The 71,394-nt window shown below is 35.0% G+C and overlaps 7 protein-coding genes across 12 annotated transcripts in view; all 7 read right to left on the bottom strand.

The window, feature by feature from the left end:
• Positions 1-19,558: 19,558 nt before the first annotated feature.
• On the bottom strand, positions 19,559-23,168 carry LOC130981624 (proline-rich receptor-like protein kinase PERK4). 3 transcript variants are annotated; one of them, XR_009086969.1, is made up of 10 exons: positions 22,716-23,168; positions 22,089-22,531; positions 21,405-21,998; positions 21,230-21,300; positions 21,045-21,121; positions 20,716-20,860; positions 20,453-20,617; positions 20,148-20,385; positions 19,907-20,064; positions 19,559-19,803 (listed from the first exon to the last, which is right to left on the bottom strand). XR_009086969.1 is itself a non-coding variant. In XM_057905207.1 (9 exons), exons 1-8 carry the CDS (start codon positions 22,829-22,831, stop codon positions 20,158-20,160), a joined length of 1,839 nt encoding a protein of 612 aa, XP_057761190.1. In that variant the 5' UTR covers positions 22,832-23,168; the 3' UTR covers positions 19,559-20,064; positions 20,148-20,157. The 3 variants fall into 3 exon arrangements, 1 of the variants encoding a protein (XP_057761190.1); XR_009086970.1 differs by having other exon boundaries at positions 19,907-20,060; XM_057905207.1 differs by having other exon boundaries at positions 19,559-20,064.
• A 111-nt stretch (positions 23,169-23,279) lies between these two features.
• Positions 23,280-24,104, bottom strand: LOC130981626 (uncharacterized). The gene has a single exon (XM_057905212.1). The coding sequence runs from the start codon at positions 23,985-23,987 to the stop codon at positions 23,487-23,489; it is 501 nt and encodes a 166-aa protein (XP_057761195.1). The 5' UTR covers positions 23,988-24,104; the 3' UTR covers positions 23,280-23,486.
• A 301-nt stretch (positions 24,105-24,405) lies between these two features.
• On the bottom strand, positions 24,406-28,788 carry LOC130981625 (acidic leucine-rich nuclear phosphoprotein 32-related protein). 4 transcript variants are annotated; one of them, XM_057905211.1, is made up of 4 exons: positions 27,357-28,788; positions 25,655-25,877; positions 24,901-25,332; positions 24,406-24,795 (listed from the first exon to the last, which is right to left on the bottom strand). In XM_057905211.1, the coding sequence occupies exons 1-2, from the start codon at positions 28,446-28,448 to the stop codon at positions 25,659-25,661; spliced, it is 1,311 nt and encodes a 436-aa protein (XP_057761194.1). In that variant the 5' UTR covers positions 28,449-28,788; the 3' UTR covers positions 24,406-24,795; positions 24,901-25,332; positions 25,655-25,658. The 4 variants fall into 4 exon arrangements, with proteins under 4 accessions (XP_057761194.1, XP_057761193.1, XP_057761191.1 ...); XM_057905210.1 differs by having other exon boundaries at positions 25,431-25,877; positions 27,357-28,787; XM_057905208.1 differs by having other exon boundaries at positions 24,901-25,877; positions 27,357-28,787.
• A 20,353-nt stretch (positions 28,789-49,141) lies between these two features.
• On the bottom strand, positions 49,142-52,235 carry LOC130983185 (plant-specific TFIIB-related protein 1). Its single transcript, XM_057907371.1, has 3 exons — positions 51,624-52,235; positions 51,084-51,242; positions 49,142-50,334 (listed from the first exon to the last, which is right to left on the bottom strand). Exons 1-3 carry the CDS (start codon positions 52,212-52,214, stop codon positions 49,585-49,587), a joined length of 1,500 nt encoding a protein of 499 aa, XP_057763354.1. The 5' UTR covers positions 52,215-52,235; the 3' UTR covers positions 49,142-49,584.
• Positions 52,236-57,152: 4,917 nt separating this feature from the next.
• Positions 57,153-60,292, bottom strand: LOC130979033 (uncharacterized). The gene is made up of 3 exons (XM_057902384.1): positions 59,752-60,292; positions 59,450-59,665; positions 57,153-57,721 (listed from the first exon to the last, which is right to left on the bottom strand). Exons 1-3 carry the CDS (start codon positions 59,977-59,979, stop codon positions 57,653-57,655), a joined length of 513 nt encoding a protein of 170 aa, XP_057758367.1. The 5' UTR covers positions 59,980-60,292; the 3' UTR covers positions 57,153-57,652.
• Positions 60,293-61,441: 1,149 nt separating this feature from the next.
• LOC130980416 (uncharacterized) lies at positions 61,442-63,256 on the bottom strand. The gene is made up of 3 exons (XM_057904101.1): positions 62,942-63,256; positions 62,511-62,852; positions 61,442-61,933 (listed from the first exon to the last, which is right to left on the bottom strand). Exons 1-3 carry the CDS (start codon positions 63,254-63,256, stop codon positions 61,442-61,444), a joined length of 1,149 nt encoding a protein of 382 aa, XP_057760084.1.
• A 7,895-nt stretch (positions 63,257-71,151) lies between these two features.
• The window catches only part of LOC130980415 (protein FAR1-RELATED SEQUENCE 5-like), a 3,255-nt gene continuing 3,012 nt past the window's right edge, over positions 71,152-71,394 (bottom strand). The window contains exons 8-9 of the mRNA XM_057904100.1: positions 71,265-71,394; positions 71,152-71,178 (exon numbers count right to left, since the gene is read on the bottom strand). The exon at positions 71,265-71,394 is cut by the window's right edge and continues 23 nt beyond it. Of these exons, the coding sequence (XP_057760083.1) occupies positions 71,152-71,178; positions 71,265-71,394 (157 nt within the window). The remainder of the gene's footprint in view (positions 71,179-71,264) is intronic.

Genomic DNA, 71,394 nt, shown 5'->3' with positions numbered 1-71,394 from the left:
AGGGCTCTCATGGAGCCTCACATTTTGTCAGAGCAATGTTGGAACCTCCCAACACCAAACTTAGAGTTTGAATGTGGGGGTTCAACACCAAACTTAGAGTTTGGTTGTGGCCTCCCAACACCAAACTTAGAGTTTGACTGTGGGGGCTCTGTTTGACTCTGATTTGAGAGAAGCTCTTCATGCTTCCTCTCCATGGTGACAGAGGGATATCCTTGAGCCTTAAACACAAAGGATTCTTCATTCACTTGAATGATCAATTCACCTCCATCAACATCAATCACAGCCTTTGCTGTGGCTAGGAAGGGTCTGCCAAGGATGATGGATTCATCCATGCACTTCCCAGTCTCTAGGACTATGAAATCAGCAGGGATGTAGTGGTCTTCAATCTTCACCAAAACATCCTCTACAAGTCCATGAGCTTGTTTTCTTGAGTTGTCTGCCATCTCTAATGAGATTCTTGCAGCTTGCACCTCAAAGATCCCTAGTTTCTCCATTACAGAGAGAGGCATGAGGTTTACACTTGACCCTAAGTCACACAGAGCCTTCTTGAAGGTCATGGTGCCTATGGTACAAGGTATGGAGAACTTCCCAGGGTCCTGCCTCTTTTGAGGTAATTTCTGCCTAGATAAGTCATCCAACTCTTTGGTGAGCAAAGGAGGTTCTTTCTCCCAAGTCTCATTTCCAAATAACTTGTCATTTAGCTTCATGATTGCTCCAAGGTATTTAGCAACTTGCTCTTCAGTGACATATTCATCCTCTTCAGAGGAGGAATACTCATCAGAGCTCATGAAAGGCAGAAGTAAGTCCAATGGAATCTCTATGGTCTCATTTTGAGCCTCAGATTCCCATGGTTCCTCATTGGGGAACTCAGTGGAGATTAGTGGACGCCCATTGAGGTCTTCCTCAGTGGCGTTCACTTTCTCTCCTTCCTCTCCAAATTCGGCCATGTTGATGGCCTTGCACTCTCCTTTTGGATTTTCTTCTGTATTGCTTGGGAGAGTACTAGGAGGGAGCTCAGTAATTTTCTTGCTCAGCTGTCCCACTTGTGCCTCCAAATTCCTAATGGAAGACCTTGTTTCAGTCATGAAACTTTGAGTGGTTTTGATTAGATCAGAGACCATGGTTGCTAAGTCAGAGTGGCTCTGCTTAGAACTCTCTGTCTGTTGCTGAGAAGATGATGGAAAAGGCTTCCCATTGCTAAACCTGTTTCTTCCATCATTATTGTTGTTGAAACTTTGTTGAGGTCTCTGTTGATCCTTCCATGAAAAATTTGGATGATTTCTCCATGAAGAATTATAGGTGTTTCCATAGGGTTCTCCTAGGTAATTCACCTCTTCCATTGAAGGGTTCTCAGGATCATAAGCTTCTTCCTCAGATGAAGCATCCTTAGTACTGCTTGGTGCATTTTGCATTCCAGACAGACTTTGAGAAATCAAATTGACTTGTTGAGTCAATATTTTATTCTGAGCCAGAATGGCATTCAGAGTATCAATCTCAAGAACTCCTTTCTTCTGATTAGTTCCATTGTTCACAGGATTTCTTTCAGAAGTGTCCATGAATTGGTTATTTGCAACCATTTCAATTAGCTCTTGAGCTTCTGTAGGCGTCTTCTTCAGATGAAGAGATCCTCCAGCAGAGCTATCCAAAGACATCTTGGATAGTTCAGAGAGACCATCATAGAAAATACCTATGATGCTCCATTCAGAAAGCATGTCAGAAGGACACTTTCTGATCAATTGTTTGTATCTTTTCCAAGCTTCATAGAGGGATTCTCCATCCTTCTGTCTGAAGGTTTGGACTTCCACTCTAAGCTTACTCAATTTTTGAGGTGGAAAGAACTTTGCCAAGAAGGCATTGACTAGCTTTTCCCATGAGTCCAGGCTTTCTTTAGGTTGTGAGTCCAACCATGTCTTAGCTCTGTCTCTTACAGCAAAAGGGAATAGCATAAGTCTGTAGACCTCAGGGTCAACCCCATTAGTCTTGACAGTGTCACAGATTTGCAAGAATTCAGCTAAGAACTGATGAGGATCTTCCAGTGGAAGTCCATGGAACTTGCAATTCTGTTGCATTAGAGAAACTAATTGAGGCTTAAGCTCAAAGTTGTTTGCTCTAATGGCAGGGATAGAGATGCTTCTCCCATAGAAATCGGAAATAGGTGCAGTAAAGTCACCCAGCACCTTCCTTGCATTGTTTGCATTGTTGTTGTTTTCGGCTGCCATGAGTTCTTCTTCTTTGAAGATTTCTGTTAGGTCCTCTACAGAGAGTTGTGCCTTAGCTTCTCTTAGATTTCGCTTCAAGGTCCTTTCAGGTTCAGGGTCAGCTTCAACAAGAATGCCTTTGTCTTTGTTCCTGCTCATATGAAAGAGAAGAGAACAAGAAAATGTGGAATCCTCTATGTCACAGTATAGAGATTCCTTGAGGTGTCAGAGGAACAGAATAATAGAAGAAAGAGGTAGAAGAATTCGAACTTAATCAGATAGAGTTCGAATTGTGCATTGAGGAGGAGTGGTACTCCATAAATAGAAGGATGTGAGAAGAGAGGATGAGCTTTTTCGAAAATTAAGTAAAAGAATTTGAAAACATTTTGAAAAACATTAATTAATTTTTCGAAAATAAGAGTGGGAAAGAAATCAAGTGATTTTTGAAAAAGATTTTGAAATTAGAAGTCAAAAAGATTTGATTGAAAACTATTTTGAAAAAGATGTGGTTAAGAAGATATGATTGGTTTTTTTTTTAAAAAAAAATGTGATTGAGAAAATATGATTTGAAAACAATTTTAAAAAGATTTGATTTTAAAAATTAATAACTTGGCTATCAAGAAAAGATATTATTCAAACATTAAACCTTTCTCAACAGAAAAGGCAACATACTTGAAATGTTCAATCAAATCATTAATTTTTAGCAAGTATCTTTGAAAAAGGAAAGAAATTGATTTTGAAAACATTTGATTGAAAAGATATGATTTGAAAAAGATTTGATTTTGAAAAACTTTGAAAACTTGAAAAAAAATTGATTTGAAAACAAAATCCTCCCCCTTGTGCCATCCTGGCGTTAAACGCCCAGAATGGTGCACATTCTGGCGTTTAACGCCCAAAACTATACCCTTTTGGGCGTTAAACGCCCAACCAGGTACCCTGGCTGGCGTTTAAACGCCAGTCTGTCCTTCTTCACTGGGCGTTTTGAACGCCCAGCTTTTTCTGTGCAATTCCTCTGCTGTATGTTCTGAATCTTCAATTCTCTGTATTATTGACTTGAGAAGACACAAATTAAAAATATTTTTGGATTTTTAATAATCAAAATGCAACTAAAATCAAATAACAATGCATGCAAGACACCAAACTTAGCAGTTTGTATACTACTGACACTAGACTCAACAAGAAACATAAAATATTTTTGGTTTTTATGATTTTGTAATTTTTTTTTGGATTTTTCGAAAATTAAGTGGAAAAGAAAATAAAGGTTTCAGAATTCTTAATTTGGATTCCAGGAATCATGCAATGTTAGTCTAAAGCTTCAGTCTAAAGGAATTAGACATGGCCAGCCAAGCTTCAGCAGGACATTGCATTCAAGAGCTAAATTGATGAAAATCAATCGGCTTTGGTGATGATAAGAACATCACCTTGAAACACTAGAATTCATTCTTAAGAACTCTGAAGAAAAATACCTAATCTAAGCAACAAGATGAACCGTCAGTTGTCCATACTCGAACAATCCCCGGCAACGGCGCCAAAAACTTGGTGCACGAAATTGTGATCAATACTTTTCACAACTCAAATAATCCCCGATAATGAATCCAAAAACTTGGTGTTCAATACCATGGCATAAACACAACTTCGCACAACTAACCAGCAAGTGCACTGGGTCGTCCAAGTAATAAACCTTACGCGAGTAAGGGTCGATCCCACGGAGATTGTTGGTATGAAGCAAGCTATGGTCACCTTGTAAATCTTAGTCAGGCAGACTCAAATGGGTATAGTGATATACGAATAAAACATAAAGATAAAGATAGAGGTACTTATGTAATTCATTGGTAGGAACTTCAGATAAGCGTATGAAGATGCCTTCCCTTCCGTCTCTCTGCTTTCCTACTGTCTTCATCCAATCCTTCTTACTCCTTTCCATGGCAAGCTTATGCAAGGGTTTCACCGTTGTCAGTGGCTACCTCCCATCCTCTCAGTGGAAATGTTCAACGCACCCTGTCACGGCACGGCTATCCATCTGTCGGTTCTCGATCAGGCCGGAATAGAATCCAGTGATTCTTTTGCGTCTGTCACTAACGCCCCGCCCTCAGGAGTTTGAAGCACGTCACAGTCATTCAATCATTGAATCCTACTCAGAATACCACAGACAAGGTTAGACCTTCCGGATTCTCTTGAATGCCACCATCAGTTCTTGCCTATACCACGAAGACTCTGATCTCACGGAATGGCTGGCTCGTTTGTCAGGTGAGCACTCGGTTGTCTGGCGATCAACCATGCATCATGTATCAGGAATCCAAGAGATATTCACCCAATCTAAGGTAGAACGGAGGTGGTTGTCAGTCACACGTTCATAGGTGAGAATGATGATGAGTGTCACGGATCATCACATTCATCAAGTTGAAGAACAAGTGATAACTTGGACAAAGAACAAGCGGAATTGAATAGAAGAACAATAGTAATTGCATTAATACTCGAGGTACAGCAGAGCTCCACACCTTAATCTATGGTGTGTAGAAACTCCACCGTTGAAAATACATAAGAACAAGGTCTAGGCATGGCCGAATGGCCAGCCTCCCAAAGAGGGTTCAATCATCAAAACATGATCAAAAGATCTCAAGAACAAAAGATTCCAAAGATCAGAAGATGAAAATACAATAGTAAAAGATCCTACTTATAGAAAACTAGTAGCCTAAGGGTTACATAGATGAGTAAATGACATAAAAATCCACTTCCGGGCCCACTTGGTGTGTGCTTGGGCTGAGCAATGAAGCATTTTCGTGTAGAGACTCTTCTTGGAGTTAAACGCCAGCTTTGGTGCCAGTTTGGGCGTTTAACTCCCATTCTTGTGCCAGTTCCGGCGTTTAACGCTGGGAATTCTGAGGGTGACTTTGAACGCCGGTTTGGGCCATCAAATCTTGGGAAAAGTATGGACTATCATATATTGCTGGAAAGCCCAGGATGTCTACTTTCCAACGCCGTTGAGAGCGCGCAAATTGGGCTTCTGTAGCTCCAGAAAATCCACTTCGAGTGCAGGGAGGTCAGAATCCAACAGCATCTGCAGTCCTTTTCAGTCTCTGAATCAGATTTTTGCTCAGGTCCCTCAATTTCAGCCAGAAAATACCTGAAATCACAGAAAAACACACAAACTCATAGTAAAGTCCAGAAAAGTGAATTTTAACTAAAAACTAATAAAAATATACTAAAAACTCAACTAAATATACCAAAAACATACTAAAAATAATGCCAAAAAGCGTACAAATTATCCGCTCATCACACATCCATCCACTCTTCCCCAGAAACCCCACCTACCTTCAAAATTCAAATTCTCTTTGCCACCCAAACCCACCCAAAATGGCCGAACCTACTCCCTCTCCCTTCCCTATATAAACCCCTCTATCCTTCTTCATTTTCACACACCACAACCCTTTCTTCTTCACCTTGGCCGAAACCACACACCTCTCCCTTTCCTCCATATTTTCTTATTCTTCTTCTTCTTCTTTCTTCTTTTGCTCGAGGGCGAGCAATATTCTAAGTTTGGTGTGGTAAAAGCATAGCTTTTTCATTCTAAGTTTGGTGTGGTAAAAGCATAGCTTTTGGAGAAATTGCAATGACGCAATCGCGTGCCTGACGCGAATAGCTTTTGGAGAAATTGCAATGACGCAATCGCGTGCCTGACGCGAATGCGTGAACTGAAATCTGCACAAATGACGCGAGCGCGTGGACGACGCGGACGCGTCACATGCGCGATCTGCAATAATTCAGAAAACGCTGGTTACAAATTTTGGGCTGTTTTGACCCACTTTCCAGCCCAGAAAACACAGATTAGAAGCTGCAGAATGGACAAATCAAGTGGTCCCCAACCATCAACTGAAGATCTGTTAATTAATTCGAATTTAAATTCAAATCTTATCTTTTAGGGAAAAGATATTATTTTTAATTTTTGATTTTAAACCTATTAGGATAGTAATAAAGAGAAACTCGGTACATTTAGACAGGTACCAGATTGTTACGAGAACCCTTATTTTTCTTCTCTGAACCATGAGCAACTAATCCTTCATTGTTAAGGTTAGGAGCTCTGTCTATTCGTATGGATTTATTCGTTTGATCTTTCTAATTTATTCATGTTTTGATTTATATTTCAATAATTGTTTTCGCTCTTAATTTTATGAGATATGGGTGGAACGGAAGTATGACCCATGTTCTAATTGAGTTCTTGTAAAACTTAGAAAAGCTCTTTACTTGAAAATAGCTTGAAAACATATTATACTGAATTTTAATTGTTTGTATTTAACGGGATACGTGACATATAATCCCCTTATTTTTGGATAATTAGAATTCTTTTGGCATATAAACTAGAGATTGATCATCACCCTCTAATTGGAATTAATTGACCAAGGAATTGGCAATTAATGAATTTTAAAGGAGACTAGGAAGGTCTAAGAAATTAGGGCCTAGTCACATATAGTTTGCCATGAAATTATATCTTGCATGATTAAATTAGTTAGTGATAAAAATAAATCTGGAAAATAGATAACTTTGAAACCTTGACTGCTTTCTCAACATTTATTCCCAACTCATTTATTTGTCTATCATTTTGATATTCTAAGTTCGAACTTAAATCTTTTGAACATCTCAAAACCAATTTTTGCTTGCCTAACTAATCCAATCAATCAATCATTGTTGCTTGATCTATCAATCCTCGTGGGATCGACCCTTACTCACGTAAGGTATTACTTGGTACGACCCGGTGCACTTGCCGGTTAGTAAGTGTGGGTTATAAATACCGCACCAAGTTTTTGGCGCCGTTGCCGGGGATTGATAGTGATTAACAACTATTAGTTGTTTGATTGTTTAGATTAGGCATTTTAGTTTTAATTTTTATTTAAATATTATTTTATTATTTTAAAAAAAAAACTCTTTTTTACGTTAATATTTTTTTCTTTTTACACTTCCTTCTTTTTTCTTTTGTTCCCCCCTCCCCTGTCACGTTTTCCTTCTTTCTTTTCTTTTTGTTTTTTTTCCTTTTATAAAAATAAAATAAAATAAAATAAAATAAAATAAAATTTCAAAAATTTTTTTAATAAATAAATAACACCAATATTTTACTTAATTTCTGAAATTAAGTTTGGTGTTACCTATTTATTACTTTATTTATTTATTTATTTATTTATTTAGTATTTTTTTATTTATCTTTTTACACAAGTTACCTCACTGGAAATTCTCTGCACTCTGACGTAGAGATTCCCATTCTTTCTTGTTTTCTGTTTGTTTATACGCAGGAATAGAGACAAAGAACATCTCTTAGACTTTGATCCTGAACCTGAAAGGACTTTCAGGTGACGTTTACAACAGGCAAAATTGTACAAGGCTGCAGAATCCACTATGAATGCTAACAATGCTGATAATCCCAATGCGGCAAACCCGAATGGGAATGAACAAAGGAGAGTACTTGGCTCTTTCTCTGCTCCTACTGCAGATCTATATGGAAAGAGCATTATGGTGCCTCCTATTGCTGCAAATAACTTTGAGTTGAAGCCTCAACTGGTCACCCTGGTGCAACAAAACTGCCAGTATTATGGTCTTCTCCACGAAGACCCAAATCAATTCATTTCAAGTTTTCTGCAGATTTGTGATACTGTGAAGACAAATGGAGTGAACCCAGATGTGTACAAACTAATGCTCTTCCCGTTTGCTCTGAGGGATGGAGCAAAACTATGGCTAGATTCTCAACCCAAGGACAGTTTGGATACTTGGAACAAGGTGGTTACTGAGTTTCTTACAAAATTTTTCCCACCAAAGAAGCTGACTAAGCTTAGGATGGAGGTTCAAACCTTCAGACAGAAGGATGGTAAGACTCTGTATGAAGCTTAGGAAAGATACAAGCTACTAACTAGGCAATGCCCTCCAGACATGTTCTCCAAATGGACACAAATAGACATATTTTATGAAGGCTTGGGTGAAATGTCCAAAATGTGCTTAGACAATTCTGCAGGAGGTTCATTGCACAAGAAGAAGACACCGGAGGAGACTATTGAGCTGATTGAATTGGTTGCAAGCAACCAATATTTATACTCCTCTAACAGGAATCCTGTGAATTCTGAAACCACTCAGAAGAAAGGCGTGTTGGAAGTAGATGCTATTAATGCTCTTCTTGCTCAGAACAAGCTGATGTCTCAGCAAATAAATCTACTTACTCAACAGATGGGTGGCATGCAAGTCTCAGCTATCAACACCCAAAATCCACCACAGGAAGTCTCCTATGACATGGCAGGTAATTTTGTGCAAAATGATAATTATGATTATGCTCAACCTTCTTTTGAACAGGTGAATTACATGGGGAGTGGTCCTAGGAATCCCAACAATGACTCATATTCTAAGACATACAACCCGGAATGGAGGAATCACCCAAATTTTGGATGGAGGGATCAACCTCAGAGACCTCAGAACTTCAACAATAATTCTCAGGGCGGTTTTCAACAGAACAATAATTTGGAAGCAATATTGATAGGTTTTAGACAGGAAACCAGAGCATCCATCAAGAACCTGGAGATTCAAATGGGTCAAATAACCACCAGAGTTAATGAAATTGATCAGAGGACCACTAATAGCCTTCCTAGTAACACAATTCTAAATCCAAGAGAGGAATGCAAGGCTATCACTGTGATAAGTAGACAAGTGGCAAGTGCAGAAGTACAAGTTATGCAGAAAACCAGAGCCTCCATTAGAAATTTAGAGGTGCTAGTAGACCAACTGAGCAAGCAAATACTTGAGAGGTCGGCAAGTGCATTTCAAGGTGACACAGTGGTGAACCCAGGAGAAGATTGCAAGGTTATTCAATTGAGAAGTGGTAAAGTAGCTGGTTCTGAGACTAAGGTCAATAAAGAGCTAGTTGAAAAGGATGCTCCAGAGGAGAAGAAGGAAGAAGTAGAGCACGCCCCTCCAAAGCTTGCGGACAATCCATTCCCAGACTCTCTTGACACTTATCCTACACTGCCAAAGGCTCCTGAGTACAAGCCTAAGATGCCATATCCTCAGAGACTTCAAAAGGAGACCAAGGACAAGCAGTTTTCAAAGTTCTTGGAAATCTTCAGAAAGTTACAAATTAATATTTCTTTTGCTGAGGTTTTGGAGCAAATGCCTATCTATGCCAAATTCATGAAGGATCTGTTGTCAAAGAAAAAGCATTTAAAGGGAGATGAGACAGTAATCTTGGCTAAGGAATGTAGTGCTGTCATTCAGAATAACTTGCCAAGGAAGATGCCAGATCCAGGGAGCTTCCAAATTCCATGCACCATTGGGAGCACAACCTTTGAGAAAGCCCTATGTGATCTGGGGGCAAGCATAAATCTAATGCCCCTATCTGTGATGAAGAAGCTGCAAATCCAAGAGGCACAACCCACAAAGATAGCATTGCAGATGGCAGAAAAATCTATGAAGCCTGCATATGGATTAGTGGAGAATATCTTGGTCAAAGTGGGTAAGTTCTTCCTCCCAGCAGACTTTGTGATTCTTGATACAGGAGAAGATGAGAATGCCTCTATAATTCTAGGAAGACAATTTCTAGCCACTGGAAGAGCTCTGATTGATGTAGAAGTGGGTGAATTAGTGCTTAGAGTGCATAATGAGCAACGGGTCTTTCATGTCTTTAAAGATATACATCCAACAGGTGAAGAAGAGAGGTGCATGCAAGCTGAGCTTATTAATCCAAACCTTCAAAAACCGCCTGATGATACACAGCAGAATCTGCAACTCAAACCTCCCTTGGTAACAGTCAATAAAATTTCTCCTGACATCAAACCTAAGTTTGGTGTTGGGAATGCATCATCTACCAAGGAAGAGGTTCCCAAAAAGAAGAAAGTACCCAGAAGATGGAGAAACAAAAAGATCCCCACTGAAGGTTTCTCCCCAGGAATGAAGGTAGTGTTGACCAGCAATCCAGCATGGGTTTATACAGTAATCAGAATCCTCTCTCTAGAACATATTGAGCTGCGTTATAAAGACACAGGAAAGAAGTTCAAAGTAAGGGGTGAAGAGCTAAGCCCCTATGATCCTCCTCCTTAGAGGAGCTGACCGTCAAGCTAGTGACGAAAAGAAGCGCTTGTCGGGAGGCAACCTGATAATTTCGTATCTTTCACTATTTTTCATAGTAGTTTTTCTTAGTTATTTTCTTTTTATTGAGTTCTTACTAATTTTCTGATCATGTAGCTATGTTATCCCAGGAACCGAACACCTCAAGCTATAAAAAAATGCCACGCAACGCGACCGCATCAACGATGCGTCCGCATCGCAAGGAGAGGGGAGAAAATAAAAACGAACAGAGAGTCACGGTGGAGCGTGGCTGGAGGCGTGCTAGTGGCACATATCACCCCACGCGACCGCATCACCGACGCATCCGCGTCATGTGGGAATATTAGCCTCCCACGCGACCACGTGAATCACGCGGCCGCGTGCCCTGATTTTCGACGTAAATAGGGTGGACAACCAAATATTGTGCTGGAGTGGTGATGGCTTGGTGCTAGACGCATAATCCCTATCACGCGAACGCGTCGCCGACGCGTCCGCGTCAGTCCCTTCTGAAGCCACTCACGCGATCGCATGCCCCACGCGATCGCGTCATCCCAAATCTGGCAAATATTTAAGTTTGAACAGAGAGTTGTGCAGACGCGAGGCTGCACTCGCGCCCGAAGCATAACTTGGGTCACGCGACCGCGTGACCGACGCGACCGCGTGACCGACGCGACCGCGTCAACTAACTAAAACGCAATCACGCGAACGCGTCTCCCACGCGGCCGCGTCGCTTGCACCGCCCAGATTTCTTTCTCTCTCTCCCAATCCTAATTCTCTCTTATTCTTTTATCCTTTTATTTTTCTCTCCTCATAATATTTGTCTCTTCTATTTTCAGTTCTTATTTGCTTGAGGACAAGCAAACCTTTAAGTTTGGTGTTGTTGGACGCTGCACTTATTGGTTTTCTGGCACAAAAGGGAGGCGAATCATCTTCACAGAGGAGCACAACTTGAAGAATAAAGCGACCGCTAGGATAACTAAGGTGGTTGAGTTCCTTTCATTTTTATTCCTCCCCTCTTTTTGTTCTATGTTATGTTCTGGCTTTCTGCTATTTTGCTTTGTTTGTTGCATGATTTTTTATTAGTTAGAATTCTAGGACTAGTTTTTTTATTTCTTTAATGCTGAAAAGATGTTTCATGTACCACTCACTGAACTTGAATCTAAAAAGAAAAGAAAAATAAGTGATGTATTGCATGAGAAATTGAGTTTAATTCTAAGAATAGTCTTATTTACTTAAATATGGTTGTAGTTTCTGTAATTTTTGAATGCATGATATGAACAGTGCATATTTGAATCTGAATCAAGAGATGTTGATGTATAAGGAACAGGAATTTAGAGAATTATTATGACTTCTCTGAAATAAACAAAAATTTAATCCTTGAAGCAAAAGAAACAGCAAAAGAAAAAAATTATTATATAAATAAATAATTAATAATAAAAGCAAGGTCCAAGGCTCTGAGCATCAATGACTAGGGAGGTCAGACATGATTAAAAGCTCAAAGAGTTGTTTCCCTAGTCATATGCTTGTGGTATGACTGTATTAAGTAATCTTTGAGACAGAACACTTAAAGTTGAGATCAATTACATTTAACAGAGTATGCCAAAGGCTTTGAGCACCACTGTCTGGGAGTAATTAAAAGAAAAATCAGAACTCAAAGAGAGTTTCCCAGTTAAGTGCTTGTGGTGTTTCTGTGTCAAGTAAAGCTTGAGATAAAACATTTAAAGTCACGGCTAGGCTCAAGGTGCAAAGCACCAAAGAAAAAAATAAATTAAAGTAAATTTTGCTGTGTTCAAGGATTAAACTGAAATGTAAAGATCAGAGAATTCATAATATCATCTGGATTCTAATTCTGAATGACAATAACATTCTTGATTCAAAGGAAAGTGAGAGGCCAAACCTATTCAGGATTACAGTTATAAACCCCACTATAAAAAGAGACATGAGCTTAATCGAACTCTCATTCTCATGCAAATTCACTTCATAAGCTTATATTAGTTTTGGTTGCTTAAGGACAAGCAACAGTTTAAGTTTGGTGTTGTGATGCGTGAGCATCTTATCTATCTTTTCCTAGTGAATTTGCATCTAAATTGTTGAGTTTAATTTAGAATTAATTATATTTTAGCCACTATGGATGCTATTTTGAGTTTTGTGCAATTTTATTTATTTTAGGTAGCATTCGGAGGGATTTGATGAAGTTTATGCAGAGAAAAAGAAGAAACCAAAGAGATGACCAGCGAAGACCGACGCGGACGCATGGCTCACGCGACCGCGCGAAATGGAGAAATTGCAATGACGTGAACGCGTGAACTGAAATCTGCACAAATGACGCGAGCGCGTGGACGACGCGGACGCGTCACATGCGCGATCTACAATAATTCAGAAAATGCTGGTTACGAATTTTGGGCTGTTTTGACCCACTTTCCAGCCCAGAAAACACAGATTAAAAGCTGCAGAATGGACAAATCAAGTGGTTCCCAACCATCAACTGAAGATTTGTTAATTAATTCGAATTTAAATTCAAATCTTATCTTTTAGGAAAAGATATTATTTTTAATTTTTGATTTTAAACCTATTAGGATTAGTAATAAAGAGAAACTCGGTACATTTAGACAGGTACCAGATTGTTACGAGAACCCTTATTTTTCTTCTCTGAACCATGAGCAACTAATCCTTCATTGTTAAGGTTAGGAGCTCTGTCTATTTGTATGGATTTATTCATTTGATCTTTCTAATTTATTCATGTTTTGATTTATATTTCAATAATTATTTTCGCTCTTAATTTTATGAGATATGAGTGGAACGGAAGTATGACCATGTTCTAATTGAGTTCTTGTAAAACTTGGAAAAGCTCTTTACTTGAACAATAGCTTGAAAACATATGATACTGAATTTTAATTGTTTGTATTTAACGGGATACGTGACATATAATCCCCTTATTTTTGGATAATTAGAATTCTTTTGGCATATAAACTAGAGATTGATCATTACCCTCTAATTGGAATTAATTGACCAAGGAATTGGCAATTAATGAATTTTAAAGGAGACTAGGAAGGTCTAAGGAATTAGGGCCTAGTCACATATAGTTTGCCATGAAATTATATCTTGCATGATTAAATTAGTTAGTGATAAAAATAAATCTGGAAAATAGATAACTCTGAAACCTTAACTGCTTTCTCAACATTTTATTCCCAACTCATTTATTTGTCTATCCTTTTGATATTCTAAGTTCGAACTTAAACATTTTGAACATCTCAAAACCAATTTTTGCTTGCCTAACTAATCCAATCAATCAATCATTATTGCTTGATCCATCAATCCTCGTGGGATCGACCCTTACTCACGTAAGGTATTACTTGGTACGACCCGGTGCACTTGCCGGTTAGTAAGTGTGGGTTATAAATACAGCACCACCTTTACCCACTATTTATATGGATGAAATCTGGCAATAACTCATACTAGAGCACCCTTAAATCATCAAAATTATAAAATCTCTTAATACTTAAAACCAAATTCGTGAAAATGAAGAGAAGGAAGAATTGGGCATAAAATGAATTTTATTACCACTTTGTTCAGATAAAATCAAAGAGAATTCCAAGACGAACGCGTAGCCATAAACAACTCGTTAATTGGAACTTCGAATCAAAAGTTATGTGAATTTATTTGTGTGTATGAATAGTGCACTAGGACATTCTTCTCTTCTCTCCTCCCTTTCACTTCAGCTACTCCATTCACTAATGGGAAGGGTTTATGCTAAAGTGGGGGTAAGTTTGAAGGTTATATGAGTTGGACTTGGGACCAACATGAGCTCTATTCTTTTTAGTTCATTAGCTCAATTTTAAGTTAAAATGTTTAAAATTAGTGTTTTAAATCATATTCTAGATATTTTTACTTTCCAAAGTATAAATTTTAATTTCTTAATCTCCTTGGCTTATAATTAATTTATAAGTTAATTAATCATTAATTAACCAAGGTTTACACGATAATGATGACGTAAATGGCTGTAGCGACGACAATGATAGCTGTAGCGACGATAATGGTAGTTATAGCGACATCGACATTGAAAAAAAAAGAAGGAAGAATGAACATAAGAGAGAGAGAGAGTGTGTGACACGTGAGTAGTTTTTAAATTTCAATAACTTAGTTAAACTTAGTTACTCAAAAGACTTGGACCTCTAGCATTTTTTAGTATAAAATATATAATTATCTGACCTAGTACAAGGCAGATTTTAACCAGAATGGATGTTTGAGCGGGACAGATTGGGTAGTGGGTGTATCCACTCCTACCACTGAAGTGTGTGCATATATATATTTGGCATTATATAATTCTTATGTAGTATTTGTTTTTAAAGACTAAAACTGAAATTGGGAGACTGAGATTTAGTATTGTGTTTGGTGGTTAGAGATTGGAACTAAAATTTCGGTATTAAGATATAAAATTTCAATCTTTTCAGTACCTCCATAAAATAGAGACACAAGGGGTTGAAAATTCTAAGAACATGAACTAAAATTTTAATAAATATTCTTATTTTATCTCTATTTTTATCTTGAATCAAATAAGATATTAAGATATAATTTAATTTTATATTTTTTTTTAAATTAAGAGTGAGACTCAAATCCAAAGCTTCTAAATAAAGATAAAGAAACTATGCAATTTAGTCCCAATTTTTTTTATCCCTGTCTCCCAATATTTATTCCTTAGACTCAATCATCTTTTTAAATACGACCTTATATATTTGAAATTTAATTCGCATGATAAATTTTAAAAATTATAAGGACGAGGTGCAGGGACGAATGTACTTGGTGGAACGTGGTGGCAAATGTTTCATTGAATTTTATTAAAAAATAATTACCCAAATCAATCATTGAGGATTTTAAAAGCGGACATTTTAGTTCTAAAAAAAATTAATACACAGATCAATTTTTAAGGTATTATTTCGACAGACAAATTAGTCCCCAGTTTATTTTTTGACAGAATAATTACCCAAATCAGTCCCCAAAAATTTTAAAAATGATAATTTTCGTCCCCAAAAAATTAATACACAGATTAATCACAAATGTTTTTTTTATCAGACATAACAATCTCCCGTCTATTTTACTTTTTACTATATGTCGACATTTATTATTATTAACTTAACTTTGTGTATGTGACCAATGACATTAGCATGTTAATACACTCTTTTCACTAGAAACAAATAAGGTGAATAATGATGTTTTGAAATTCAAATTAGAACATTTTCTTTTACACTCTTTTCATTAGAAACAAATAAGGTGAATAATGATATTTTGAAATTTAAATTAGAATATTTTCTTTTAATACAACCATGTATTTTAAAATATGACATCTTTTGAATATACTAAATACAAAAATATCAAATAGTTTAAACCTTAAATTCTTTATAGAATAATCTCTAACAATTTTATTTATTTATTTATTTATTATTATTATTATTGAGTGACTATATATATTATAAGGTTAATAGTTAAATTAGTTCCTGGAAGATAAAGCATTATTTAAATTCGTCCCTAAAAGATTTTTTAAATCAAATTGGTCTTTTAAAGATTATGAATTAATCATATTTGTCTTGCAATTACTCTACTCACAATTTTTGTCAATGATTGATGATGTGATATGTTGACGGATAGCATACATGACACATAACATGTTCAATTAGACGTTAACTAAATATGTTTACGAAAATCTATCAATTTAGTCACTAGGTCATATTAGAAATATAATTTTTATAATTGAGAAAAATGACTAAATTAATAAATTTTCATAAACATATTTAGTTAATATCCAATTAGACATATCAAGTATTATATATATTATCAATTAATATTTTACAACATCAATCTTTAAAGAAAATTGTTAATGGATTGATTAGAGGACAAATATGATTAATTCGCAATTTTTAAAGGACCAATTTGATTGAAAAAATCTTTCAGAAATGAATTTGAAGAATGTCTTATCTTTCAAAGACTAATTTGACTATTAACCCAATAATTTTATTTTACTTTTTTTTATGGAGAATTGTTATGTCTGACGAAAAAAAAAATGTTAGAAATTAATATGTGTATTAATTTTTTTAAGGATTAAATTGTCCGTTTTTAAAATTTTTAAGATTTGAATAATTACTCTGCCAAAAATAAACTAAGAATTGATTTATCTATCGGAGTAAAATTTTAAAAATTAATCTATGTATTAATTTTTTTTAAAGACTAAACTATTCATTTTTTTAAATTTTTAAAAACTCATTTGAATAATTACCCTTTATTAAATTTTCAAGGAGTGCATAGCTTTAAATAAAAAATTTGATCCCACCCTCCACAACTACACCGTTGAAGGACATTTAATTAGATTTAATTTTATAAATATAAAAAACAATTAAACAAATAATAAAAAAATCAAAATAAACAACCCGCCTAATCTTAATTATTTCCAAAACCAACCATCTTGCTGCTATTTTTCTCTACTTTATTTTTCCATTTTCCTTTTTTTTCTATTCCATTTTTCAGTTTCGTTTGATTTAATTAAAGGTTTATTTTTGTCTTTTTGTAATATAATTATTTAATTGTACTGTATTTGCTTTGTCATTATATTATTGTATAATTTTTTTATTATTTAATTAATGGTTATTATAGAATAAAATTTTATTAGTTTTTTTTAAGGTAAAATATTAAATTTGTCCTTTATATTTTGGTATAATCCTGTTTTGATCCTTAAGGTTTAAAGTATCATATTTGAATTCAAAAAATTTTCATTTAACTTCAATGTAATTCTACTGTGAGGTCAAAGTTAAATAATTAATGGAATGTCCTACATAACAGTAGTACAAGAACAAGATCGATAATCTGGAGAACAAGTACAAGCTCCAGAGACACAAAATCAACCGTGAATACATCAATACATTATTTATCATTCTCTTTAGTTTTATAAAAAATATTTCATTTAAATTGTAAGAAAAATAATAAATAAATGTATTGATGCATTCACGGCTGATTTTGTGTCTCTGAAACTTGTACTTGTTCTCCAAATTATCGACCTTGTTCTTGTACTGTTGTCATATAGGACATTCCATTAATTATTTAACTTTGACTTAACGGTGGGACTACATTGAAGTTAAATAAAACTATTTTGGATTTAAATAGGATACTTTAAACCTTAAGAACCAAAACAACATTACGCCCAAACGTAAGAGACCAATTTAGTACTTATGCTAAAATCATATAATGGAGTGCAAAAGTTACAAGAAACAATGTTTTACCTGGTGCTGTGGTTATTGTCACTGCCATGAGAATTGAAGTTGTTGCCACTGCTTTAGTCTAAATTCTGCGCTCTTTTCTTCCATTCTACTTCAACTTTTTTCATCTTTTAATTTGGCACTTCAGATTTAGTTTTCTTGGATTTCTTGAGATTAAATTGTGAGAAGACTTTACATTTATAATTATTAACTGTTTGGTTTATGTTATTACGAGGTTTTAATTATATTTATAAAACTATTGTTGAAGAACTTTAGCTTGATTAAATAATTGATTTATTAGAGTTGAATAATTTATTTTGTGAAGTTCACACCTTAAGAAAATTATATGAGACCATATACATGTTTGATAAAATTTTGCATTATTTTAAAATTTTCGATTTGACTTAAATATATTTTTGAAACATTGAAGTATTTGTTGATAGTCATTTATGTACCCTGAAATTGTAAAACATGTTTGAAATTCTTTCTAATTGAGAAAGTATGATTGAAAAGAATTTTTGATGAGAAAGTATTATTTGATTTGATTTGATACCTGACATATTGAAATATTCAAGAATATGTTATATTTGAAATTATATGTTTTGACTTAGTTTGGGAGGTTCATATTAGAAAATTGTAGTTAACGATGGTCATGATGTTAATTTAAATGCATCTAATTTAGAACTTAGTTAGCAAGAGCATTGCTACCCCAACGTGTAGGTCACACATTGAATCTGTTATTCTGTATGAACACACGAAAGGAATGGACTACTTTTAGAAGCGCAACTGCCCAGTGTGGACTATTTAATTTGATTTCTGTACTGAGAACTGCATTATTGATTCCCTTATTAGTATCAACTACTATTTTTTAATTAAAATTACTTTGATAATAATATTTATATGCTCTCATGTGAATTATAGATGTATTATCTAGTTATTAAATTACAAAACTCACTCTATCTTTAAAAAATATTTTTTAAAAATAAATACTTAAATATGTAAGCTTTTCTATTTAAGAGTAATAATCTATAATGAATATCTATTATTTGTTAAATTTTTAAACGCTATTCGCTCTATATATCACAAGCAAAATTTAACTATATTAATCGATTTTGTTAACAATAATGTGTAACTATTTATTCTCTGGTAGTTATAAATTTATTAAAAACATTTATAATTTTCTCATTTAATATATCTTCTAATTCGTTGGACTTGCTAGAAACAATTTTCCTAGAGAAAGTATAGGGAGCTAATGGCTTAAGCGTACAATGTGTACAATAGAGGTTTAGAAAGTATTAGAGATATGATTATTAGTGTTACATTGTCCTATTAGGTTACGTTTTTGGGATGAGTGGTTTCATGACGTGGTATTAGAGTTCTAGATCTAGAAGATCAAGAATTCGATACGCTTAGGCCATTGGCTCCCTAGCAGTACCCATTTTCCTAAGCACGAAATCATGCTTTTTTCTGGACCGTGACAACAGATGTCCATAAAACAAATATTTTTATATAATACCTGTTTTTAGCTCATGCTTTTTCTAATAATTCTTAGATGTCTATTAAAAACATTTTTTACACTATATATATATAACATGTTTCTAATAATTGTATAGAAGATTTTACTAAAATAACTATTCTTATACAATAATAACAGTTGAAAATGGCCATTCCTCTTATAACTAAATACTAAGAATAAATAATAAACTAGTTTTTATGGAGCGACAAGATATCTTCCAATATAAAAACATAAATATATAGACTGTGTCTGTTTGGTAAAAGTTTTCTTCAAATATGAAACATGATTTTATAATCAAGATTAGCTCCGAAAGTATTAGAATTTATAGTTTGATTAACATTAATCTCCTTGAAATGAATATCCGATTTTAACATAAGGGCCAAATTTGAATCTCCAGTCAAAATTTTCCCAAAGAAAGATATTCGTAATCATGTATACTTTTAATTATTCTATATAATTGTAATATTTTATATAACATTATTAAAAAGAAGAACAAGAAAAAGAAAAGGAAGATGAGGGCAGGCACAGGGCTGTGGTAACAATGACAATAATTTATGAAGGAGCCTCGTCATTACAACATGCACTCACTTTCAATGATATGATTTTTGTTTTTCCCTTCTTAATTACACATAAGAAACCTAACTATACAAACGATAACAAGGGGTTTACAAGAGAAACCACCAAAAGCAAAATTTTATAAAAAAAAAAAAAATGAACTTCCCCACCGATCTTATGAAGTTCCCTCCAAAGGCATCCAGTTTCCTATACAAGGCAGCACCTGCATGGAGGACATTGGCGGTAACCACCTCTTCATAACTGCCATTTAAATATGAGAGCGACGTAACGGCTATATCTTAAAGAAAGCGGGAAAAAGAGCTAACCGATTTTTAAACTAAACACATTCACAACCAACACATCACCGTCGTCGTCATTGTCATCGTCATCAATTTCTTCTTCCTCCTAACCAGCATTGACTGCTTCAGCCTGTCCAATTCCTTGATGATGAACAAACTACCAAGCACCATGCAAAATCTTCTATCTGACTGAGATTCATTCACCATATTAATTCACATTAATTTTAACATGAACAATATATAATTGACGAATGATAGGGAACTTAACGTGCCTGCAGTTATTTGCTAAAGCTTTGTTCACCACTACTCATGCTATATTCCTGGCTTGCAAACACTGCTTGTCTGAACTTTGCCATATCAGCATTGTATTGCATTGTGTCATAGCCAGAGCTCGCAGTTGCAGGGTTGTAACCACTTGAAGCCGCGTAATTGCCGCCAGACGGCGGCTTAGCCCCCCCATCCTTCAAGTCATCCAATGATACATCTCCTTCCAATGCCCTTACAATCTGATGTACATCTCATTCATTATTTATCTTAATTAATTACTCAAAGTATGCAATTAATTAAATGTACCTGACTCATTCTTGGACGCTTCTTAGCAGAGTGACGGATGCTGGAAGAAGCGCAAGCTGCCATCCTTGTCATTTCTTGTTTGTTGTAGTTTCCTTCCAAAAATGGATCCACCAACTCTCCAAAGTTGCCATCTTCCTCCAACCCACGTGTCAGTAGTGGCCGCGCCTGTCCACATTCCCAATAATGTTTTATTCTTCTTCATCCATAAATTAGAGCTAAGGAAAATCCACTCTAAAGTTTAAACATGCATGCATGATACTAACCCAGTCCACTAAGCTATCATCCATGGCACCTGAGAGATCCACAGGGCGCTTCCCACTTAGGATTTCTAACAGCATCACTCCAAACGAGAATACATCAGACTTCTCTGTCAATTTTCCACTTGATGCATATTCAGGAGCTAAGTACCTGCATGCGTGTTGCCATGTGAAGATCAGGACATCAAGCTATATTCATTGTGTTTTTTTATTAGCTAATGTGACAGATACCTCAACACTGAAGTAAATCATGTCATGTGTTTCTATGAGACTATATCCTATTCATTGAAGTTGCTATATATAGGTAATAAAAACCTGTAAGGAAGAAAATGTACCCGAATGTTCCCATGACACGAGTAGATACATGAGTGTTATTATCTGTGGTCAACTTAGCCAATCCGAAATCAGCCACCTATGCATGTTGGCGTGTATATATAATTAATCATCTTCATCAATTATCAATGTATGAGTAACGTTAAGCTAGCAAAGTAGAAGATAAAACATAGAAGTATGTGGGAACCTTAGCTTCGAAGCTATTATCAATAAGGACATTGGCAGCTTTGATGTCACGATGGATGATGCGAGGATGACCTGGGTGTTTTTGTAAATATGGAAAATTAAAACAAATAAGAATGTGTACAATATTATGAAATTAAGAAAAGATAGATAGAGAAGAAGATAAGAATGTTAATTACAATCTTCATGAAGATAAGCAAGTCCCTTAGCGGCTCCAATGGCAATGCGCATTCTGGTAGGCCAATCCATGGTAGGCTGACCCTTAGCATGAAGATGATGTTCCAGTGTGTTATTAGGAATGAATTCATAGACCAACATTCTCTGGCCACCAGCAATGCAGTAACCAACAAGAGAAACAAGATGGCGATGATGAACACGGCTGATGATCTCAATCTCAGCCTGGAACTCGCGCTCGCCTTGGCCGCTACCACTCTTGAGGGTCTTAACCGCCACTTCCTTGCCATTAGGCAAGACACCTTTGTAGACATAACCAAATCCACCTTGTCCTATCATATTTGACTCTGCAAAGTTGCTTGTGGCCAGAGCTAGTTCTTCGTAGCTGAAGGTGCCGCTGTTGAGACCCAGTGAAAGGCGAGGAGGCAAATGAGATCCAGTCGAGTAATTTGAGCTCATTTCGGCGCTGTTCATCATCAGAGGAGTGGGTGATGAACCCCAACCACCACTATCACCACCGTTTTGCATTCTCACAACATGGTTTTGGTTTTGGCTACCTCCATAGTAACTTTGGCTCTGCCCGCTGTAGTTATTATTCACTGTCAACATCAATACAATTAGCTACGTACATTCTTCTAGGTTTGTAAGAATCGATGAATTAGGAGCCATTTTGAAACGAAAAAGCTTACGATTTAGTTGGTCAGTAGATTTCTCTCCACCACCATAAAAGTACATCTTCTGTTTCTTCCTTTTGGACCTCCTTCTAATGCATATGATGGCCACAATGAGGAAGAAAACAAACACTATCCCTATCACAACGAATGCTGCAATAGATCCTGAGTTAGTAGAGCTTGAAGAATCTTCAGACGGCGGTGCTAATTGTTTGCTATGTTGTGATGAGCCAGAACGTCCCTCCGGAGGAGGAGGAGTAGTGGTAGTAGAAGGAGTAGAAGGAGTATTATTCGGAGGAGAAGGTGATGATGACGACGGCTTCTTCGAGTCTGATCCATCAGCATCATCAGGCGTGGCATTATCCGGTGTGGCGTTGTCCGGTGTAGCATTATCCGGCGTGGCATTGTCGGGTGTGGCATCGTCCGGCGTGGCATTATCCGGTGTGGCGTTATCAGGAAATCTATTATGAGGAGCAGATTTAGACGACATTGTTATATATCCCCTTCTTCTATCTCAAATTAACACATAAACAAGCAATGTTTGGGAATTGAGACCCCTACAAAAGAGAATCAACATATTGTTACATGAAGGTGATTTGTCACAATTAAGAGTAACTAAATGTTTTGCGCAGAGAGAAGGTATACCTGGTAGGAAGAATAGCAGGGGTTCTGGAGAAGAAGAAGAAAAGGAAAAGGAAAAAACTTTGGATATTGAAAAAGAAAAAGAAAGGAAACGTTCTAGTTAATCTTTGTCCATCCATGATTGCCAAATCTTGCTTACTCTTCACTCGTCACTTTTAGGTTTTGACCAAAATTTTCACCGGTCTTCATTTCTTCATTATAACCCCTGATTTACATGTTTCCCCAAATATAGCTTAAAACTAGATTCCACACAAATGCGTTTGCGCCGATATATCATCATTTTGTATATTTTTGGTGCAACTAAAATTCGTTGCAGCTTTCTCACCAACTATGATTTCCTATCAAAATTAGTATCATACAATCCCATGACATAAATAGTATAACGGTCAACATGAAATAACTCTTACAAGGAAAAGACACTAGCGTGACAATGCATCATCGAGTTTGCTCTCTGCTTTTATTAGTACCATTTTCAATTGTACTTATATTTGGTATATTATTTCATTTCTTGTTTGGTGGGCCAATTATACGACGGAGTAATGATTTACTTGGTATCAAACTAAGAAGTAAAATTAAATCAGTTGAAATAGTCTCATCAAATTGGGAGGTACAATATCAACAATAGTAGAATACGAATTGAAAAACAGAGAAAGGTGTAGGAAAATGACATACATGGAGCGACCACATCCACAAATGCTAAGATAGAATAGTAGTGGCCACCAATATAACATTATTATTATTATCTTGAAAGAAAGAGAAGGAAAGGAAGGTAAGCTAGCCAAAGCACTGATCAGCAGGGAGAGGACCAGGGATGTAACCTTGGTCAAGGTACTGCAAACCAAAGACAAGAAGAATGGCAACAAGTGACAAATAGGAGAAGCCCTCAACAGCACCCAACAGCCCAAAAGGGCCATTGGGAAGACCAGAACCGGTCTTGGCCTTGGTATACAAAGACCAACCCACTATTCCCACAACAACAAGGTAGCTTACACCTTCAAGTGCGCCAATAGAGCCACCTGGACCAGGAGGGAGGCCGCACCCGGTGGTCTTCAGTGTGTAGAGGGACCACCCTATCACTGGGGTTGAGATTAAACCTCCAACTATGGCTGCTTTCTCCACGATTCCGTTGTTGTTGCTGCTGCTGTCGCTGCTATCCTTTGCCATACTCACTATCTTCGTCGATACTAACTTGTTAGGCCTTCTGAGTGAATCATTGAAGCGAATTTTGGAGGCCGATATTGGAGACAGTAGTAACATTCTTGAGGAGGCTTCCATCTTCACACGGCCCTTTTACTCCTGCCTCTTGTAGCCTTTGCACTGCTTTAAAAGATAACCCAGACTAATATAAAATTAGTTAAAGATTATATCTGTGTATTTATTTTTTGGTCAATAATAAAGATTATGTATTTTCTTTCTCGAAAAAAGAATATATTATAATCCAATAAAAACACCTCCGATTTTATCATTGGGCCAGAACCAGATGTCTATGTGAAGCTAAAATTCACTTTGGGCTTTTTCGTTGCTAAAACGAAACATATATGCGTGCGCGTATACTACCTCCAAAAAGATTTAATAAAGGAAATGAGTAAAAATATTTAATATTCACATATCTCTTGATTCTCTTCTTTACCCATAAAAGGGGGTAAAACATATACTGTGGGGGCAGATAGTACAATACGACGATCGAGTAAAATTCCGAGGTCAAGTTCATCTTGAATTTTTATTCAAAAGTATTTATCAATTATCTAGTATTCTATTACTAACAATGTGGGGAGAACGTGCCCATCTTCCGATTTAAAAAAAGTCCAACGTGAGGTCCCCCAAATCATATGAGCAAAATGGCTCCGATATTACAACCAACAAGATGTACTCTACCAAACCCAGACCCTTTGTACAACTTTGCGTGTGCCTTACGCGACTAACATTAGGGTCAGCTGCATGATTCCCTCTTTAATCGGTTTGGTTCCAACAATTGGGGAAAATTCAATAACCGACGTCTATGCATAAATATCAATGCGGATCTGCCGTCCAATTGAAGATCAAATACTCAATTCAACGCCACGTGGCAAGCTGCAAAAGCGACCTGTATTATATAATGGAGAATGACAGTGCTCAGACAATTGTAAAAAGTAAACATAAAATTTCGTCAATGTGTGGAGTTGGTGGGAAAAAAAAAAGGATTGCATACCTAGATTGAGGGGCCCATTGTCACATGCTTGGCTATTGACTACTACCAAAGGACCAAGCATCGACGACCAAAAATAAAAGAACCATCGTTCACCCTTTGTTGTCATCAAGCTCGATAAATAATAAGATCGGATTGGGTGGTGAAATAACTCCACGTAACAAACACAATAATTTATCAACGAGCCACGTCACACATCATGCACCCACTTTCATTGATACGATCATTTTTTGATAATTTTTTTTCCCTTCTTAAATAGACATTAGAAACCTATCTACATATGTTTCCCAAGTTTTCTTGCTCTCTCACCAAAAGGACACCGATGACATGGGGTTTTACGAGAGAAACCACCAAAAACAAAATTTGAAAAATAAATCCCAACCCATCTTATGAAGTTCCCTCCAAAGGCATCCAGTTTCCTATACAAGGCAGCACCTGCATGGAGAACATTGGCGGTAAACACCTCTTCATAACTGCCATTTGAATATGAGAGCAACGACTATATCCAAAGTAAAGCGGGAAAAAGATCTAACCAATTTTTGAACTAAACACATTGGCAACCATCACACAATTCTATTCCCTAATATTTTCCCGTCCAACACAGCTAAATCCCTAAAAGATCAACCATAATTCTGTCTAGGGTGAGGATCCCATGCCAATAATCCGAAATAACATTAAAAACACGAACGGATGAACATGTGCTACATCAATGGGGTGGCGCCAATCATGCGTCTTAGATGACTTTAGTATATATTACCGCATCATTGTTCATCATCGTCCTCATCATCATCCTCATCTTCATCATCACGCTTCCTCTTGAGGTTTGAATTGGAAGGCAATACCTGAGCATCATCATCATCATCAACTTCCTCCTCCTCCTCATCATCATCGTTACCTCCATTCACTGACCCATCCCCAGCATTGACAGCTTCAGCCTGTCCGACTGGCTGAACAAAATACCCAGCGCCATAGTCCTCTTCCTGTGATTCAAGAGAAAATCATTACATACCGTGTTAAGAAGTTGCCGATACAATTCAATCAAAAAAACAAATATAATTCACATTGATCTTCAAAAAATATAAATATTAATATGATGCAAAGCATTTCTGCATTTGTACCAAGATTAATCCAAACATCACTCAAAAAGTGTAAATAATCACAGTAACATAATATCAAGAAATTATTATCAGTCACCTAATAAAGAAGATTAAATGAATAATCCTAATTTCAAGCATCAAAAAATTAATGGTGACTCATCATTAAGTCGTTCAAAAAAAGAGGGAATCCTAATAGCATGAGTATTACTAAACATAATTAAAAAATGCAAAGAAAAACGAAAAACCCTAACCAATTTGAAGTCATAAGCAGAAGAATTTCAAACAAAGGAAAATATAATATATCAATTAGTTACAGTACAATAACTACTGAAAATAGTACACATACAATAATTACACAAAACTGTGACAATGATTTCGCACTCAATTTCTACACACGTCTTTTCATCTAGCCAATTAAAAGACACTCTAATAACAAGTGAAAAACCTTATAGTGCCAAACTTAGCCACCGATACTAACCCAGGTGAATATAAATCTACAAAAGTATTAGTTGGAAAGTCATTGGAGAAATTAAAATTACACTACATATTAAGTATAAGTATATAAATAAATATAAATTACACAGGAAAAGCATAAGAGGCATGAATCATGCAAGAAAATAATAAGCAACATAAATTCTGAGCAAAAGCTCTCTTCCAGAGGTAAAAGTTAAGCAGAAAAGCTTTGGTCAAAAGAAATTTATGCTGAAAAACCGTGGAAAAAAAATTTAAAACAGTTAGAAGTGGAAATTATGCAGGAAAACCTTTAGAATGATAAATTTAGATTTGGACTTATGCAGGTTTCGATCAGGCACTGAAAACCAATTAATATTAGAAGGATAAACTTGCGATAGTTATCACCACAGAAATAACACCAATAACGGAATAATACACCAACAGAACATAGGCTGATATAGCATTAAGCAAATCAGTTAAGAACAAAGGATTTAGAATAGTACAACGCTAAGATTAGACCTCAGAGTACCACTCAAAACCACTCTCACGCCCCAAAGATAAGTAGGGATGAACATTAAGACAAAATAAATCAACATATGACACCATGCAATTTCAACAATCATGGAATGCAACAAAATTACAAGAAGCAGACAGATACCATATCCATTTAACAAGTGTCAGTTAACATAATTTCACAAATATCAAACGCAAACACAACCATGACTACGGCATCCACTTCAACAATCTGACAACATGAACAAAAGACGTTAGCCAGATGAAAATCATCAGAAGACGATAGAAAAATAGTAGCGCAAATGTTTTAACACAAATATATAAAGAAGCAATCAATAAATTAAAAAAGCATGAACCATAAGAACATAAAAACACTGAAGTGGAAGGGCATCTCACTTCATCATCATCTTCATACTCTCCATCATATTCCACGCCCATCTCATCTTCCCCAGTCTCTCCATTGTCATCTTCATCCCCATCTTCCTCCCCCTGTTCATGCCCGTCAATCTCCCCTTCGGTGCTCTCCAACCTCCCAGTACTCTCTGGCTCTGCAAACTCTCCTTCATCATTGTCAACTTCCTCCTCTTCCTCATCCTCGTCATCATCGTCATCATCATCATCTTCATCATACTCAACCCCATCTTCATCATCGCTGTCTTCAATCTCATGCACCTCAACAACATCATCATCGTCCCCGTCATCCTCATCTATCTCCTCTCCGGACTCATTATCCTCTTCATCATCTTCCTCCACATCATCCCCCACAACAGGCTCAACCCTGAACCCATTGGCCTGGCGAGTCGACCCACCGTTCTCCCTTCTCGACGTTTCCGCCTCTTCCTCATCAGCCTCACTCTCCTCATCATCGTCAACATCAACAACCCCATCAGCACCCTCGCTGTGCCCGTTGCTAGTCACAAAGGGACGATCCTCACCGTCAATTTCACCACTCCCAGGATCATCCTCCTCCTCTTCATCCTCCTCTTCTTCATCATCCGATTCGGGCCTCTCGTTCTCCTCCGCATCCATCTTATCCAAGTACTTAAGCGATTTTATGAGCCCGAAAACCCTAGATCGATAATCCTTGACGCGCGTGACGGGGCACTCGTACAGATCCAGCGAAACGAGCTTCAACTGCGCGAGAGGAGCTAGATCCTCAATGTACTGAATCCGGTTGTTAGACAGATCGAGGTCGCGAAGGGAGTCGAGGCCAGCCTGTACCAGAAATTCAAGCCCGCCGGCGATTCTGTTGTCGGAGAGGATTAGTTTCTGCAGATTCAGGAGCCGCGGAAACTGCTCCAGCGACGAAACGCCTATGTTCGCTATTGACAGGTGCTGAAGGTTCTGGAACCTCTCCAGAAGACTCGGTGGCGGTAACCGTCCCTGAACGCACTTAACGGCGCCGTCTAGGGTTAAAGACCTAGCGGAGGCGTGGTCTGTCTCTCCGTCAAGAGCCGTCTCCACGGCCCTCTCCCAAATCTCATCCATCAAATACGACCACTCACAATCCGTATATATACAACTGTTACACCAGGAATCTATACGTGTGTTTTCTCCACGATGTTGCGGGAAGAGCTAATTTGAGGTTGGAGCGAATTCAGAAGGAAACCCTAATTTTTCAGGGACTCGAATTCATAACGGTTATCTGCGGCTCAGTGAAGGGATTGGAACCCTAATTTTGTTTTTAGTGTGGGAATTCAAATATTTGGGAGTTTTCTTGAGGAAACAAACAGAAAAAACGCGATGGTTTATGCACTGCGCTCGCTCTCTCTCTCTCTCTCTCTCTCTCTCTCTGGCGTGTTGTGTGTAGTGGGAGGGGTGGCCAATCGGGATAAACCTCTCGGGCTAGAGGTCCGGGTCAGCTCTAGGGTTCAAAGGGTGGGCTCGACCGCGTGGTTCTCCTTGTTGGGCGACCTATAACGGCCGTTAGATTGGGAGAGTGGAGGATCGATGACGTGGTAGTAATGGATGGCTGAGATTGAGTATTTGTGTGTTTGTTTTCGAGAAGGGTGTAGGATGAGCTAAAGCGTGAATCAGACATCTCATATATGACACGTCACCGTTTTGTAAATATCGGGGTGGCTACGTTATTGACACTCTGCATGAACGATATTACTTAAATGCCACGCTTCAGTTTCTGTTTGTTAGTGTACGTGGAATGTGGACTGCAAAGGTGGGGCGTGACGGGATCATGAGATGCTGAAAATCAACCACGGCACTCGCCAAAATACACCCAATAATTTAAGAAAAAGCGTAAAACTTCTTTCGGATTCTTAACCATGGTTCAAACGGTTGGGTTACACATCTAAGTAATTTTTTTATCTAACTCTAACTAAATAGGTCTAATATAAAAAAAAATCTAATCTCATCAAATAAAACGTGTATTACATGCGCAAAAATTATCTCAAACATTACCAATTTATTTGTGCCTTGAAATTGCTACTGAAAATTTTTAAATTTCTGTCAAAATCTTTCAAACTATGTTTATTTTTACAAAAACTACTGCTACTAAAGAATTGTGTGAAGTTTTTGAAAGAAAGAAGAAAAAATAAACAAAAACAAGAATAAGAACAGAGACTCCATAAGATATGAGAAAAACTATTATTATTATATTTATTTAGTTTTTCGTAAATTTTACGTTTCTTTCCGTTCGATTTAAGATTTATTGGATTAAATTGGTTCATTTAGTAGATCGACTTATTCTTATTCCATTGTATTCTCTATAACTAGGGCATACGAATGAAAATGTGTTGTTATTTTATTGGTTCTGATATATAATACGGTTCATCACTTACTTTAATTGAGTTTATTTGTATGCAGAAATATTTTTCTTGTTAATTGAATATTTATTACGTTTTATTCAAATATAAATAGAATTCGGTTTATTAGAGTTGGTAATTTACATTCACTTGATTGTTAAGTGTTCACCTAAATTTATTTACATGCAGAAATATTTTTCTTGTTAATTGAATATTTATCATGTTTTGTTCAAATATGAATAGAATTCGGTTCATTAGAGAATTGAGTTACGTTCACTTAATTGTTAAGTGCTCATTTGAGTTCATTTGCATGTAGAAATATTTTTCTTGCTAATTGAATCTTTATCACCTTTTGTTCAAATATAAATAAAATTCGATCATTCGATTCATTGGAAAAATGAGTTAGGTTCACTTGATTTTACTGTTAAGTGTTCACTTGAGTTTATTTGCAATCGGAAATGATTTGAAATGTGCTTTTCTTATTGATTGAATGTTTATCACATTTTATTCAAATATGAATAGAATTCGGCTCATTGGAAATCTGAGTTAGGTTCCCTTGATTCAAATATGCATGCTTGTGCTTGTCCGTGTAAGGTTAAGTACGATTTTGGTTCTTAAGGTATATGCCAAAAAAAATTTTCGTTCCCAATCTTTTTTGCATACAAAATGGTTCATAAGATTTAACTTGGTTTTAAAATCGTCCCTAAGGTTTAACTTGGTTTTAAATTTTTAGCGGCGGAAGCAGAAGTAGAGGTGGATCGTAGACAGCTTCTTCTTCTTGTCTTCTTCTATTTTCTTCTTCCCTTCCTCCTTTGCAGGAGCAAAAACACTCTCTTTCTCTTATTTTTTTCTTTTTTTTTATTTTATAATTTGTTTATGGGTAATTTGGTCCAAAATTTTATGATTTAAGTAAAAAAGACGATTTTAAAACTTAGTTTTAAACTTTAGGGACGATTTTGTATACAAAAAAAGGTTAGGGACAAAAAAAAATTTGGCTTATACCTTAGGGATCAAAATCATACTTAACCCCATTGGTGTATTGAGTGAAATTCACCTGCTAACTATTGACTAATTTTTTTTGTCCTTACAGTAAAAATGAAAAAGATGATGATCATAAAAAAGGAGAAGCCGCACTATAACGTAAGCATATACACATTAAATAAACTCTATTTTTGTATTATAAATATATCACAACATACTGTTTCAAAACTTTGCAGAAAACTTACGATCTGAGATGTCAAACAAAAGCAATAGCAAGAGTGTTCAAAGAAATGAGTCAAGAAAAAAAAATATTGTGAAAGAAATGGAATTTGGTGCGCTGGCACATGCCCCGGAAATGAAAGTCTCTCGCAAGCTCTTGAGGAAATTGATTCGTTGCTATGATGACTATCATGGATACTTGGACACTTTCTATGGCAGAATATACATAACACCTGTCAAGATAAGAGATGCGCTGGGCATAAATCACGGCGGTAATATACTTTCCACCTTGTACTTATTTCGGTTCATTCATTGCTTTATTTTAGATTCATTTAAATACACAAAATGAAACTGAGTCTTTTTTTTATTGATTTGTTTATATTAAAATATTGTAGGGGATCTTTTTTTGAAAAAGTTGAGTACAGCAAACTGATTGAGGAACAGAAGGAGATAATTGACAGCTTCAAAGGTGCTACTTTGACATTTTTGACAAAATCCGTGCTTGACATGAGTGTTGAAGGGGAGGAGAACCTGCAGAAATTCAAGAAGATTTTTGTCATCTTCGTCTAGAAGTGCTTCTTCTTGCCGACGACAGTAAGCACGGCCTCCCCGACCCATAAGCTACCTGCCCTTCATGTGGACAACCTTCGACGATGGGATTAGACATTTCATATACTAAGCTTCCTGAGGAAGGGGATCGAAGCCCAGAGAGAAGGAAAGAAACTTTCTATTGATGGCTACGTCTTCATTTTAATGATAATATATTTTGATGAATCGAAGTTCCCTCGATTGGAAGTAGATGACACTCCCAGGCCACCATGGGTGGCCTACTAGACATGGAAGAATCTACTCAACTGGATTGCTATGGAAACAATTGATTCAATGGTAAATTAAACAAAAAATTTTCTTGAAAATTCGGTACATATGCTTCTAAAATACTCTGTTAACTAAATAATTTTATGTTTTAGAAATTTGTGTACAGAGCAGAATTAAGGGAAAGAGAGACAGAAGAAAAGAACATGAAAAAGAAAATAGCTTTTCTAAAGGGGGAAAAGAAATAAAAGGAAAAGAAAGAAAGAAAGAAAATTGTTGTTTTGGATTCATTTTCGGAAGAAGACAATTTTTCTGAATCTGAGTATACTTCTTTCCATCACTTATTGAAAATTATCTATTTATTTAAAGTTTTATCTTGTTATTTTAACAAAATTTTTTGTATGTGTTGCAGAGAAGAAAAAGAAGAAATTGAGAAAACACTGCCAAAGAAAAGAAAACAACCACAAAGGTGGCAAAAAAACAAAGCAAAATAAGGAAGCTTGTTTCGACTGATTCGAAAAGCAAAACTGAATCTGAAAACCAGTAAGTTTGGGAAATGATTATTTTCGGTTCATTGCTATGTTTGTTTGATATTCATTTGGTTTAGTTTTGCTTGTATTTGCTGAAAATTGTTCATGTGTGCTTGTTAAGTTAATTACAGCTCTGATATTTGTCTCCGGTATACATTCAATGTATTTTCCTTGATAATTTACTCTATTTTACCAGATATTTATTAATTAAAGTTCTATCTTGTTATTTTAACAAAACCTTTTGTATGTGTTCCAGAGAAGAAGAAGAAATCGAGAAAGCACCGCCAAAGAAAAGAAAACAACCACAAAGGGTGACATAAAACAAACCAAAATAAGAAAGCTTGTTCTGACGGATTTAGAAAGCAAAACTAAATCTGAAAAGGAGTAAGTTTCTAAATGATTATTTTCGGTTCATTGCTATGTTTGTTTGATATTCATTGATACTTATTGTATGAATTTTCAGAAGTCATCAAGTAGAGGACAGGATTGCTGAAAAAAAGAAAACAAATGTTGGAGCTGATAAAAGAAAAAAGAACAAAGAAAAAGGAGCTCAAAAAACAAATCTTGCTCTAGATGACTGTCACTCAACAGATGCGCGAAATGATTTATCGCAAACATAAGATTCAGTTTCTTATATAAAGTTCTTTTTCTTTGTATGCTAACTTTTCCTAAAACCTCATGTAATTCCTTTGGATTTACTGAATAATATTTATTTTTTTGCTTAGACTGTCGACTATAAATTTGGATAACGAACCTCTGTTACAAACTCAGACAAGCTTAACACCGTCTGTAAATCACTGACTAATACCAGGTAAATTTGGTTCATTTCTAGGTTAATTGAGGTTCATTGGAATCCAAAAATGAATTTGAAGTATTTTTAATCCTCTGCTTTTAATCTTGATTGATGATTTTAATCTAGTATCTTTTTTATTAGCAAAAATACCTCTAAAACCCCGATGAGAGTTTTTAAAAGAAAGAAACTGCATCAAAAAAAGGAAAAACAGAGTTTAGAAACTCCAACTATGTAAGTTAAAATATTTACGGTTAGTCTTTTAGATTTAGGTAATAATTTTTGTTTAATTAATCACACATAATTTGTGTTTAATTGTCAGTAGCACTATACCTAATTCTCAACTACAAATCATTGCTGTTAGAGAAGAAACTCATTCTCAACCTCTAGATATGTGAGTTTTTCAATGTGCAACTTTCAGTTTCTTAGTTCATATTCTAATAATTCAACATTAACTTCTTCTTTATTTACCTTCCTTAGAGTTCCTATTATGGTGTCTCTTCCAAGTTCTCTTGTGGAAGAGATAATAAAAGAGCAAAAGACCTTCAACTATATCCCTTCGAAGAGTCAAACAGAAGAAGCTTCTGTTAATGAGTAAGTTGCACTTAAAATTCTTTTCATTAGCTTTAATAGTATAGGATAATAAATTCGGGTCATTATTGAACTATTTTCTGTTTAATGCAGCAGCCCTCCAGAACCACAACAAAAACCATGCGAAGAAGCTCTAGTAAGGCAGTCGAAAGAAGAAGCACACCTTGATGTGTAAGTTATACTGTTTGTTCAAATCTGGGTAATTTCAGTTCATTACATAGTTTATTTAAAGTTCATTTGAATCTAAAAATTAATTCAATGTGTTCTTGTTGATGATTGAACTTTTTTTACTGCTACTTTAAATATGAAGTAAATTCGGTTCATTATTGGACTCTTTTTTGTTTGTTACAGCTGTCCTCCGAAACCCAAAAGCCAGGCCAACGAAGAATCTTTCACAAGGCAGACGGAGCAAGAACCTCTGCTAAATGTGTAAGTTTTAATTAATATCCTTTTTATTAGCTTTGATGCTATATCATAATGATTTTTTATTATTATTTAAAACTTTCCTGTGTGGTCTTGCATTGCTACTCGTCCTTGGCAATGGGAAGATAATGCACCTTCCTTTAGTGTTAGGATAAGTACCCCAACATCTCAACTAACTCTCCCAACTTCTCAACCAATAGTAACACAACTAGAAATGCTGGCAAACACGGTGATGGATGCTAGGGTGACACCGTGACAGGAGCATTAAAATTTGTTGAGAAAACAAGTGCTGAGTCGAGCTTGACCACCGCTGAAGGGTACAAAACTACGGAGAAAGAAAAAGAAATCACAGAGGAGTTGAGGAGAAGTGTTATCATTGGATGACACAGTTAAAGATTTCTAAAGATACTACTAATGAATATGACACCATATTCATGTTAGACCGTGAAGCGCATTTGGAGGAGATTAGAAGCCAGTATATGTCCCTAATGCCCTGACAAGATGTAGAAAATATGGTAAATTCTTTGCCTATTAAATTAACATTAATGATTTTTCTAAAAACTTTTATACCCATATATCTAATAAATTTTCTTCCTATAGGTGGTCAATGCAATGTGTATGATTCTCAATGACAAAAAATGTCGCTGATTTGAGGAAAAAATATATTGTATGTCGACGGATATTGTTGTAAGCCAAATTTTTCTTCTTGGTTGAATGCTTATGAATTTTTATTCAAATCTGAATCGAGTTCGGTTCATTTAAAAATTGAGTTAGGTTCACATTATACTGCTGCTAAGTATTCCTTAAGAAATGAATTGAAATGTGCTTTCTTGCTGATTAAATATATGTGACTGCTAGTTCAAATCCGAAGGAATTCAGTTCATTTGTAATTTAACTGAGGTTCATTTTGCAGAGTTTTATATTGGGACTCTATAACAAGAAGTACATTGATCCAAAAACCAACAAGGCCTACAGGATAAATCAATATATGGACTTTTTCCCTTTTCTTAACAGAAGAAAATTGGCATCACATCCATTTGTAAGTTGTGATTTCTAAAACTTCTTTAATAATTATGTCGTTTACTATCATTTAGACTGAAATATTCTATCATTTTTCCAAACTTCACCTGTTTTCACCGGTTTGCAATGGAGGCCATTGGTGGTTGTGGATTGCCAATGTCAAGAAGGCATTCTATGTGATTGACCCCATCAGCAAAAAGAAAAATGAAATACCTCAGTCAAGAATTACTCTGAACAAATTTTTTGTAAGTTATTTACATAATACATATTTATGTGGGCTTTGGCTTTCTTTAATTATTACTGAATTGAAGTACAACTTTTTTATCCTTTTCAGGGATTAATAGTATCCCAGATGAAGGTTTATGTTGGGACAGAATCCTTGATGGAGGATGGAGAAGGAGTTGAAGCACAGTATATCATGATCAGCAGTCACAAACATTGTAAAAATCTTTCTTTGCTATAGTACTATTATTAACATGTTTTATTTGTGTCTCCTATTAATCATATTTTACTTTCTTATTTCTTTCTTAGTTATGATTGCGGGATATATGTGATGAAATGGTTGGAAATAATTGTTCTAAAAAGATCAACAAAGGGAGGTATAAATATAAAAACTGGAAACAAGTAAGTAATTTCTAAACTCATAAAATTCGGTTAATTTCTTATTTCAGTTGGGTTTAAATTAAGTAATTTCTTTCAATTGGATTGTAGAAAGAAATCGATGGCTTCAGGCGGGAGTATGGTCCAATCATTCTCTTGCACAAGATAAATAAATTGAGAGACCAAGTGATTGATGCATCTGAAGTCATAAGACTCCCCAAACTATTTGTTGCCCTCTCAAGCCCTTCTTGTAAATTCACATATGAGAATGTATAAAGTAAATAGGTTATAGTTTCACACATTAATTTGTTTAACTCATTGTAAAAAAGTAAACACTTCTTCTTTAATGTATATATGTGAACGTTAATGTAAATCTTTATGTTAATGGAAATCTTTATGTTAATGTATATATCTGTTGGAACTACCTAGACTGATGTATATTTGTTAAATCTAGGTTCACAGTGGATGGATTCAAGGTATTTATCAAACATCAAGAACCCCAAAAATACAAATGAACTGAAATTAATGCATTAGATGAACCGAAAAAAGCATATACCAATATTCAATTTTAGAAACACCTAAACTATTTGACATAACACAATTGTAGAAAGCTAGTTTGAAAAACAAAAAAGTGACTATTCAATAAAAATATAACATGAATCTAAATTAACCCTCCTATAACTTCAATGAACCAAAATCTGCTCATACATGAATGTAAATTTATGTTAATAAAAACTAAAACTTCTATAATCTTCTCTGGAATAATTCATATCGTGTGCATCATAAAGGCTGAAAATTGACTGAATCATTGATCCACCATCTAAAAGGTTCAACTGCAAAAGATAAAATAAATCATATATTAGCAAAATACATAAACAATTTTTTCCCTAATCAAAAACAGATCAATGTTACCTCACTTTGAGCTGGCTTTTACTTTTTCTTTGTTGCATTTGCGATATTTTTTTCCATATTTGATCCCAGTCTGTTATTGGGACGGCCTCTAGTTCTAACACGTGAGGGGCTTTGAATCTCGTTCACATTACTCAACGTCACGTCCTTGTGAGACAACAAACTTTTTTCTTTGCTTTTTGCTTGATATTCTTGCATCTCGGCTATGATATTATCAAAAGCACGGTGCAGAATTCCAGTTAGCTCCTCGGATTCTGACAAAAATTTGCAACCAAATATTGTGCAACCAAAACCCCAAATCATCGAATCTCTTGCTTTTCGACTCCAATAGAGGCTCGTCTTGGCTGCTCTTGATATGTGTGTACCTCCTCTTTATGTTCTTACTCCAGCGCTCCAATATATATTTCGGTGCCACTTTATTTACTCGCTCAAAGCTTAAGCCACTCAGAGAATGGCGGCACAGTATGTCCCTTGACTCAAACAGCAAGCACTGGCACTTTACTTCTCGTGATACTGCATTGTAAATAACGAAAAACTTGTTGAACGTGGAGTTAGAAACCTGCTCTACAACTTCATATGTCATAAAACCTAGAGTGGAATGCATTGATCGTGTGATGCAATTTACCTTTTCTCTTAATTTTGCTTGAACTTTCCTGAACTTCTCGTGAGTATACACGTGCTGAAATTGAGCCTCTATTGCTGATTTTATTGCGTATGGTATTACGGTGTGAAAATCTGCAGCATCAAATTCTCTCTCTCTTTGCTTTATGCTTGCTAGGTAATTATCATATTGCTTCACAAATTGAATCAAGGAGCTATTGCGTGTGATAAACTTGTTAAAAAATGTATGCATGCTCTTGCTTCTTTGTGTGCTTCTCATCCCGGTCCAAAAGTGGTAATCCAAATAAACTGGAATCTATAAATGGCAATCTTCAAATAGCTCTGCAGAATGAACCGAAAACATAAGCTCAAATAATCCGAAAGTTATACACGTTTTCACCGAAAAAGTAACAGCATCAAATAATTTTACTTAAAACCTCGGTTACCTGAAAGCCATTTATTGCCTCCAACACCATACTTTGTGACAAAATCGTTCCAATTTTTGTCGAATGTGTCCTTTGTAAACGAGTTTCAAATGACATGGCTCATCTATTGTTCGATTTCTTCGTGTCGCTTGTAGCCATTTAATTTGTTTGGGATCTTCTTCATGATGTACCAAATGCACCACCAGTGAATTATTGTTGGCATAGACATCTCAATGGCCCTTTGTATCGATGCACATTGATCGGTAAGAATACCTTTTGGTGCCTTCCCTCCCATGCAATGGAACCAACATTCGAATAGCCATTTGAATGATTGGATGTCCTCATTTTTTATCAGAGCGCATTCGAGAAGTGTCGACTGACCGTGGTGATTCACGCCCATAAAAGAACAAAAAACCATATTGTACCTGCAAAAATAGACACGGGCAACAGTTATGAACCGAAATGTGTTGGCTATGTGAACCTAAAACTATATGTCAATGAACCAAATACCTACTTGTGTTGTAAGTGGTATCAAATGAAATAACATCTCCAAAATACTCGCATGCAGCCCTACTTCTTGCGTCAGCCTAAAATTCATTTTTGTTGGAGTGATCGCCTTCGAGGTTAAGCTTGAAAAAGAAATTTTGATTCTTCTCTTTCATTCTTAATAAGAACTTGCCAAATTTTTTGGCATCGTCTTGTTTGAAAACATTTCGTACTTCCGTTGTAATATAATTCCTCACGTGTTTTTCGATAAAACTTAGTTCCCGATGACTGTTCGCTGCTGCTACGAATGACTGGTATGTTTTACTCGGTCTTATTTCGGCTTTCTTGTTATTTTCAACGATGCGACGCACAAACATGCTTAGCTCCCTGTGTTATTTGAGCATTTTTGCTCGATCTGGACAGCAAGAGTGTGAATGATTCAGAACAACTTTGGAAATCATCCAAAGACTGACGTCCTTTAATATATGTACGTAAATTTTGGCTGGACAGTTTATTGGAGCTGAGGGGTTTGTCTTCAGAGTTGGAGATATCTTGGATTTTCACTTCCCTCTCTACTACATATAATTAGTTAATTCTTAATCTCATTTCCCTTCCGAGTCGTGTTCTTTATTTTGGTAAAAAAATCGGCAAGTTTAGAATAATCTTTGTAGAATTTTTTAACTTCTTCTAGTGTTTTAAAAGTCATCCCAACCTTTGGGACAAATTGTTCATGCACAACACACCTGGACTGTAAAATAAACTAAAAATATTATTAAAGTGAAACCATTGTATAATACTAAATGAACCGAATATTGTCCATTATATAAATTCAAATTCAGAACACCTGTGTCTAGAATGAACTGAGAAATACTATCAAAACAAAACCAATGTACAATGCTAAATGAACCGAACATTGTCATTAAATAAAATCAAATTCCAAAACACCTGCGTCTAGAATTTAGCGATTGTATTCAATTCAATTCAATTCAATTCAATTCAGAACAGCTGTATCTAGAATTTAACGATTGCATTCCATTCAATTAAATTCAAAATTGAATAATCCAAACCTTGTCCGCTTGATTCGATTCAGAAGAATAATCCAAATCGCTCTCATTCAACTGATTTGAAGTTAAATCATTCATTATTTTTATACGCTATTTAAATCTGAAAACAAAGAAGATAAATACTATGCAGAGAGCAGAGAAGAACGAAGAGAGTAGAGAGCAAAGAAGAACTGAAGAAGAACGACAAGAGTAGAGAAGAAAACAAAGAAGAATGACAACAGCATAGAAGAATGACGAGAGCTTATTACGTTGAAGAATGCAATGTAGATCGAAGAAGGTTTACATAATTATGTTACTAGGGGGAGGCGCGTGAATGAAAGATAACTTTGTTGACTTGGTTAAGGTTATTGCATGGATGTGGAGCATTATTGTTGTTTAAAATAACAATTCGCTCTCCATCGGTGGGAGAGTAGCAGTACAATCTCTAATTATTAACTCTATTAGATTTTTTTGACCTCTCAATTAAATTTTTTTACTAGAGTTAACAGATCTTATCTATATATAATATTAACCGATTATGTGTCAAAAAATTATTTTAACGGACAAAATATTTTTTATTATGTCAGTAATATACTACAATAATATAAAACAAGTAAATTTTTGAAAAAAATTATAATGAGATACTTAACTTTCTAACTAATTATAAAACATAAACACATAAATTCATAATGAACTATTCCGACAAAAAAAAAATCCATAACAAAGTATTCCAACAAAAAATATCCAAAATGAACCATAAAAGTTGGGGAACAAGTAACCTTAAATTTTAATAAGTTATTGTGCCTATTGCTTTACTAGTTGCTAGCCTTAGTTAGTGATAGTCTCAGTTTCTTGTTTCTTCTTCTTATTATTGGGATTTTATTTGATAAAATATATAAAAATTGGTCAGTTTAGAATAATGTTATTTTCACCAATTTAATTGATAAACAATACAAATATAAGAACATTAATTTAGTTTTGAAGAGTTTTTACGTAATGATTACTCAGGACATTAGGTCGGACTCGATTAATGACCTTTACAAATCTGTGATTTGAAAGAAGTTAGGAAGTTTGTGGATGAGATGAGTAAAAGCGGTTTAAAGTTTGACAAAATCATCTTTACTAATAGATGAATATTATAAGGACAGAGACATAGAATTTGTATTAAAAATCAAAGAGAAAATGATTAAAAGAAGATTAAACTTGATGAGGTAGCTTTTATTATGTTCAAATTAAAATTTTGCAAAGAAAGAAAAAGAAAGGTAAAAAACTAAAGATAGCAATCAATAGCACGTATAATATCTTACTAAAATTTATTGTTATTTATTTTAATTTATGGTTCATTATAAATTTATGTATCCATCTTTATAATTAGTTAAGGATTTAAGTGTTATTAAAATTTTTTTCATAAGTTTATTTTTGCTACTTTATGACAGCATATCGCTAACACAGCAAAGGCATTTTGTCCCTTGAAATATTTTTTTGATACATAATTAATTAATGTTACACGTAAACAAAATTTGTTAATTCTAAACGAAAAGTTTAATAAAGAACTAAAAAAATTTGAAGGAGTTAGTAATTAAGGACCACATTGTCCTTTCCAACTCAAAGTGGGACGAATTGTTATTTTGAGCCATGGTTATGAACTAGAGGGAGGTTTTACTCTTAAGAAAAATTATAATTTTGTTTATTTTTAATATTTTTATTTTATATATGATTATTTTATATTATATGTTATATGAATTTGTAGCAATTAATTCTCTTAATTATTTTTCTAATGTTTAAATGATTAAAACTTTAAATATATACATTATTTATTTAAAATATTAAAATAATAAAAAATTGAAAGTTGATTTTATTTAAAAATAAAAAGATAATTGTAATAATAAGTATTTTCAATTATTTTTCTTTAAGTTAAATATTTTTTAGTTATACATAATTATTAGGATAATTATTAAGTTTTATTATAAATATAAGTAATTTAAAAGAAAAAAAATATTTGGTTTGTTTGTTTGTATTTGTAGAACAAAAATTAAGGCAAGTTATTTAAATAAATGGTTTGAAAATTAAATTTATTAGATTACAATTTTTTAATATAGTAGTAGACGAAATTATAACTTTTTTATATCTATAGAAATTAAGGGTGCACATGGTCCAGCCAGGTCCCAAATATTTTAGGAGTTAATTTTGTGTGATTTCACGGGTTTAGTGCCGGATAAGGGTTTCAAAAATAGATCCAGTCATTATTTCGGATCGGGTCAATGTGAACTCGACTTCAACCGACTCATGTGCACCCTAAGAGAATTAAAAAAATATATGTTTTAAATTAATTTCAATATTATATTATATTAATTATAAGTTTATTGTTTTATTTTTAATCACACTTGTTAAATTAGAAAATAGATCAAAGAAGCATTAAATTAGAATTTATGGACAAATTCAAGTTCAAATATGGATATTAACTTTTCGGTAACAAATTTTTTCTTTATAAATAAGTGCATTATAAATAAGCTTTTTTATAAATAATTTTTTTTATAGATTATTGTTAAAGCTTTAAAAACCCAGTTTTCATTCGATTTGGACTCAGTATTATTATAGTTCAAAAATATTTAGGTTTCATTAGGTTTAAGGTCGGGTCATGTCTAAATCAGAATAAATTTGGTTTCACCCGACCTATGAACACTTCTAATATAAATCGGCTACAGAGTATAGTGATTTTTTCACTAATCAGCTATAGAATGTAACAATTTATATGAAATTTCATGCCAGGTAAAAGCCACTAAAGATATAGCAATTTTTGACGAAATTTTGCTGATCAGACATCGTAAGTGACTACGGCTGTTTCTGAAAGAATACTGCTTTGCATAAATTGTGACGCACAGTAACGATTTATGCATAAGGCTACATTGGAGGATTGAAGGTTTGAAGCTATTACTATAATGTAACATAATACTATTATATGTATATAACTTAGTATGTCCAAACATGCAACTTTTCAATTCATTGAGGGTTACATTGGAGGATGATGATGACGGCTTTTTTATATAAATAATCATTGGAAACACTTTTTTTCCCAGAATACGCATGCTTCCAAATTTTTTCTGAAATACGCATGCTCATATTAGGACCTTCGGCCACGAAATGGAGAAGCACACCATTTCACAACCGGCGCCAGCGAAATGGAGGAGAGAGAAGCAGGGTCTGCAATTCGTGGCTGCCACCAAGGAGTTGAGGCACTTCCGGGACGGCGCACACGAAATGGAGCATCTCAAGCTCACCGGCCACGAAATGGGCCATTTAGTTGGCGGCGACCACGAGTTGGGGTCTTCGTTTCTGGCGAGCACGAGTTGGGCGGTCAAAGCGGCTGCAGCAGGAAGCTCACATGCATTGGCATGTTGGGTGGCAGGGTTGTATTGGAAATGGAGCCAGGAGTGTTATAAAAGGGGGGTGGGGAGAGCCTTCATGCACGGTGAAAGTGAAATAGGGGTAGAAAAATAAAGTTGTGAGAGTGGTAAATGAAAGCTGAGAGGGGGTTCATGTGGTGGTGAGTTTTAAAAAAAATTAAAACTAAATATGAGTGGGAGAGGGGTGAACGTGGAGGAGAACTTGAACCGGTTGGACGAACTTCACATAGCGGCACATTTATTCCATAAGGTTAGTTTACCTTAAATATTTGGATTGCTGTTGTTAGGGAATGCTATAACTAATTTCTTCGATATATAAAAATTTTATATAGTATTCGTAACTGTTGTCTTTCTTGGCTTTTTATGTTGTAGCCCACACATGTTCTTACTCCTCATGGCACGCTGGTTGATGTTTTCATGTTAGAGGCTGAGGATCCAACCATGGCAATTAGGCGGGAGAGGCTTGAGCCTTATCTGAGACGGACCGGATTTTATCATGCCTCGCTGATCAAGCGCTTCGAGTACGACAATCCACTTATTAGTGCCTTTGTCGAACGATGGCGACCGGAAACTCATAATTTTCATCTTCCTTGGGGTGAGTGTACCATAACCCTGGAAGATGTAGCCATGCAGTTAGGTCTACCTATTGATGGTCAACTTGTTAGCGGTACGTTAAGGTCATGGAGTAAGTTTCACCAAAGAGATATTTGGGAATGGTGTCATGAACTTTTAGGTGAGGTTTCCGCCGGACACGTAGGGACAACGAAGTACAACATCAAGTCAGCTTCCTGATTTCTTTTTTTTCCAACCATTCCGGCATGCATCAGAATCAGATTCTTCAACTCTTGCAACGATGTCTGTGGTGGAATCATTATCCACAGTGGATCATCGCAAACGAATGTAATACCTTCTGCTGTATGAGAGATTTCACCGTTTTGGGTATATAATCACGTAAACGTTCTCCAAAGCCATAGAAATAGCAAACAAATCTTAAGACCAGAAATTCTTTAAGAAAGAGGGAGAAGAGATTGAGAGCAACTTTCGAAAGTGAGAGGGGAGTGAAGATAATCCCTTCTTTTGGGTCATCTACGAGCCTTTATATAGCCAAATTCTGGTCTCAATTCGTAGGCGGTACACGTGATTTTCATCCAATTCGTGGCCGCCGCCCGAGGTTTCCCCATTTCGTCGGTGGCAGCCACAAGATGGCTCTCCTCCCATTTCGTGGGTGGCAGCCACTAAATGGCTCTCCATTTCGTGTGCGCCAGGGTTGAAATAGGCCAAGAACCTCTCTCCTCCATTTCGCTGGCGCCGGTTGTGAAATGGTGTGCATCTCCATTTTGTGGCCGAAGCTCTTGATATGAGCATGCGTATTTTAGAAATAATTTCGAGGCATGCATATTCTCGGAAATAAAGTGTCTCCAATGATTATTTATATAAAAAAGCATGATGATGACACTATTTGATAGTGTTTAATTTGTTTAAGTAAATTATGTACAAAATAATATGTAATAAGGGTAAATTGTGAATTATCTTCATATTTTTGTTCTAATAATTTTCTGTCACTTTCTTTTTTTTAGAATGTATTTATAATTTGGTGTATGCTAGCTAACAGATAGTTTCTTAAATATAATAAAATATAATTAATTTATATTTAAAATATAATTATTGTACTGCATTAAAGAGAGAACAATGAAATTTTATTTCAAACTTAATTATCTTATTTAAATTATTATTAAAGATTCGTACATGTAATCACTACAGGACAAGCGGTGAATGGCGGCGGTTTATTTGCTGAATTGCGGCAGTTTTAAACCGCCGCTAAACAGGTTACCAGCGGAACAACATCCGCAATGCATAAGGGCGCAGGAGTTACATTTTGCGGCGGTTACTAGCAACCGCCGCAAATCAGCGGTTTTGCGTCGAACACCTTAGTGGCAGTTTATAACCGCCGCAATTTTAAGGATTGTATTTAATTACTATATCAAAATAAAATCATTTAAAAATTTTATATGATTCTTTTTATCAAAATAAAAATTTATATCAAAATAAAACTATTTATAAAAGAGACCATTATGCTATTATCATAAGAATTTTTTTATATTTTATTACTCTATTTTTGTTATTAAATTTATATTTAACATTGTGTGTGATATGAAATCTTTTTAATTTTATTTTTTTTACATGTGGTTTTATTTTTATATAGCTGGCTATTTTTTCTTTTTGACAATACAGCAAGTTCTAAATCTTAATACATGACACACATTTTATATTTGTTTTTTATTTTCACCTACTATATCATACACAATAAAATACCAAACACTAATTATACAATAATTTTTTTAGCATTGTTATCAAAATTATTGTGAATTAAAATTTTATTGGAAAGTATTTGTTATCATTATTTAAATATCCATCATTATTTATGTATAGACAATCCTCCTATACATAAACCCCGCTATTCTGTGCCACGATTTATGCAAAGTAGTATTCCTTTAAAAACTGATATAGCCACCACTACTACAAAATTAGTTATTATAGACGGATATTTTCGATGGATTTTATCCCACGAAAATACAAACAGAATTTCAGAAGAATTTTTTTGTCGAAAAACAAAAAAATGAATTAGCATAAATTACAGACGGAAAAAAAATCCGTCGATAATTCCGTCAAAAAAATTAAAATTTTTTTTGTGGGAATGATTACAGACGGATTTGTAATTAAATGAACAAAATGCTGCATTTTATTAAATTATTATAGACGGATTTTCCGTCTGTAATTTAAAATTTTCCGTCGGAAATATTAAAATAAAGTTCAGCAAACTAACTCCTCCTCATTTCACATATTCTTCCCCGCGCCTCCACACCCTCCCCTCTAAATGCTCTATCGGCGGCGCTTCTCAGATCAGCCTTGCACTGCCGTCGCACCTTGCGCCGCCGCCGCACCGAACCTCCATTGCACTGAACTTCTATTGCCCCGTCACACCCCTTCCCGGCTCTGCTATGTGTGTTGCTCGTGTCGTTCCCTTTCGAACCCTAATGTGCATTTCTGCGCCACCGTCTTCGTCGCCTTCGTCTACCTTCGCGATTTTATAAAACTACATCACCGATCGCTCATTCAGCGGCACTAACCATAACCAATGGTGTCCGCCGAGCAGCCATTGAAGAAGCGAAAGCACGACACTCTCTAGGAATCCCCACTGCCACACCACCGCCGCTAGCACCGCCGCCACAATCTCCTCAAACCCTAGCTCGTCCGCCTACTCCTCTTCCTTCGCCTCTGTCACATGATGAGGTCGTCACCAAGCAGAGGAACAAAGATGAGGTTCGAACCATGTTTGAGAGCTACCGTCGCATCAAGCTCTTCTTGGCAAAGAAGGAAGGTGATTTCATCCATGACCTTGAACAGAGCTTCTTCGCTCTCGTAAATGCTTCCAAAGGTAAAAACTACTAAACAACACTTCATAGTTCATTCTCTATCTTTTTGGAGGGTATAAATTTGAAATCAAGGTTAATGAATTTGAGTTTGTTTATACCATTCAGACCCTAATGTACCATTATTCTCTTCTTTAGAATATAGCATTTTCTCATATCTTTCTAATTCAGTATTGCTTGCATCACCATTTGCAGGTCTGTGAACTGGACTTGATATTCAACTTCCATAAGGTTTGTCCCCACAACTCCATGTCATGATTTATGTTAATAAACAAATAAATTGTAATAATAATTAGTTATTTCCATTGATTCTTCAAGGTGGCCACCCTGAACAAAAAATGCTATGTTTCCTAATTCCCTTAATCAAATACTGTTTTGTGTTTTCAATACTTGGTTCATTTGCCATAATTAAATAATCTTATAAGAGTATATGCTTTATTTGAATTTTGATCTGAGCTATCATTTCCTGTGTATAATATTGCCTGAAAATTATTCCCAACTATTAATAATGTTAGTGTCTTGCTTCACGATGCAAAACTAGAAAGAACAAGTTGCTAACATAGACCTTAATCACGCTAACACAATGATCTTCAAGGTTAACAAATGGATGCAGTTTCTCAGTGGAATAGAGAATTAGGGGAATAACAAAGTACTTCCAAGTCTGCAATGATAAAAAGGTAGGTCATTCATATTCTTTTGTTCTTTGACTTTATTTGATAATGTTTTGAATACTAATTAAAATGAAAATCAAGACCTGAAACTAGAGCTTGTGAAACTAAAAATGAAGCTAAAAGAGATCAAGAATTCCACACTGATCAGATAAGGAATTAGCAGCCCTATGGTAAGTGCCTTGCCTTCTATGCATTGAGGCTCTTTATGATTTCCAAAGCATCTTGGTACCTACTTTCTCTGGCTTGGGCACCGACAGGGACTGCAGTAACTGGGGTTAGTTCAACATGCATATTTTACTTAATCCTTATTGTCTGTTCGAAAAATTCTTCTCACTCCTATCCCTAAGAAGCTCATCTACACTTAACATCTTTGTAATGCTCTCGTTTTGCTATTTCTTTGTTATAGGCCATGACTGTCCTCACAAATCATTTTCAAAGAACAAATTGGTTGAGGACATTGTTGGAGCTCTAGTTTCTTTGCCACTAAGTTTTCCATATGAGCCATGGCGATTTAAGCATGACAGACACCATGCAAAGATGGACATGTAAGTAGTGTTTCTCAATAATGATTTTAATGGAAGATTTTGTAAATCATCAGCAGTTTCCTTATTGTTTTGTTGTGCTTTTAAAACTGTAATATCTTCATTGTTATAGGTTGTATGAAGATATTGCTTGACACCCTGTTTGGAAAGATGAGTTTGATTCATCTCCTATTTCGCAAAATGCAATAATATATTTCGAACTTGGATGTCTATAGCTCACTGGTATGGTACATTATGAGATTTTTATTCTATGTGATCAACTATGCCCTCTCGCAGGTTGATGTGGCACTTTGATTTGAAGAAGTTCAGGACAAATGAAGTAAAGAGGGTCAAGATAAGTTTAGCTTGTGTTTTTGCCTTTATGGCGATTGGATGACCGTTAACTATTTATAAGACAGGAATCATGCGATGGATCAAATTCTGGTTCATGCCATGGCTGGGTAATTTCACTTTACATGTAAAATTTGATATATGGTTATACCATTAGAGTTGGTAACATAGTTTTCAGTATCATATCATATCATATCATAATATGTAAAATTTGATATATGGTTATTTATAAGTCAGTAATTTCGTCGGTAACTAAAAATTCGTTTGTAATAAAGACTAAATCTGTCTGTAAATCTGTCTATATTAATCCATTTTCTAGTTGTGCACTCGTAGTTTTTAGTCGGCAAAATGTCGTCAGAAACTACTTCACCCTATAATGGTTTCTGCTACAAAATTCCACCTAAATTGCTACACTCTATAACGGATTACGTTCAATTGAAAACTACTACACCCTGTTACGATTTTTATAGATATAAAAGATTGTAATTTCGTGTACTGTATTAAAAAGTTATAATCTGATCAATTTAATTTCCAAACCAATTATATACGTAACTTGTCCCAAAAATTAATTTCTAAAAAAGATAAGCATTTATTCTATATTTTATTCATTTATTTAATCTTTTAAAAGAAAGCAAGAACAGAAAATAATTCGTTTTTCTTTTTTGATAAATAAATAGGGACATGTGAGAGAAAAAATATGGAAAAATTAATATTACAAATCTATTTCTATATGTTTTTTGAAAAAAGCAAATATATTCATTTATAAAATATAAAACAATAACCACTGTAAAATTCCTATAAGATTTTTCTATTGCACTATTTTTAGTGTGATAAATTATATTGTGGTTATTATTTGTTAGATCTAAAAATTTAACTCCAATTAAATAAAAAATATACTAATGTGTACACAGTATGTGGGTATATTTAAAAAGATTTAATTAAAATGTCATTAACAAAATAACATAATCATTATATTCTATTAAAATTTTTTATGTAATTATTTAATTTAAACCAACAATTAAATATATAATTTAATTTTGATATACTATTAAAACAATTATATACTAGCATCTAATTATATAATTTTATATGAAAAATAACTTATTTTTTACCTTAACTATGTGAATAGTCATAGAAAATAACTGATATAATAAAATGATTGTGTAAAATATTTGCTATTGTGAATGTATAAATTAAACTCTTAAATATATAACTAAATAATTATACATTTTAACTTTAAAAAATATCATGTTTTGTAAAACAATTTATTTTTTGACAAATATAATTATAATTTTTTTATAAAAAAATCAACTTATATACTTATCATATTCAAACAACTAACTTTTTATAATTCTAAATAAATATTTGCATATATTTTTCTTAAAGTAAAAAATTCACATGCAATTATCTTTATGTAAAATTATTAATTAAAATTTTTTAGATAATTTGATATATTTAACTAAATTACTATTTAACTAACGACAACTAATGACTTCATATAAAAACATCTGGCTATGAGTTTTCACTATTTCTTAATGTTTTCCTTTACCATAAAAGAACACACTGCTAAATAGAACTAGAAGAAAAGAAAGCCTTTGCGAGATAATTGTTGATGACAGCATTGACAAATTCTCTCCGGGAATATTGTCATATATACACCGTCAAGTGTCGTGCAAATTAGTTTGCATGTGATCAAATCTATTTTTGGTCTACACACAACATACATTTACATCTACATCTACATCTACATCTACATCTACTATTTATCATTGCTTTGCGGCTATACTATTTACTATTTAGCACTACTTTCACTGTCTCTGCAATTATTCCAGAGTTTTGACAGTATTAGCAATTACATTGCAACTAGAAGTAAGAGGAATGGATGATTTGGCAATAATCACACCGTTCACAACCCAAAAACAAAAACAAACCAAATGGCACACTATACACAATACTATACTCTGAATAAACAATCACATTTGTTTTTCTACTAGGTTAGGTGTTGGCACAAAAGCTCCGATTCAATAAAATCCATGTCCATTTAGATTAACTATTCCTCAGTTCTCCGGATAACCTGGCATCGTCTTAGGTGACTGCGCTAATCGAACATTCACGTGTCCAGATGAAGGGGAAGCTGAAAACTGCCTCATAACAGAGCTTGCACTTGAACCAGGAGGACTGTAAAGTTGGCTTGGGTTTAGAGAATTGGCACTGGCAGTGCCATTTGTGTCTTCTGCCATCTTTTCAGTGTGGGGGTGGTTACTCTCTGATCTGTCGATATCCATTCCTTGCAAAACATTAGGATGACTGTTTGTCCCACTGGGAAGCTGGGATTGCCAATAAGTTGACTGTTGATTCTGTGTGGGATGGTTGGCGGCACGGCCATTGCTTTTAACTTCGGCCTCATCCTTCCCTCTGGACTGTTGCACAGTGACTGAGACCTCAGTCGGTTTGTTAGGTTTGATTTCTGGCAACTTCTCTGTGTCCAAAGTGGCCTCTATTGCATCAACCTTAGCTGTTGTGGAGCGACCAGAAGCAATTACGGTCATGGGAAATGCTCTCTCTGGAGGCACAGCCGGGGTGTAATTTGATGGAAGCAAATCATCCCAATTCTCCAGTAGTTCCTTGTACACTTTACGTAGAGTGACTTCAGTAAGGCCAGTTACCTTGCAAATTTCAGCCTGAGTTTTACGTTTGTCTTCGAGTTGGCAAGCCAAATATATAGCAGCAGCTGAAATGCTAATTGGATTCCTACGAGTGCAGAAGCATTTGTTGATCACAACCTCTCCTATGTGAGTAGCCAGTTCCTAAAATTCAACATTGAATATGTTCTCAGAATTTCATAATATAAAAAACATAACAAGAGTGATTTCATTTCCATTTTAGGATACATTACAAAGTCACTACTAACTACCAAAACCTAATCCCAAGGCACCTAACCATGTTACTCAGTGTCCAGCCAAACAAAAACCACCAGTACCCAAACTTTATTCTGCCATACGCACATAAAATTACCTCCTATGCATGATATAAATCCCAATGCTCGACAACATAATAAAAGCATTGAAAATTTAGACCAAGCAAATGTAGCAGCAACTATGTGAATGTGATACGAGAGCCGTCTTAGAACTGCACAACCCCCCATAGAGCAGTTGATCATTGCTGAATGTAAAATCACAGCATAATTGATAATTAAACGATTTTTATTTGCACATACATTTTCAGAACAAAATTAGGATGGTGATGTCAACTTTCAAATTGATTACGCAGAAATTGATGTCTTTGTTAAATTTCTGATCATTGATAAGGAATTGCAAACATGATGCACCATCTAGAACACATCAACACTTGAATATACATGACATGGGCATAAAGATATAAACTGCGTTCACAAACCCATAAAGCACATTGGTTGACCGCAGAACAAAAACAAATCACAAGATTCAAAAAACACACAAACAGAAACTTAAATATACATATAGCAATATCATCCCAGAAGTAAAATAACAAGATCCATGAAACAGTCAACTATAAATTAAAACATATTTTCAGATACCTGAGCAGATTTGTTGAGCTGTAGGAGCGTGCAAAATCTTGGCATATGGACTGATATGGAATTGCTGTTAATAGGTTGACTTAGCTGTAAAGCTTCTCCCAGAATCTTCATATACTTCCCAATTTCCTTTTGTGGTACATTAGCTGCTATTGAAATTTCCTGCAATACCACAAGAGAAGCAATATCAGACGGCTAAAGAATACAAATATGCAGTACCTAAAACAAACCAGAACTGGTCCAAGTTAGCTACGTTAAAGTAGAAACAAAAAAATCATACATCCCTAAGAAAAGTATCAAGCTAACAGCATTAGCCTCGGTAGAGACAGTGCTTTTACATAATTAATGCTTTTTACATATATATTCGTTAAGAAGACTGAACTATATTGAGTAGAATAACTGAAAGATGATTCTATCTCAGACCAAAGTTCGGAATTGTCCAGTTTATTTGGAATATCATTATTGGAATCAATCTACCAAACACTACCAATTCGAAAAATCAACAATTGCAACATATTAGCAACAATATTGAAAAGTGAAGACCTGAAGGGTTCGAGGCTCTTGGGCCTCTCGAATGGCTTGAACAAGAGCGGCAGTAGCAAGAGCCTCAACGCTACGGTTTCTGAGGCAAGTAGCCGAGCAACAATCCCTGAACAGCTGAAAAGCGTGGTCGGAAATATCGCAGTCTAAGCCAAGTATGGAGGCCACATCGATAATCTGCATGTACGCCCTTAAATTATCCACCACAACCGTCGAAGAAGAAGAAGACGACGACGACGATGAGGAGGAGGTGGATTCGAGAGTGCGCTCGAGTTCGGCGAGGTGGCCGGAGAATGAGAGAGAGGACTGGAGGTAGAGGGGGATGGGTTCAAGGGACCAGGTGGAGAAGGCGGTTATGAATCCCGTGGGCTCGAAAGGGTCGTCGTCCTTGGTGATTGGAGAGGGTTCGGGGTTGGGGAGATCAGAGGTCACGAGGCATAGAGGGTTATCCTGGGCCCGCACGTGGAACAGGTGGTGTGGGTGGGAGTGCCGCTCCTCCACCACGCGCCCGCATGACGTGCACTCCGTGATCGACCGACCGGAGCTCGTGGTGGCGCACCGCCCCTGCGCCGCCGAGCAGAATGGACACTTCATTCTTTTCCTTTACTACCGTGCTTCTCGTTAAGCCCTTTTCAACTGGATTGGGGATTGATTTATATTTATTTTTGAGACTAAATTTTCATTTTGGCCCTCGTATTCACGTTATTATTCAATTTGGTCTCTAAAATTTAAAATTATCTATACTAGTACTTTAAATTAAAGTTTGGACACTAATATAGTCTCTCAACTCTTTTCGATGATGATTAGATAAACGGAGTACTAAGATGACACCCTCCTAGACACGCTGGATGATGAGTAAACGAGGTCGTTTACTCTTAGCGCCTAAACAAGTCAATTTCTATCATTTTTTCTCCCTTCATATACAAAACGACGACATTTCTAACTTTTTTAGGTGCCAAGAATAAACGAAGTTGTTTATTCATCATCTAACGTGGCAGGAAGGATGCCATCTTAGCATTCCATTTGTCTAGTCATTGCCAGAAAGAGTCGAGGGATCACATTGGTGCCCAAATTTAAATGTGAGGACCAATATAGATAATTTTAAATTTTAGGAACCAAAATGACTAATCGCGTGAATCTCAATGACTAAAATAGAGATTTGGTCTATTTTTTAAATTTAAGCTAGTGTTTTTGTCTATAATAATATTATTCTAATATAAATTTTTTGAAATTATGTTAACTTTATCCTAATATTATAATTTATAGCAGAAAAAATTTATAGAATAAAATATTATAGGAGACAAAAATTTCTGTCAGCATAGAAGATTAAAATCTTCATAGATAAAAAAATTAAATAATAAAATTTTTAGTTATTATTTTCATGTAAAAGAGTTTAATTTTTTATTAAAAATTAATTTTAATATTTATTATCTAAAATTTAAAATAATTTAATATTTATACTTTTATATTTAATTAGGTATTAAGTCTATTGCACAAATAAAAATAATTAATTTTTATACTTATTATTAAAAAAATCTCACTCGCTATATAAAAATATAATTAGATATTAGTAATTTAATATAAAAAATTTATATTAATAATTATAAAATTAACACAATTATTTTGTTTGAAACAATTGAATTTTGGTTATAAGTATTATTCACAATATTAATATTCTCTTTAAATTATATTTAATAAATATTTAAATGAAGAAAAATAAAAATAAAAATTAAAAAATAAATAGTAAAAATTTAAAATTAAATAAAAAAATTAAAAAATATGCATATAATAATATATTTTTATGTAAATAATATTATGAGATATTTTTAATTATATTTAATTATAAATTTAATGTATTTTTTATAATTTTATTAATTTTATTATATATTTTTTTAATTTTATTTTTGGTAAAACAAAAATATAAAGAGATATAGAAAATGAGAGAAAGAGAGAGAGATAAAAAAGAACGAGAGAGATTGTTAATTTTGGAGAAAAATATTTTATTTTAATTGTAATGAAAGAATATCTCATAACACATTTTGCTTTGTCAAATTAGTAATATAAAATATAAATTATAAATTATATATAGAGCGGAAATGATAGAGAGATGGAGAAGGGGGAGAGCGATAGTTAAAATGATGGAGAAAAAAATTAATAATTTTGGAAGAAAATATTTCATTTTAATTTTAGTTGTTAAATTAGTAATATATAATATAGTTATATTTTAATTTTAATTACAATTAGAGAATGTTACGTTGCACATTTTGATTATTAAATTTGTAATTTGTCATTGATAATGATATATACGATGATTTTTTTATTTAAATTAAATAATTATATAATTTACGAAAATACATAAAATATAGAATAATTACTTAAATACACAACGTACCACATCCTGGATACTCTGAGGGTAACTCAATTATAGACGTCTCCTGGATACTGAGATCCCGGACCATGACGCAACGAAAGTCTCACGTATCCTAAATGCACCCGGGATACGTTTCACGTGGAGAAACGGATACTGAACACCTAAGATGCGTTCAAAAGCTTATCAGAGTCTCAGTATCCGAGATATGGTAAAACGTGAAAATTGGGTCACAGCACTCGAGATATGTTTATTATGATCTAGGCATTTTTGCATCCTAGATATTTTGAACACTCTTCCAAGCGGTGGATTTACCAACAGATTATTCTAACTTGAAGGGGATCAACATGTGAGGGTAATGTTCAATGTACACGCAAGTGGAAACCTAATGACGTCATATTCCGGCGAACAAAATGATGGGAACGTATGGTAGATCCAGGATACCATAAGCGGTATGCACCCCGCAATGTCAGTCACATCACATCCAACAGCGGTGCAGAATGAGTGGTACGTGTGTCACTATAAGAAAAATGTTGAGTATCGTCAGAGTTATCAGCGGTAACCATGTCAAATTCGTAAGGTTTTTTAATTACCGCAAAAGCCTTAATGTTTGGAGGGAAATTAATTAAATTGGCGCGTCCTTTAATTCGACGATAACGCAATTCAGTGAAACAATGCGTTTTGATAACTCAGAATGGTTAACCGTCGGATAATTTGACGCTAAAGATGGCGTAAATTCAAATCACAAACCCCTTCTCCCTCATCGAACCCTCACCACCATTACCACCATCCCTCTCTCTTGCGTTCCAGCCCCCTCCCTGTTGAGACCACTGTCGTCGCCACCCATTCTCTGTCGTCGTCAATCCCCACCGCTGACGGCTCCTTCATCTCCTTCCTCTTTAGCGCCGGCAACAACCCAGTGTCGTCGCCTTCCTCCTTCCTTCTTCATTGCTTTCTGCACCCTGCATTTAAGGTTTAATGTTTGAACTTTTTGTTTTTATTTTTAATCCTGTTAGTTAGTTTTAGTTTATTAGATTGGTTTAATTAGTTTAGTTAGTTTAATTTTTTATTTTAGTAGATTAGGTGGTTAGGATAGTTTAGTTTAGATTTATAGTTTCTAAATTGTTGCTGAAAGTGTCTGAAAATATTCTGATTTGCTGATTGAATCAATGAAAAAATTGCTGCTGAATTTATTTGGTTAATTGTTTTATTGTGCTCATTTACTGTGTTAATTGTTGTTTTATTGTTTTTGCTATTTTGAATTAATTAGACTGTTTGGTTAGTTGTTTTTTCATTGACCAACGTTTTTAAATTTTGAATGTTTGAGGTTTCTTACCTAATATAAGTTTGATACACTTTACCCTATGAAATTTGATTTGTTTAATTTTAGTTTAATTTAGTTTAAGTTTGATTAGAATTTCAATTTTAATTTTCAATAAGTTTGGAAGTTAGTTCAGTTTAATTTTTTTAAATTAGTGGATTTAGGTTTATTAAGTTAGGTTAGATTCAATATATTAGGTTTTGCTAAGAAAAATGCTGCTGATTGTTTGATAATTTGATATTTACTGACATGTCGACTGGCAAAAGTGTTGCAAATCAGGCTGCTGGTCGTTGTCGTAGTCGTGGTTGGGGTAGAGGGAGGTTTTCTTCCGATACCCACAGGATTTATGGATCTCTCCCTCTACCCCGACCACGACGGCCACAAGTAGCAGGTTTTATCGAATCTTAAGAATTTTAACTTAAAAGTTATTCAAATATCTTTTTTTAACTTTACTAATTTTTTTAATTTAAAAGAATTTAATCCTAAATTCTAATATATTAGACTTCGTTTATTGTTTTACCTTCTTTGTTTTTCATACAGTAAATTTAGAATTATTATTCATATAAAATTCTTTGATATTAGAGTAAATTATCATTTTTATCCACGAAAATTGAAAACGCTGACACATTTTTTCATAGAAAAAGAAAATGACCATTTGTATCCATAAAATATAGGTTTTATACAATAAAATTATCCAAACATTAAAAAATTACTTAGAATCCCAAATTACCCTTATTATCATCATTTTTAACTTTTCATTGCATTCAGAATAGAGTGCTACCACCTAATGCCCTTGTAACAAATCAATTGCTAAACTCAAACAGGCCATGTGAGAAATTGAATGAGTTGAGTAATCCTCACTTGAGCCAAACTCTGAATTCAAGGACACCACCACACCTCATTTCCTTCATCACTACTACCACCACTACTACTACCATTATACCTCCATCATCATCTTCATCACATAAAGCAACAACAACAGTAAAAGCAAAGAGAAAAAATGAAGAAGATAGTGACAGATCCACATAAAAAGCAAATGCTATGGAATTGAGAAAGAAATAATTTGTAGTTGGTGGTGTGGTTTCAAATGGAAGAGGAGACACCACAGTTTTAAAGATGACACTTCTGTAACCGTCACTGTTACCTCTCTCAATTTTTCCTCTGTCACTTTCGTGGCCCAACTCTTCCACGCCCTTCACCGCCATGAGTTTCCTGTTTTTATTTTCTTCCCCTTCCCATAACTCACTCAATGTAAAATCTGCAATCCCATAAGTTGCATGTTGATTCTAAAGAAAGTCCTTTTTCTAGGGTTATTATTTTAAGTGAGTTTTAAAATATGAGATACGGCAAGAGATGATTGTCAACAGTGCTGCGCAGAGGATTCATCTTAGAGTTGAGGATTCGAAGAAACAAAAGAGAGAGAGGAAGAGAGAGAAGAAGGAGTTGACAGAGTTAACGGACTCTGGCAGCAGCGACAAGTTCAGGAAATGGAAGAGAGAGAAAATGGGATTAGTGGTGTTAGTGGTAAGGTGATGAGCAAACAAGGATGATGGAGTGGTTATTGGAGAGGAGAAAAAATGATGCTGATGATGATAAAGGTAATTTAAAATTTTTATATTATTTTTTAGTGTTCGAATAATTTTATTGTATAAAACTCATATTTTATGAGTACAAATAATAATTTTTTTTATGAGTAAATGTATCGACAATTTTAAGTTTTGTGGATAAAAATAATAATTTTCTATTTATATTAATATTCCATTTGATTCCTTCAAGTAAAGATGATGACTATTGACTCAATTTATTTATTGTTAACTTATATGACATCAACTAATAAAGAATCTTAACTAGCAAAATACATTTATTAATAGAATTTAATTTTGATGTATTAATCGACTACTTGTCATATTTGAATTCAGAATATACTATGTTCCACTCTTCCACCTCCTACAACACAGCAAAACTACCCGTAACAATAATTCAGAATAGCAATGTCCTCTGAACAAATAAAAAAGACTTCTTAATGGATCACTTGATTACAGATAAGTATGCTGGCCTTGATCAAAAGAAATTTCTTAAAACACAACGATGTATAGAACTTGGTTGCTACGAAATAAGAACACTGAAAGCAATATAATCAGTTGTATTCGCCGTGTTTCACTTTACTATTTTCTTTGTGAAGTCTGTGAATTCGTGACTGCAAAATTTGAAAGAACCACAACCTATTAAAATACATAATTATAATGTGCCTCGCCCATCACTACCTGTCTTCATAAACTTATGGTAGCAGATGAGCATGTTCCAGTGCAAAGTAAATCTCTTGAATAATCCACATTCTAACCCTTAAGCACGCCTAGTTGCTTCTTTTCCTTTCTCAACTTGATCGAGGTTCTTGCTAAATTCCCTTGCTCTCTGAAATGGTACACAGTGAAATCATAAGGCCAGGAATACAATAACAACAACAAAGCCTTTACCTATTAGGTATCAAACTGCATATTTTATTGACATAACTTGTAAATAAACAACACCAATAGCAACCATACATTCAGAATTCTAGAAAAACAAGTTCCAACATCAATAGGAACAAGCTTGAATCTAAAAGTGAAACTGACCTTATTTTTGTTTATCAACATGCAAAACAGTTGCAATATGGAAATGTACAAACCCTTACCAACCATATCCAATTGACTGCAACAAGGAAGGAGAAACTAATTCATGCAAAGATGCCAGAATAATTATGTAAACTAACATTAAAATTAAAATTTCCTAACTGCTTTCTGCAAAATGCTTCTACTACACTTGAGAGTAACATGATAACCTAAAATAAGTTTTAAAGACGCACAAGAGCAAACAGGAAGGCCAGTGAAGAAAATTAGCAATACAACAAAGTCAATCTCAGCTTAGAAACTATCTGTGGTTGTCAATATCCCTTCTTTTGCAACACTTCTTTTTTATATGCCTCCCAATTTCAAAACTTCTCATGATTTTTATTGTTACATGTAGTTGTGTCATGCAAGCAAACATATTTGCAAGGAGAAAGATATCCACATCCACAAATACATTGCCAAATCTGCAAATTTTGCTGGCATTGAAAGAACATTGTAATAAAGAGATCACAAGGCATGTGGATGCACTAATTTACATCAATTCTAAAACCATGGGGAAGTGGAAGTCCATGAAGTTGGAACTGGGGTAAGAAAAATTAAACTTTAGCAACCAAGATGAACCAAAGTGTAATCAAGACAAAAAGGAAGAATTCATAGAGCTTCTTTTGCTAACAAGGTCAACAATGCAGCTAAACATATAACTGAATATTGACTCCTCAGCATTACTCATCCAATACATCATAAATGACTATTGAATAAATTCTACAGATGTAGGGTAACCGATCACAGTCTTATAAAATCTGATTAGTGATCTGATAAATAATAATAAATACTGTTTCCAAATTTATGAAAAACTAGGCTAATGTATAATGCATTTTACTTCCTGAATAATTCATGGAAAAAACGAGCATCTATAGTTGAAAATTTCCAAGCTCTTGCCTATATTATGCCTTGTCTGTTATAAAGGAAACTTTATCCTCCCAAGGGGTACTTATATTATTTTCTGATTTTTCTCCAAATAAACAAAGGACCAAATATCTCACACACAAAATCCATTTCAAGAAACAAAAGAGAGAGAGATGTGATAGGGGAGAAGTAGCGTTAGACGAAGTTCTGACCAGAGTATCTTAACAATAAGTCGCAATAACCAACCACAGCAGTAAGAAGTGAAAAGAATTCCAAATCCAAGCTAGCAAGATTTCTGTTTCAGGATTTCAACATAATTGCATACCACTCATAATGGAAGCTGTCAACATCTTGCAATCTAAAACCTCCTTCAAATTGATATCGATCAAAGTGTGCAAAATAACAATGAACATACTATATCAATTTCCCAAAAAATGCAAGCTATAAAGCAATTTCCCAACCAGAAAACACACCAGATCATACTTAATCAATTTCCAGTTTTCCTCACTAACAAATAGAAACAATCCATACACTTGAATGCAATGTATATGCGGAAAGACAGAATCAGTTTTCCTCTACCATAACAATGAACACCATGAGTTAGACACTAAGAAGAAGAAGGACTGACCGCGGATTGGATGGGAGGGGGATCAAAATCGATGGAGCGGACGGACATCTTGGCGATCTCAGTGATGGCGGCGTCTCTGACGGCAGCATCATCACTGGTGAGCTCTTCATAGGCAGCCTCAAATGCCTCCTGCCAAAACCGCGGCAGCCTGATCCTGCGGCTGTTGGTGTACACGTCCCACATGTGCCTCACCACCTTCTCCCTCTCCTCCATTTCCTGCAACAGCATGCATCATACATAAATAAAACTTACAAGATCCAACCTGCAGAACAAAGCAAAGAGAGAAAGGGAAAGAAGCATACAAGGACGTCGAGGTCGTCGTGGATTGGGATGTCGAGGTCGTTGGAGAGGGAGTTGAGTGTGCCGGACCACCGTAGGGAAACGGTGCCGGTGAACATGGACCAGAACGCCAGAAGCAATATGGCCGCAAGTGCCCAGAACTTGTACCTTCCTTTCCCCAACATAACTGAGTCCGAACTTTCCTTCTTCGTGCTCGCTGTCGTCGTTGGAAGCGCGTCTTCATCCTTCATTTCTTCTCTCTCTCTCTCTCTCTCTCTCTCTCTCTCTCTCTCTCTCTCGATTAATTGAACAAGACAACAACCACGAAGCTAACTTGATTAAACGAATCGAATTTCAATTTTGAGGTGATAATTTTCTTTTTCTCTCTTTTTTTTTTGGTTATGTAAAATTGGAAATATTTCGCTGTTTGAGTTGGCGGTGGTGCAGTGGCGTCACCACTTTCGGACTCAGATTTGCGAAAAGGGAGAAAATATTGAGCCCGATCTGATATGAATCAACGTGAGAGTGAGTGTGACCGCGTTTTGGTGTGTTACTAATACTCACTCAGATACTCTGCGATGCGAGAGAGTGAATGAAGCAGAATTTTCATTTATTTTTTTGAGAAAAAAAAATTAAAAAACAGAAAACGACGGATTTAATGGCCGTGTGGGGCACCACATTTTGTTACCTTTGATTTGGATGACTTTGGTCTGATGTGGGATAATCGCGAGCGTTGATTTGAAAGATACCATTTAATGTGAATGTTTACATCGGTGCGAACCGACACCAAGACGACATCGTTTTGTATGTGATTTCATTTGACCTGGGTACTGGTTAGTTACTTAGTTGGCACGAGGTAACACTTCAGAGCCCTTCAGGAACCACCCGGCTATAGTCCTCTACTAAGATGAAGAATTAAGAGTCGCTTCACAATGTTACTCACACTTTGCTATTGTATTTTAAAGTATTAACTTAGATAAAAAATCAGATCCAGTCGACTTTACGTAAAGTTAATAGCCAAGAGCTATTAGATGAAAATTTAGTCAAATTAGTCAAATTATTTAACGATTCTCAATTATCAACTTCACCTGAAGTGAGTGACTGCACTTGAGTTTTCACCATTTACTTATTCAAAAAACAAGTGATTTATCTCTTTTCCGATCTTTATCTGTTTTTCAGATTCGTACCCACAAGATGAAAATGGCACAAAGTAATCAGCAATCACTCATAGGAGAGATAAAGCAAAGCAAAGAAATCAACATATAAAACGCAAAACAATTAATAATTCAAATTTACAAGTACGTGCGTCACAGGCATGGAAATACTGTGGTAACAATTTAGCAATTTTGTCAATTTTAAAGGGTGACGCTGCTGCACTTCTCAAGAGTTGGGAGTATCACGCACTCTAATTTTAATACGTCGTTGTCTCGTTGATCAGCATTATTAATTTAGTATTTAAGAAATAGATTATTTAAAACTTACATAATAACAGTTCTTGGGCTGGTCACATCTCTCAATGAATAAAATCGAGCAAAAATTGTGAAACAAATGCATTTCATTTGTAAAACGTGCTTTACTTTAGGACGTATGAGTATATGCACACTGCTAGATGAGTACTACCACAATCTGCTGTGGAATCAATTTCATGCTTGTCATTACATAATATATATGATATGATTTGATGTGGGCAAAAATACATAGGCTTATTTTCTATTATAAAGTATTTGGTGTCTTTCCTAAGCCAGAAGGAGGCATAAAGCTCTCAGCAGTCAAACCCCGTACATTAAAATCTACCTCCTCAATCTTCCACCTCTCTTCCAATTCTCTTTTATGGTTACTTGATTGCTCACCATATCTTGAAACTGTGACTCGAGTCTTACCACTGTGTGACACATTTATCCCATCAACGTACTTATAATCCTCCATCACTGACTCTAGGCTTGTTTCCCAGAAAATATCATTGTCATCTTTGGTTCTCATAGTGAGTAACCTAGAGTCCTCAAACTGGACCATGAGCCCGGATCGTTGGCTGAAATACCCCCATATGGTGTGGTGGATGATCTCAAAGTTTGGGCCTCCTTGGGCCTCACGAATAGCCGGGCTTGTCTCCAACTTTAGAATGAAGCATTCTTCGTCGTTTATTATTTTCTCTCCTATGCACGCGGCATTTAAAAATAAGTTAGCCGTAGCTCTCGGATCCAATCCCTAAAATCCAAAAGCAAATCATTCATATTTCCTTACCCAAAATAAAGAAAAAATCATTCATATTTGATTTGATATAAGTTCCTATGATGCGAGACATCCATATGTGAATTTTAAAATTTTTTAAGATACGGAAATATAAAATATAAAATATTTTTTAGATAAATTATAATGATATTTTAATATTTTATTAATATTAAAATATAAATTAATTTTTTAAATTATTTTTAATATTTTATTTTAATTATATCAAATATTTAAAATATTTTTTATTTTAATAAATAATAATATATACTATATCTAAATTTATTTTAAAAATATATGTTAAGAATAAGACTGGACTTAGTGAAACGTGATAATATTTAAATGTATCAAAATATATTTAAAATGTGCCTGACATACAAATATAACAACTCAACAAATATCCGTACTTCATAGGATATAACACTATAGCTAGCTAGGTAGATATTAAAATTTGAAACGAATGCAATCTGTCATCTTTTGTACGGAATTAATTTAGTGATAAATGTTTTGTTTGTATCCCTATGCGAATTAACATTGAAATTTGTAGGATGCATACCTGAAGGAAGCGACGGAGGGGTCTAGGGGCACCTTTAGAAATGGGAGTTTGTTGGTTAGAGGAATGACGCCATGAGAGCTTGCCATTGCTACCACAAACAACCTTACAACCGGCAACAACCACCTCCAAGCACCACAAATCAGGATCCTTCTGCCACAAAACAAAACCCCCAATCTCTTCGGAAGTCTTCTTCACTTCTAATACCCCTTCCGTCTGATGAAAATCCGAAGCACTAATCTTGATCTGCCCCGTCACACACATGCTCTCCACGGCATTCAACGCCGGCGGCCCTCCCGTCGCCGCTATATATTGTTGCACTATATACTTAGCGGTTGATGCTTCCTACATCATCATATATAGCAGTTGGATTGTTATACGTTAATAATGATAATAATGACGATGATATATGATGGCTTGTTTTCATTTCTTACGATGGAACTATCTCTGACAGGACGGTGGATGGAATGGCCTAACTGGACCTGAAGAGGGATGAGAGGGGATCCAACGAGGTAGAGAAGAAAACGAAGCTCGTTCAAGCGTGCAGAAACGGCAGGGGATGATAACTTGTCCTCGGTTTGAGCCTTCATCCACGTCAGCATGTTCTGCCACCTCACTGTCACGTTGCTTCCCATGGTTGCGAACATTTCCTCCGGTATTGGTATTTCCAGAACAGTCTCCAACCCATCTTCTTTATCAATGTTCGGACAAAGCCTCCTCAACGATGACTTTGCAGCTGCTTGTTTCATCAGTTGTTTCTGTGTGTTTTGTTTCTTTAATTTCTTTCTATTTTCTTGTGGTATGGTGTGGTATGTTAGAGAGAGAGAGAGAAATGAAAGGGTACAGAGTCAAAGGCAAAAGAGGTTTGTATGTGTGGAGAGGATAAAGATGGATGTATTGTTTTCCTTAAAGGCTCTCCTTGCTTGTAGCTCATGTGTGGGCATAAATTAGAGTCATCAATCTTTGTCAAATCAACTATAATGTCAGGTCCAAAATTGGTGCATGCTCTTTAACACCAAATTTAATCTGAGCTTTAATTTTAATTTAAACATGGTGCGCGCAGAACATTATGCATGTGATAACAAGTACTAATTAATATTTGGTCAAGTTCCGTTGTGCCATGCATAACATCCATTTGAATTTGAGCGTCGTACTATAATAAAGCAACGGTATCTTATTCTTGCTCTATTTCATCGCCACCAACAACCAATGTTACAAGGGGATTGCTCCCATACCCAAAAGGAAAATGTTACTTGTACAACAAAATTCAGTCTTTGATCAATCTTTAATATTAGGTAATTGTTACGATACGATGATAAATTTACAATTCAACTAGGTATCCTTTAAATATGGTACAATTTTCAGCCTTTTCTTACAGTAATTCAAAAAAAAAAAAAACCAACACATCTAAAAATTGTAAATAGATTTAGTGTCTTTAAAAATTAAATTCATATTTAAAATTCAAATCAAATCAAAATAAAATTTAAAATTTAAATCTTAAATTGCTGTTTCAAATTTAATATATTTAATATAATAATATTTTATGATTGAAATACACATCTAAAATTCAAATTACACAAAATTTAAAATTTAACTTTTAAAATCCTAAATTAAATTTTAAATCAGTCAAAATGGGAGAAGAGTAGTCACAAAACCCCACATCCAAAAATAAAAAACTCAAAACGGCAATTGAGCTTCACTCCGAAGACAGAGAGACTCCATCCCCCTGTCGCCGTTCGTTTGCACCACCCTCTTCGTCGGCCTTCATCATCGACGCCCTACAACGGCAACTAAGCGGCGCTCATTGGAAACCCATAGAAGTCACTCCCTGCCGCCGTTCGTCCGCGCCACCCATTCCTCTGCCACGTCGCTCATCCAAAACGCTGCATTCCTCTCCTTCCAGGCTCATCTTCGTCGCCGCCGTTTGTCCACATCAACCACGCCGACGACTTAACTGAGGTTTGGATTATTCTGACACCACTAATTTTTGCATTATTCTATATAAAGTTTTGATTTTTTTTCTGATTTGAAAAATAAATTTCGAATAAAATGGCTTGAGAAGATTTACATATATATTGTAATGTTTTTTTATCTTTGCATGTGCAATGTTGTGTTTTTTGGAAGTGTTGGAATCAAATTTTTTGTTGGTAAGTTCATGGTTGCTGACTTACGTGATATCAATTTAGCTATTACTGGAGTTGCTGACTTAAGTTCATGGCTGTGAGGAAAATTACTTTTCTTTCTTGCTTACTTTTCTTTCATATCGTAGGCTTGAACCATTATTAGCTTGAGCACTAATATTCCCATTTGTGTGTTTAAGTGTTACACCATTACATGAAAGCTTTATTTTTTACCCCCAATAATAAATAATTTTATTGATTTTGGGTTTTTTACTTTTTAGAATGGATTAACTCTGACGGGTGCAAGAAAATCACGATTAAGTTCTATTTTGTAGTGTGTTAATGATCGAAACATGTTATTTTTGTTGCATAGCTTTTATAGTCAATTAGCTTGCTGGGTTATTAGCATGGGCTGGTTAAATACATCTATTTGTTGGGATGAGAATAAAGATAATGACTTGTACAAATAATTAGCGTGGATTATTACGATTCAGGGCGTGTACCTAATTAGTTTGAGTAAAGAAGCAAAACGAAATTTAGAGTTTACAAGAGAAGTTGTAGCTGGTATAGTCATTAAAATTGTGTTTTTATTTTCCAATTATAACACATCTAATAGTATGATATTATATACAAAATATTCTTAAAACACATCTATAATTGTAAAAATCTAGTTTTTAAATATAAACGTTTTCAAAATCGTTAAATTCTAGTTCTTAAATAAAAACGTACATAATACAATTAATCTTTTGATTTTTGATTCGATAAAATGCATGTAATATTTATTATTTAAATTATTGCGTGAATTGTTTCATTATTTTTCAATGATAACACATCTAATAGTATGATATTATATACAAAATATTTTAAAACACATCTAAAATCGTAAAAATCTAGTTTTTAAATATAAACGTTTTCAAAATCGTTAAATTATAGTTTTTAAATAAAAACGCACATCAAACAATTAATCTTTTTATTTTTGATTCGATAAAATGCATCTAATATTTATTATTTAAATTATTAGTTGGATTTTTTCGTTACTTATTTGAACATTAACGTTTTCAGTTATTATAATCAACAATTAATTTAAATTTTTTATTAATTATAAAAAATATCAAACATATATTATTATAGTGTTAGTTAATATTTTTAGTACTTGTTTGAGCATTAGTAATTATTCATCTTAATTTTTTCATTTATTATTATTGGTTGGTATTTTAAATAATGGTTGAAATTAGTTTATGTCGTAAGTTTATTACACATACAAAATAATACAATGGAACTAACAATATATTTAGAACACATCCAAAAATCTATCAAATAGCACAAGTGTTTTCGGTGAAAACTTTATGTTTAACATTATGAAATGAACAATGTGCAGTGTAGAATCATAATGCCAGTTAAAAAATGTACTTCATCTGGTACAAAGAAAGGAAAATCAGTAGATAGTAGGGCTTCCGATGGCAGACTAGATGAATCTGATGTTAACAATGTCAAAAAGAAAGTTGGAAGGCCGAAGAAACCAGAGGGTCCTAAAAAGGTAGTTTGTTTCTCACTTTAGATATTTTTGAGGTTTGGAATTGAGATACACAATTTCACATATACTAACTAGTGGTTTAATTTTTTAGAAAACACTTGATACCCGCTGCTCTCCAACTGCCATTGCGGATATGATGGAGCATTTAAAAGATAAATATCCGATCAAATACCAAGAAGTTGAGAAAATGGGTTTTGGATGCCTGAGGCACATCCCTAAGTGGTCGATGAACCAAGATTTGGTTGTCGCCCTGGCACGATCATATAACAAGGATCGAATGCTTTTGGAAGTTGAAACCGGAGACATACCGGTGAATGCACGAGTGCTAAGTCAAGCATTGGGACTCCCTGCAAATGGTAATACATAAAATATATATTTAATGTAAAGTGCATATATGTTCTATTTTACGGTGCCTAGTAAGACTATTGCTAGTTAGTGTTTTTTGGATAGTACTACTTCTCTCAACATTGTGGTTTTCGTGTTACAGGTGATAGCTTCCCGAAATTAGATCTGAAGAAGCATCGTCAGCTAATAGATACCTTTGAAGGCAGAACCCAAAAAGAGGTGAAGACCCATGTTATTAGTTGCTCGGTTACAACAGAAGTAGAAAAGGAGGAGTTCCGGCGCTACTTCATAATGTTTGTCATGAAGGCCTTTCTGTTTGCTTCCAGTAATAAGTATATTACCACTTCATTCATCCCGGGCGTGATAGATGTGAGTAATCAAATGAGATTTTTTTGGGGTAGACACATCTATGACTGTGTTAAGGAGGGCTTAAGGAAATTTAAGGAAGATGGAATAAGGACTATTGATAGATGCATGTTCGCTCTCTTGGTAAGTTGAGCCATATGACTTGTTATACCTAGATTCGCTTGACGTGTAGTGCTAATTTGCTGATGTGTTTTTGTGGCAGATACTTTACTTGCATACAAACAAACACGGAGACCTTAGGGGATATTCTGGTGGCGTTGAACCATGGACTAAGGAATGGACTGTTGCTGAGCTTAGAGAAGCAGTAAAGGAAGAACAAGTTCGGGAATCGGTATAGATACATATGTACATGTATTTAATCTTTTTACTGTGAACCTATGCTTGAGAATTAACTAATAGATGTAATAGGGTCTAATTCGGAAGATTGATGAGTTACGAAAATTCGAGAGGGAAAAGGGCAACGCCGATGAACCACAAAAGAGAACACGTGATAATCGACGGGGTGCACAAGTTAGACCTCGCACTAAGGAGCGAACAAGAAAAAGGTCGAAAAAAATTGTTGTCGACTCAGATGAGGGAGAATTTTTCACTGAGACTGACATTAGCGATAAAGAATTATGTCATAGAGAGAAACCAAGCTCAACATCCTCAGATAAAGCTAATGTCCCCTTGTCTCGAGGTCGAGTGTTGAATGGCACCAAAAACCGGAAGGAAAGGCAAGTTTAAATGACATTTTACTTTATATTTAATTTTATATTCCTTCCTTTTATGGTTAGATTTGTATGCGTGCACTTATTCATTATGTTATATAATACTTGAATGAATTGGTGTGTATAGTCTTGATCTCCAAGAAGTTTTCGATGCTAGCATTGAAAAGTAAGTGCATTTACTAATAATTGATGTTAGAATTCACCTTGCCGATATGTACACTAGCATTGGAATGAATGTCTTATTCCTATCATTTTGGATGTGTTTCAGCAATTACCTGTGTAACGTTGTGTAATTTTAGATGTGTTTAAGTAAGTCCTATTCTAATGAGTTAAATGATTTAGACATGAGCTCCAAGAAAAAGTTGTTGCTGAGTGTGGAGCACCTAGTCCCGTGAGCAACGAAAAACACCATGCTATCATTGCTAGTATTGAAAAGTAAGATATGTATAATAGTATTGAAATGAGTAGATGTTATTTGTATCAATACGGATATGTTTCAACAATTATTTGTTCGCCATTTTGTAAATTTAGATGTGTTTAATTAGCTTCGTTTCTGTTATATTATATTAACATAAAGTACATAGTGTGTGCAGTCATGAGCTCCAAGAAGAAGTTGTTGCTGATTTTGGCGCACCTAGCCCCGTGAGCAACGAAGAGCACCATGTTGTCAACGAATCGAGTGTAACGTAAGTACATGTACCAATTATTGTTGTTTCAATCTAGGGATACAATATGTACACTAGTATTTTTGATGTTGTAATGTGGATTTATTTGGATTGGCTGACCATCTTTTATTTGGGGAGTGCAGGACATCAAAGTGTTTAGATATGGTTGTGTATTCCGGACACCACGAAAGTGTGGATAACATGGAAAACGGCGAGGTTGATCGTGGAATACCCCAAAATGAAGCTGAAGAGTGCAGTAGGCTTTCAGCGAAACCAACATATGTCAATAACACTCCACCAACGCCTGCTCCAGTTATAATCCCACCGGATTTTGATGAAGATGCAAAGGAGAAGGTGTACAGATGGGTAATGGATGACAGAAATCCGTCGGATGAAGTTATCGTGTGGTACCGGACACATTATACGTTGGACCTAACACGAAGAGATCTGAAAACATTAAAAAGGAGGGAATGGGTCGACGGTCGGGTAAAAAGTCTAACACAAATAATAGCTATGTATATAGAATGTTAACCTACTTTTATTATCTCTTTTCGTTTTGCCCTTTATGCTTTTATGCATGTGCAGGTGATAGAGTGCATGTGTGCACTCTTTAATGAGCTTCCGGCCAAGAGGTTTCAAGAAGAATTCTACTGCATTAATCCAATGATATTGGTATGATGAACACATATCAATGTGACTTTTTACTTGTTTTTACACCAATACACTTAATAATAAACTAATACGGACTAAATGTGTATAGGGGCGTGTTATGACACCGATGAATGTTAAAAAATTTGAGGACAAACACAACTCAGAGTATGTGAGGTTAGCAGAATGTTGGGGGAACGAGATCCGTCTGTTCAACAAGGTAGAGGCGGCCAAGAGACATACGGTAAATGTTCAAAAATATTAGATCCAACAACTATAAAGTTTTTTGTGCATCCCTTTGTATCTTTGTAAGAGTATCGAAAAATAAAATCTGAGTATAATGCAGTTGTTTGTACCCATCTGCCTGGATAATCACTGGTGGTTGTATGCTTTTCATCCAAAAAGTGCGACATTCTTTGCTCTTGACTCTTTATTTAGACCCCCTCTTACTGATCATAGGATCAAAGTGGATGAATATGCGGTGAGTATAAACACGGCCGATACAAATGCCAATCATGTCCAGTTAAGATCAATAACCAATTGCATCTGAATAATTTTGGTATCTCTTCTTATATACAGGCCAGGCTTATTGACGAGTTGGCCCAACTCACTTTTCCATGGTACAAAGTCCAGGACGGGGGCATAGGAAAGCCCCTTTATGTGGATGTTCCGATTCAGCCAAACAGGTTTGGTTCAATGTGATGTCTTATTTTATTGGGTATAAACACCAAATTAACTTGAAGCATATTTGCTTTTCTCTTGATTGATAGTTATGACTGTGGAGTTTTTGTCATTAAATTCATGGACTCATGGGATCCAGAAACTCTTGACATGGATAATTATATTGTGCCAGTTTGGACAACGGTATGCCATAGATCCATTTAGAACAATGTATCTAATATTTTTTATAATATTATTGTTTGGTGATATTGAACATTAATGTATGCAGGAAGAGATGGCTATAATGAGGAGGAAGTACCTACTAGACATTGTGCTTGATCCGTGGAATGGTTATCTGAACACCGTAGAGGCTGTTGCGCATGCCCCTTTATGCCGTGTGTCTCAAAGAAATAAAAGAAAAGAGTTGAGAGATCCTTGGACTGCGCCTAACACTGCTGAGCTAACAAGAAGAGCAGAAGAGGCAGCATGCAGGAGGGCCAATAGGAGAAACAGGAAAACATAGCATTGGGCAAATATAAGTAGCTATTAAGATGGATATTTTTTGCTCATTAATCTAAGATATCATCTCTTTATTTTTTATATTGTTCGGAGACTCACATAGCCTTAGTTAGTTTGCTATGTTTAACTTTTTTGTTAATTGTTCATGCATTGTGGATAAATTAAAACAGGTAGACTCTTTTCCAAACGACAACTAGATTGAGTTACAACACATCTAAAACAATTCTCCATCTTCATCTCTTGCATACTATAAGGAATTGTGTATAGAATTTGAGTAGCGTGTATGAACTTCATTTTCACAAAAAGTCATGTTCATAATTTAGTAGATGTTTGGTAACTAAAATGGGTAGAATTCAATTTATGTGATCTGAGATGAGTATAAAAATAAATTGGATCAAATGTGATACTGGTACGATTCAATTTACCTATTTTATTTCTTTTTACTAACATAATAACCTTAGAAATTAAATATAAGCAAAAAACTTGATTCCTGTTGTCCTCTAAAGGACTCTTCAAGTATTTTTGTAGTTCCGTTAAGATGTAATTAGTTATTAAAATGGATATATTTTGCTCTTTAATCTCGGATGTCATTTTTGATGTTGTTCGGTGACTCAATTAGCCTTACTTATTTTGCTATGTTCATCTTTTTTGTAATTGTTCATTCGCTGGTCGTACATTACACTTGGTTATGGCGAGTAAAATTTTTTCTAATCACGAACTAGACTGACTTGCAACACATCCAAAATCATATCCCATATGATAAATGGATTCCTGAACACATCTAAAATTCATTCATTTGAACCAATGAACATTGCCTTTGCAAGTGCTAAGTAATATAGCACAAGTACGGTCCTCTATATTAATTAAAGAAATTGCCACTCCAAAAATGAGAAACATACCTATCCTTTTATGACACATCAAAAAAGATATTCTTGTTCTACACAAACGAAATAGAACACATCGAAAATTCATAAATAGAAATGAAATTGTCAAAAAAAAAAAAGCAGGATGCACCCTAATATGAAATTGGGATTTGGAATATGTAGATGCTGGAGCTGCTATTGCATGTGTTATCCTTTAGTCAATATTACTATAAGAATGTGCCTACAAACAAATACAATACACTAATGTCAACAAAGAATGGATGAATGCAACTTTAAATAAAAAGTTCTCTGATGCAATAATCTTACATGAATACAACGGTTCTGGAACGAATTCAACAATGTTGTAAATCCCACCGAGCTTAAGGAATCCATTTGCATATTTGTTGCATTAGGAAAATGTTCATGGATACAAGAAACGGTGTTGTCGGTGAAACAA

The sequence above is a fragment of the Arachis stenosperma genome, chromosome 5 (assembly GCF_014773155.1).
Source record: "Arachis stenosperma cultivar V10309 chromosome 5, arast.V10309.gnm1.PFL2, whole genome shotgun sequence".
NCBI lineage: Eukaryota > Viridiplantae > Streptophyta > Magnoliopsida > Fabales > Fabaceae > Arachis > Arachis stenosperma.
The sequence above is the reverse complement of the archived record's forward strand: the minus strand, read 5'-3'. Positions and strand labels throughout refer to the sequence as shown.

Bases quoted from the DNA above. Each gene is read 5' to 3' on its own strand.
- LOC130981624 (XM_057905207.1), bottom strand. From the start codon at position 22,831: ATGGATGGACAAAGATTAACTAGAACGTTTCCTTTCTTTTTCTTTTTC. The intron at 20,861-21,044 runs GTACATTTTCTT...ACACGCATGCAG, and splicing joins CGTGTCATGGGAACATTCGG to GTACTTAGCTCCTGAATATG. The intron at 20,618-20,715 runs GTTAGTATCATG...GAATGTGGACAG, and splicing joins ATGATAGCTTAGTGGACTGG to GCGCGGCCACTACTGACACG.
- LOC130981626 (XM_057905212.1), bottom strand. From the start codon at position 23,987: ATGGAAGCCTCCTCAAGAATGTTACTACTGTCTCCAATATCGGCCTCC.
- LOC130981625 (XM_057905211.1), bottom strand. From the start codon at position 28,448: ATGGATGAGATTTGGGAGAGGGCCGTGGAGACGGCTCTTGACGGAGAG. The intron at 25,878-27,356 runs GTGAGATGCCCT...CTTGAATCACAG, and splicing joins AGTATGAAGATGATGATGAA to GAAGAGGACTATGGCGCTGG.
- LOC130983185 (XM_057907371.1), bottom strand. From the start codon at position 52,214: ATGAAGTGTCCATTCTGCTCGGCGGCGCAGGGGCGGTGCGCCACCACG. The intron at 51,243-51,623 runs GTCTTCACTTTT...GTGGTATTGCAG, and splicing joins AAGAGCCTCGAACCCTTCAG to GAAATTTCAATAGCAGCTAA. The intron at 50,335-51,083 runs GTATCTGAAAAT...GTTGAATTTTAG, and splicing joins AGCTCAACAAATCTGCTCAG to GAACTGGCTACTCACATAGG.
- LOC130979033 (XM_057902384.1), bottom strand. From the start codon at position 59,979: ATGAAGGATGAAGACGCGCTTCCAACGACGACAGCGAGCACGAAGAAG. The intron at 59,666-59,751 runs GTATGCTTCTTT...ATGCTGTTGCAG, and splicing joins ACGACGACCTCGACGTCCTT to GAAATGGAGGAGAGGGAGAA. The intron at 57,722-59,449 runs GTCAGTCCTTCT...GTACCATTTCAG, and splicing joins CCCCTCCCATCCAATCCGCG to AGAGCAAGGGAATTTAGCAA.
- LOC130980416 (XM_057904101.1), bottom strand. From the start codon at position 63,256: ATGAAACAAGCAGCTGCAAAGTCATCGTTGAGGAGGCTTTGTCCGAAC. The intron at 62,853-62,941 runs GTAAGAAATGAA...ATGATGATGTAG, and splicing joins CTGTCAGAGATAGTTCCATC to GAAGCATCAACCGCTAAGTA. The intron at 61,934-62,510 runs GTATGCATCCTA...TTTGGATTTTAG, and splicing joins CCCTCCGTCGCTTCCTTCAG to GGATTGGATCCGAGAGCTAC.